Genomic DNA, 72089 nt, shown 5'->3' on the forward strand with positions numbered 1-72089 from the left:
CCAAATCCTCTTTTCTTTCTGAGCCATCCAAGTACATGGTTAGGTTCCATTCCTGTTCTCAGCGGCGTGTACTGTCATCTCTGCCAGACTTCCTCCAGCTGCCGCCCATGAGCGCATCTGCTGTAGAGTTCCCCGCTTGAAAGGTGTCCCAGAAAGACTGGCCTCATTTTATTCCCAGAGGAATCCCAGAGCCCTGGGAGACAATGGCTAACAGCTGGTCCAGAGATTGCTGTACAAACTTTTGAGGCCACAACTGGCAAATTGTAAGAATAAGACGGAGTGCAGGCAGACTGGTTTGTCTGAGCTGATCTGGCAAAAGACAGGGTGGGGAGGAGGACAAGTGGCTATGGCTGAGGGTGGAGCAGATCTCTACTTCTGTCCTGCATGGCAGTCCATCCTTAGTGTTGGGCATCTGTGATTTGTTTTCAAATTTCAATAGTTTGGGGGGTACAGGTGAATTTTGGTTACATGGATAAGTTCTTTAGTGGTAGTTTCTGAGGTTTTGGTGCACCCATCGCCCTGAGAAGTGTACACTGCACCAATGTGTAGTCTTTCTTTTATTCCTCACCTACCTCCCACACTTTCCCCTGAGTCCTCAAAGTCCATTCTATCATTCTTTTTTTTCTTTTTTTGAGACGGAGTCACTCCGTCGCCCAGGCTGGAGTGCAATGGCTCTATCTAAGCTCACTGCAACCTCCGCCTCCCTCCCAGATTCAAGCGATTCTCCCACCTCAGCCTCCCAAGTAGCTGGGATTACAGGTGCCTGCCACCACACCCAGATAATTTTTATATTTTTGTAGAGACAGGGTTTCACCATGTTGGACAGGCTAGTCTTGAACTCCTGACCTCGTGATCTACCAGCCTCAGCCACCCAAAGTGCTAGGATTATAGGCGTGAGCCACCGCACCTGGCCCATTGTATCATCCTTATGCCTTTGCATCCTCATAGCTTAGCTCCAACTTATAAATGAGAACATATGATATTTGGTTTTCCATTCCTGAGTGACTTTACTTCAAATAATGGTCTTCAAATCCATCCAGGTTGCTGCAAAGGCCATTATCTTGTCCGTTTTATGGCTGAGTAGTATTCCAAGATATATACGTACCACATTTTCTTTATCCACTTATTGGTTGATGGGCATTTAGGTTGGGTCCATATTTTTGCAATTGCAAGTTGTGCTGCTATAAACATGCATGTTGGGCACCCGTGATATTATAATCGTTTCCATCTTGGTCACTATCTGCTGTATCATAAACACAAAATTATGACTTCACAAGAGGATGGGCCAAATGAGAAGCAGAACTATGAGGGAAAGGAATGCTTGTTAAAGTAAAACTATTCTCAATAACTGAGGGAGGAATTTCAGAAACTAACTCTGGCCAAGAACTTTTTTTTATTTGTATGTTCTCTGAATTAGAGCTGTGTCCAAACCATCCCTGCTGACACATCCATGACAGCCTAGGATAAATAAGCCTTTGAGAAACTGTCTGAGGAGTGACATGGGAGCCTTCTCAGGGAGCTCCTTGACTTCCCGTGCCCACTACCTTCCCACCACTAAGGTGGGCCCATTCGCTTTTGATTTTGAAACTAAAGCAAATTTAGTTTACAGAAGCCATGTCTTAGGGTGGAAAATAGTTCATCTCTACTGGAAAACACTGACAGGCCATTCAATTCATCGCTGAGCAAAAATCAGAGTGAGAGGATCCAAAATGAAGTGGCAGAAGGAAGGAATTCACAGGCGCATCGGGAAGGGTCATGTGGCAGCAGCATTTGCTCAGCAGCCTGAGAACTCCCGCCACACCAGCCGGCACTGCCACTCAGAGGACTTGGTGCAAGGAGAAGCCGCGCCCAGCACTGGTCCTATTGCCCATACTCCAGTAGCTTCTGCAAGCTGTGGGATCGCCAGCCCCATTGCTAATGTGGGTTAGCATAAACATACCTTATCCAAACAGAGAAGAAAAGATACAGAGTATGTATAAATACATATTATAGATGCATGATACATAAAGTGTCTATCACCTAAAGATTTCATTGCCAGGCACGATGGTTCATGCCTGTAATCCCAGCACTTCAGGAGGCAGAGGAGGGTGGATCACCCGAGGTCAGGAGTTTGAGACCAGCTTGGCCAACATGGTGAAACCCTGTGTCTACCAAAAACACAAAATTAGCTGGGTGTGGTGGCTGATGCCTATAATCCCAGCTACTTGGGAGGCTGAGGCAGGAGAATTGCTTGAACCCGGGAGGCAGAGGTTGTAGTGAGCCTAGATCACGCCATTGCACTCCAGCCTGGGCAACAAGAGCAAAACTCCATCACACATACACAAAAATAAATAAAAATAAAAACATAAAAACATAAGTAAATAAAAAAGATTTTGTATAAAAATATGACATTCAGGCTAGACAGCAAGCAAAGAATGCAATGCACTTGCAACTAACATTTCCCCAATAGTGCATTAAATGCCACCAGGGCTCAACTGCTGATCCCATTGTCATAAACAGAACGATGGGGTAAGTAAAGATTTTAGTTTTATACATGCATATTGAACACAGGCACCAGTAGATCTGATAGCACATGCTACCTGTGCCTTTGACACACGGGGTCATCCAGACGATTAAAAGAATCTCACTGAGTTTCCAAAAAGGGCAAAGGGTTCAGGAAACTCCCCCGCTCCCCACTTGCCCCCAGCCACTGAAATGGAGCTGTCCCACTTGCACTGAACACCTCTGCAAAAATTTATGATTGGAATCATGTCTGTGAAAAGAATGCCACCCTAGGGGACCTAAGAATTGCACTCTGGATGGAGGACGGTGTGGGAAGGAGCCAGGTGGTCTTGTGGGAGATGCTGCAAAAAGTGAGATGTGGTTGCACAGGAAACACTTCCTAAAAGTCAGAAGAAAAAGTGTGTGTTCAGCAGCCGGGGGAGGGTGAGAGGAAATAACTCACAAATATGAATTGTGTCCTACAATACGATATATTCCATCCTGATCAACCAAATAGCTGGCAGGAAAAGTACTTTGACTTTTATATCCTTTTCTCCAGACAAAGAGCTCTGTGTATGGCTGTGTATTTGAATAGGTGCGCTTGCAGGACAGCTGTTGAGATGCGACCCTGTGCTTGCAGCAGAAAGAGCTGATGCTAATCCTGGACCCACACAGAGCTGCCTGCGGAAGCCACACACCGAATGCCAATGTAAGGCCCACCTCAGTGACAAACCCAAACTCACATTGTATCACACGTTCTACAGACATCCAACAGGAATGGAAGACTTTTCTAGAATCTCCAAAATACTGCCTGGGTTCAACTCACCTTGACCAGTTACCACCTTAGTTACTCTCAGCAAATAACTCAACCTCTCTATGCCTTAGTTTTCTTATCTCTAAAATGAGAAAAATAATAGTCCTTACTTCATGGGGTGGTTGTGAAGATTAAGGAGTTAATAAGTGTAAAGCACTTAGATAGGAATGATCTCTTGATAACTGTTAGCTACTGTTGCTGTGGACACAGTAGGACTTCTTTCAGTAAGTGATGACTGATGTTATTGTTGTTATTGTTACAAGAAAACCCCTCTCCCTCCAGCAACAATGAATAACTATTCTTGAGCTGAGAACACACAACCACTCAGAGTAAGCAGGCTGTTATATGCTCCAGGCTTTACCGTATCTGTTATTTTCATATTTGTTCTTTAAGAGATGATCTCAAACTTTCCACACTTACTTTTTTTTTCTTTCCCCAAGATGGAGTCTTGCTCTGTCACCCAGGCTGGAGAGCAGTGATACAATCTTGGCTCACTGCAACCTCCCCCTCCCAGGTTGAAGTGATTCTCCTGCTTCAGCCTCCGGAGTAGCTGGGAGTATGGGTGCCTGCCACCATGCCTGGCTACTTTTCATATTTGTAGTAGAGATTTGGTTTCACCATGTTAGCCAGACTGGTCTTGAACTCCTGACCTCGTGATCCGCGCACCTCGGCCTCTCAAAGTGCTGGGATTACAGGTGTGAGCCACTGTGCCCGGCCTCCACACTTACTTTTATTAACACTTCCACAATTAACTTGCAAACTCCACAAAGTCAATTTCTTTTGATACCTTTCTTGACTTGCCAGAAGTGTGGTCAACAGTGAGGGGGAAACAAAACATTTGGTTATAGAATCTTCATATCCCTTACCCTGCTACAGAGAGGTAAAGGGACCATGGCAGAACCCTTATGTGAGGAAAGGGAAGGAAGGGTCCTGTGATTGCCAAAAAAGTTGAATTTGTCTGAAATTGACCAAGAACCTCTTCGTGAATCTAATGCTTGGCTTCTTTTATTCATATGTTTTCAAAACAATCTACTTTCAGCTTCAGAGGGGAAATTGACAATGTCCAAATTTCTGCCCAATTTCCTAATCTGTTTATAAAGGTTTATATACTATTCATTTTTGACCAGATTTTTATTGTGAAATTTGTAGATTCACATGCAACTGTAAGAAGCAGAGAGATACCTGTTCCCTTCATGCAGATTCTACCATTGCGACACCTTGCAAAACTATAGTACAATAGCAGAGCATGATACAGACATGGTACAGTGGAGACACAGACATTTCTGATATTAGGACACCATGTTTTGACATTAGGTAGCCACATATCCATTTACCTGTCACACCCAGTACCTCCCTAATGAAAGCCAACCACTAATCTAGTTTCTGTTTCTGTAATTTTGTCACTTCAAGATGTCAAACAGATCTCACTTTGGGGATGGCCTTTCTTCACTCAGCATCATTATTCCTGGGAGATTCATCCTGGGAGATTGTTGTGTCTGTGAATAGTTAGTTCCTTTTAATTATGACTTGTGTCCCATGGTGTGGACTTGACCCAGTTTGTTAAGTCATTCAGTCCTTGAAAGACATCTGTACTGTTTCAAGTTTGTGACTATTACAAATAAGGCACTATGAACATTCCCATACAGGTTTTCATGTGCACATAGGCCTTCATTTCCTTAGAATCTGTGTCCAGAAGTGCACATTATGGATTGCAAGGCACCTGCATCTTTAGCTTCTTAAGAATCCACTGTGCTGTACAATTTTACATTCTGTCAGGCAATGTGTAAGTGTTCTGAATTTTTGACAGGATTTGGTGTTGTCACTATGTTTTACTTTAGCTATTCTGATCAATGTGTAACAGTATCTAACTGTGGTTTTAACTATCGTTTCCCTAACAGATAATGATGAACGTCTTTCCATGTGGTCATTTGACACATATATATATCCTCTTCAGTAAATTGTCTTTTTCTCTCTTTTGTCTATGTTTTAGTTGTTCATTTTTCCATTATTCAGGCTTATAGGTGTTATGAATTTCAGACAGTGGCCCCTGGTTAGATACACGGCTTGCAGATATTTTCTTTCAGACTGTAACTTGTCTTTTCACCCTTTTAACAGGATCTTTCACAAAGAAAAAAACTTTTTAAGTCCAATTTACCGATTTTTCTATTTATGGATCATATTTTCTTTGGTGTCAAATCTAAGAACTCTTTGCTTAGCTCTAGATCACAAAGGTTTTCTCCAATTTTTTTCCTAAAATTTTAGAGTTTACATCTAAGTCTGTGATATATTTTGAGTTAATTTTTGTACAAGTGTAAGACAGTCCAGAGTACTTTATCTTTTGGCATGTAGATGTTCAATTGGTCCAGCGGTATTTGCTGGAAAGGCTATCTTTCCTCCTTTGGATTGTTTTCGTTACTTTGTTAAAGATCAGTTGGGCATATTTGTGTTGGTCTATGTTGGGGTTCTCTACTCTTTTGCCTTGATGAAAATGCCCGTCCTTCTACCAATATTCCACAGTCTTGATTACTTAGCTGCGTGGTGCTTTTTGAAAGCAGGTGGACTGATTTCTCCTACTTTATTCTTTTTCAGAATGGTTTTACCTATTCCAGTTTCTTTGCCTTTCCATATAAATCTTAGAGGAATCCTGTTGCTATCTAGATAATAGCTTGCTGGGATTTTTATAGGAATTGCATTCAACTTGTGTATCATTTTTAGGAGAACTGATGTTCTTATTACATTGAATTGTCCAATCCATGAACTCAGTCTCTCTATTAAGATCTTCTTTGGTTTCTTTCATCAATATATGTACTTTTTATCATTCAAGTCTTGAATTTTCATTTTTGATTGATTGATTGTGAGTGATATTTTTAAAAATTTTATTGTCCACATGTGCACTGCTAGTATGTAGAAATGCTATTGATTTTTAAGCATATCACATCGCCTATGACCTTGCTGAAGTAACTTATTAATTCTAAGAGTTTTACAGTAGGTTCTTGAGCATTTACACAGAGACAACCAGCAAATAAGACAATTTCATTTCCATTTCAACCTGTGTGTCTTTTACTTCTTTTTCTTGACTATTACACAGGGTAGAACTTTCAGCACTATGCTGAGTAAGAGATTTAAGAGCTAACATCCTTGTCTTTACCTTTGGTGTAAAGCATTCTGTCTTTCTGTCATCTTCAGATATAATGTTAGCTATGGGCCTTTTGCACAGGCTCATTCTTGATCAACTTGAGAGAATTTCCCTTTATTCCTATTTTTCTGAGAGTTTTTATTATGAATGGCTGTTGAATTCTGCAAAATGTTTTTCATGATCATATGTATGCTATTGTAAATTTGTTCTGTTGTTGAGGAAGATTACATTGATTTTGAATATTGAAACCAGTCTTAAATCCCTGAAATAATACCCTCTTGGTGACAGTGTACAATTTTTCTGATACATTGCTACATCTTATCTGCTAATAATTTTGTTAAAGAATTTTATATTCCTTTATCCCTCTGTATGCATGAGGGACAACGGTTTGTAGTTTTTTTCTTTTTTGCCCTCTTTTTCTGGTTTTAGTATAAAGGTAATACTAATTTCATGAAATGAATTGAGAAGTGTTCCCTCCTCTTCCATTTTCTGGAAGAGATTCTACAGAATTTATATTAATGCGTCTTTAAACATTTGGTCAACTGAACCAGTGAAATCACCAGACCTGAGATTTTTTTTCATGAATCCAATTACGAATTCAATTTGCTTAATAGTGATAGGATAATTCAAATTATTTATTTCATATTGGATGAGTCTGGGCAGTTTGTTGTTTTTTGAGGAATGGGTCCATTTTATCTAAGTTGCAAAATCTATGTATGAAGAGTTGTTCATGGTATTCCTTTACTCTCCTTTTGATACCTGTAGAGTCTAAATTATATCCCTGCTAATCTGTGACAATGATATTTGTGATGTTGGTAACTTGTGTTTTCTTTCCTTTTTCTTCATCACTGGTGCTTGGTTTGTCAGTTGCATTGATCTTTACAAAGAACCAGCTCTTTCTTTCATTGATTTTTCTCTGTTATTTTGCCGTTTTCAATTTCAAGTGATTTCTGCTTTTATCTTTAGTATTTCTTTCTTCTGTTAGATTTGGCTTTCCTTTCTCTTCTTCTTTTTGTAGGTTCTTAGAATGAGGTCTTTTTGTTTGTTTGTTTGTTTGTTTGTTTTTTGAGACTGAGTCTCACTCTGTTGCCCAGGCTAGAGTGCAATGGCCTTATCTCAGCTCACTGCAAGCTCTGCCTCCCAGGTTCAAGCCATTCTCCTGCCTCAGCCTCCTGAGTAGCTGGGACTACAGGAACCCGCCACCACACCTAGCTGATTTTTTGTATTTTCATTCGAGACAGGGTTTCTCCATGTTAGCCAGGATGCTCTCGATCTCCTGACCTTGTGACCTGCCTGCCTTGGCCTCCCAAAGTGCTGGGATTACAGGCGTGAGCCACCATGCCTGGCCGGAATGAGATCTTAAGTTACCAATTTAACATTTTCTTCTTTTCTAATGTGTGCATGTAGTGCTATATATTTCCATTCCAGCATTGCCTTAACTGAGCCCTAAAAATTTTGATATGTTGTATTTTCATTTTTGTTGAAGTCAATGTACTTTTTTAACTTCACTTTTGATTTCTTCTTTGACCTATTTAGAACATGCTTTTTAATTTCCAAGTGTTTGGAGATATTCCTGTTGTATTTTTGTTTTTAATTTCTAGTTGTATCCAGTCATGGCAGGGGAACACTCAGTATCACTTCAGTTCTGATACCTGCTGAGGTTTGTTTTACAGCCCAGGATATGGTTTATGTTGCTGTATAGTCTTTGGGCACTTGCACAGAATATGGATTTGGCTGTTGTTGGGTGGAGAGCTCTACATATGTCAATTAGATCTTGTTGGTTGGTGGTATTGTTGAGTTATTTTGTTTCTTTATTGATTTTCTCTCTATTAGTTCAATCAAATGTTGAGAGTTGGGTATTGAAGCCTTCAACTATAGTTAAAGATTTATCTATTTTTCCTTTCAGCCTTATCTGCTTGCTTCACATATTTTTCAACTCTATTTTTGGTATATTTGCCTTCTTGGTAGATTGGCCCCTTTTATCTTTACATAATTTCCTTCTCTGTCTTTGCTCTGAGACATATTTGATCTGATATTAATATAGCCTCTTCTGTCTTCCATAATTAGTATCTGCATGACATATCTTTTTTCATTATTTTACTTTCAATCTGCCTATACAGTAATGTTTAAAATGTGTATCTTGTAGACAGCATACAGTTGGCCATATTTTTTAATCTACTCTTCCAATTTCTGTTTTTTATTTCAAATATTTAGACCATTTATATTTAATTTAATTATTGATATGTTAGGGTTTAGGTCTACCATTTAATTTTTTGTTTTCAGCTTTTTTCTGCTTTTTCTTACTGTTTCCTTTTTCCTGCCTCTGACTTTTATTTAAACGTTTTTTATAATTCCATTTTTATTTATCCATGGTATTTATTTCTTTTGGTAAAACTTTTAAAGTGGTTTCTCTAGGTACTACACTATATATACAAAATTTATCACACTCCTACTGGTGCCATCATTTTACCTATTAAATTACAGAAATCCTACCTCCCTTTGTGTCTCTTTACACTTGTAAAATAAGTATCATAAATATTTCCTCTATAGATTGCAAACATAATTTGGAAAACTCAAAGCAATAAAGAAAACCTATTCTATGTATCCATATTTTGGCTCACTATGTTCTTTCTTTTCCCATGATGCTCTGAGTTTTCTTCTTTTATCACTTCCATCCTGTTTGGAGAACTTATTTTAGCCATTCTTTAGGTAGGTTTAGTGGTGTCAGATTCTCTTGGTTTCCCTTCATTTGAAAATGTTTTGGTTTTCCCCTCATTCCTGAAGAAAATTTTCACTGGGTTGGCAGTTCTTTCCTTTAAAAACTTAAAAAATATTCTGCCACTTCCTTATGGTTTCCATGATTTCTAATGAGAAATTCTTCGTCATTAAAGTTGCTTCTCTTCTATGGGTAAGGCGTTGTTTTCCTCTGACTACTTTTTAATATTTTTTTCTTTGCCTTTAGTTTTCAGAAGTTTAATTACGATGTGTCTCAGGTGTTTGCTATTTGAAGTTATCTCAGCTTCTTGAATTAGTAGATTTATTTCTGTTGCCAAATTTGAGGAGATTTGGGCAATTGTTTCTTCAAATGCATTTTTCAGCCTCACCCTCCATCTCCCAGGTTCAAGTGATTCTCTTGTCTCAGCCTCCCAAGTAGCTGGGACTACAGGCGCATGCCATCACTCCTGGCTAATTTTTTGTACTTTTAGTAGAAACGAGGTTTCACCATGTTAGCCAGGATGGTCTCGATCTCCTGACCTTGTGATCTACCCGCCTTGGCCTCCCAAAGTGCTGGGATTACAGGCGTGAGCCACCGCGCCTGGCTGGGTCCATTTTTTTCACTCTGTTTTCTTTCTGTTGTTCAGATTGGTTAATTTCCCTTATTTTTTCTTCTGGTTCACTGATTCTTTTCACTGCTCCCTTCCTTCTGCTATTGAACCCATGCACTTCAGTTATTTTATTTTTAAGTTCTGACATTTCCATTTGGTTCTTCTCTATATATTTGCTGAGATTTTTTATTTTTTTCCTTTTTTCAAGTGTGTCCAAATTGTTTATTGAAGCATTTTTGTCATGGCTACTTTAAACCCTTTTCAGATAATTCTGATATTTCTGTCTGTAGTGTAGGTGTTGGTATCTATTAAATTGTCTTTTGTCCTTCAGTTTAGGATCTTCCTGGGTTTTTGAATGGTGGGCAATTTTCAGGTTCAAGTGATATTTCCTGTCTTCATGGGGATATTCGTGTTTCGAGCGTGGGTGTTCTGATTTAGCTGATTTTTTGGTTTTGTTTGTTTTTGTCAGCACTCTCACAGGGGAAGAGGGCAGGATGCAGCCTCATTACTATCAGGTGGAAGTAGAAGTTCCTGCTCTTCACAGCATCTCTGTTGGCACCTGAGGGCAGGGTAGGGGGTTGTTCCTCATCACTGCCAGGCAGATGTGGGAGTTCCAACTTTACCTATGATCTCCACTGGCACCACGGTGGGGTGGGGGTGGCCTCATTCTCTTCGGGCCACAGTGAAAGTCCTGATGCTCCACCAGGCTTCTTCTGATACCACCCCAGCTGGTAGAGAGAGGTGCCTCATTACTGCTGGGTGAGAGTGAAAGTCCAGGCTCTCCACATGGTCCCACTGACCCAAGGTGGCAGGGGCTCATTACCAGCTGGCAAGAGTGAAAGTTCAGGAATCCTATTTGGTCTCCTCTGACACCATCCAGGCAGGAATGTGGAGGTGCCTCATTATAGCCTGCCAAGTGCAAGAATTCAGGCTCCCTACTCAGCCCTTGCTGGCATGAGTAAGGTTGGGCCCAGCTTGCTCAGTGGCATTTGGCTACAATAAAGCAGTGTTGTCTTGACGTTTTCTGCCTTGGTGCCCTTTTCCTGGCTTTGGTTGGAGACAGCATGCTTCTCTTGGGGCTTTTGGTCTCAGCCTATTACTGTTTCTAGTTTCCTGGCTTCTTCAGCTCCAAGTCTAGGATGTATGGGCCAAAAGAAAACCCAGGGAATTCATGACTATGTCTTCTCTCTCGTCCCAAGACCCATAGTAGGTTTGCCTTCTCTCCACCATTCACAGTCTTCTTGTGATTGGCTCATGTATAATGTCCTGCATTTTCAGTTATGTTTAAACGAAGGAACGGGGAAAAGTATGTCCACTGCATCTTCCTGGAAGCAGAAGCCTCAATTCACATATTTTTAATCTCATGATTAAATATTTTTAATCTCATGACTTTTACTAAAACTTAAACTACTAAATGAAATGACATTATATGGCCATGGCAAGATAATTTAAATTTCCTGGGTGCTCCTTACATCTTCTCATTCCCTTCTCGCCTTTACCCACTCCACCCACCCCTCAGGCTGCAATAAACTCTGCCATTGATCCTCCGGTCTCCACCCTCCACCAACCTCTCCTCCAGACGCTGGGGACTCTCTGCCCTTCACTGGATCGTAACTCCTGCAGATATCTGACTTAGCATGTTTGCAATAACTCACTTCTCTTCTTTTCTGGTGATAATCTGCCACCCTTCCTCCCACCATTTACAGATCAGAAAAAGCTTCAACAGGATAAATAAAATTAGAGTGGACTTTCAAGGATAGATAGAACTTGACAGGCAGAGATGGAGAGAATAATAATAGCATTTAGGTATGTGATTATGATATGTGTTCAAATGCTACGATTATGCTTGACTGAAGCAGAGTTTTTTCATTCACCAAGTCCATAAATGTGTAAATGTCTATTAAATATCAGGCACTATTCTAAGCACTAGCTTAGAATACTGTCTAATATTATTAATAATAATTAATAATAATACTAATATTAGAATAGTGTCTAATATTAGTGGTTTCGAAAAGCAGATGGAGGTCCCTGCCTTCACATAGCAAAGTCTAACGGGAGAGACAGGTATGTTTCAAGTTAACAAACTAAAAAATCTGTAACAGTGATTCTATTAAATAATTGCTCTAAATAAAAACAGATGGTTATGAAAGAGAAAGCTCATGTGGGCAAAGAAGGGTTATTTTGAGATGGATATCAGGGGAACATCATTGAGAAAGTTACCTTAAGAATTAGCAGGCACCAGGCAGATAAAAAGTGGAGAACACGGCATTTGGATGGGCTCTGTGTGAGGCAAGATTCTTGTTCTTGACAGGCCAGCACAGTAGTGGAAGCAGGCAGAAGGGAGATTTGCTTAAGATAAGGTGGAGCAGAAGGCAAACCAGATGACCAGGGGGCTACACAGCAGGTAGAGGCTGATTCGATTGCAAATGCGATGGGAAACCACTGAAGGTTTTAATCAGGGAAGTAACATGATCCGATTTCATTATAAGGGAAATGGTAGACAATAAAACTGGAAACAAACTTTGGGAACACATTGTGGAAAGCCTTCAGTGACAGTCCTGGGAGTTTTCACCTAATTCATAAGACAGTGGAGAGTTTTCAAGGACTTTATTTTTTTAAATAAGCACTTGGTTCTAGATTTATTACACAACAAATACATATTACAAAACAATCAGAAACAAATAAGCAAAAAGAACATAAACATAACCCATAAGCAAACCTGTCAGATAGAATCCGTTTTAGTGCACGTTGGAGTTTTCTCTCTCAGGCAGCTTTCCATGCATATACTTAATAGTACGATTTAATACACTATCATATGTTTATTGGTATACATAAATACACATTTTAGAAAAGGAGGGTCTTGTGGTCTTACTGAATAGAGTGTTTTGTAAACTTCTTTTTCCCTTTTCATGATGTATTGAGAACATGTGTTTCAATAAAAACACTTAAAATGACATCATTTTTAATGGCATCATTTTTAATGGTATGTATATTTCACAATTGATCCAATTAAACTCAAATGTTCAACTTTTAAGTTTCTTCAAGTTTTCTCTGCTGTAATTAGCCTGCACTATAGTTGGCGTCATCACAACAAAGTGTCTGCATAAATCAATAATCAATTTTTAGAATATTTTTCTGTAAGTGTAAGTGCCAGGTTAAATGTTGGTGAACATGTTAAGGCTTTTGATGCCTCCAATCACATTATCCTTCGCAAAAGTTGTGCGAATTTACAATACCCCTAGTGGTATAGAAATGTGCCACCTTCCCAAAAATACCGGGTGCCATCAATTCTTTTTACTTGTGTCATTTGGTAAAGGGAAATGGCATCTCATCACTAGTTTTTTTTTTTGTATTTCTATGATTACTAATGAGACTAAATGTTTTCCATTATTAGTTGCTGGTCTTTCTTTTTCCTCTTTTATAAATTGCTTGACTATCTTTTACTAATTTTTATGTTGGTAGATTTATCATTTCCTTTCTATATGTACATATATATTTAATAAATATATTTTGATTACATATACTTAATATTTACACATATCCATATGTGAGATAGTTTTTCTTTTCTTTTCTGTTTGTTTTTTTTTGCTTTTGAGACAGAGTCTCACTCTGTCCCCCAGGCTGGACTGCCATGGCATGATCTCAGCTCACTGCAACCTCCGCCTCCCCGATTCAAGTGATTCTCCTGCCTCAGCCTCCTGAGTAGCTGGGATTACAGGCAAGCACCACCATGCCCAGCTAATTTTTGTATTTTTAGTAGAGACTGGTTTTCACCATGTTGGCCAGGCTGGTCTCAATCTCCTGACCTCAGGAGATCCACCCACCTCAGCCTCTCAAAGTGCTGGGATTACAGGCATAAGCTACCGTGCCTGACCACAAGACATTTTTTTCTATATCTACATATAAAACCCTTATCTGACATATGATGCAAATATACTTTCACAGTTTGCAGTTTGCCTTCTATGATATTCTTTTACCATAGAAAATGTATCCTTTTTTATTATTCATGCATTTCCTTTATGATTTCTCCCTTAGAAGTCATACTTAGAAATCCCTTTACCCCACAGGCCCATGTAACCTCACATTGTGATAACTCTATTCCTGCCACATAAGTCTGGAATCCTTCTGCCCTGTGGTGTGAAATACACTCCGGTCTTGCTTTTCCCCATGTATTTCCCCACAGACTTGAAAGGCACACACTTGACCATACAAACGTGGACATGCTCCGCAGCCTGTTTCTCCACTGTCTGTGCTGGGCCATCGATTTTTCTGTCTGTTTCTCAGCCGCTAATGGATTGTTTGAAATATCATAGTCAGTCCATGGCTCATTTCAGTATTCAGTAGGGCAAGTCATCCTTTTCTATGCTTTTTGTCACAATTGTATTTTTTCATCTACACAAAAGTTTTGTGTAGATGAACAAGCCTGGAATCATGTGTGGGAATGCCAGCCTCACATGACATAGGAGACAGAGAAGGAGGAGGTGGGTACAAGGGGGACCCTACAGCTGGCAGCCCCCTTCAGGTAGGAGGTCTCAAAGGTAATTTGCATTCTGAGCTTAAATCCCCAACTGATGATGGGGCCAAAAATCTCACTGACCTCCAGTGATGATCTAAGGGCTCATTCATAAGTTCCAAGGGTTATAATTATCGAGCACCTGTGAGGGTTTGTTTGCTGAGCTGCCAGCCTGGCAGAGAGTATGGCTGAACAGTCAACCACGGCAACATTTTTACTTTGCTGTTAGTCTACAACTACGGGACAGAAGTTATTCAAATTTTTTAAAAATTGTACAGCAAAAATGGAAGAGTAGGGAACTCTGGGGTTCTGTCCCTCCTAAAAACACAGAAAAATATGACAAAAAGGCCAAGCACAGTGGCTCACACCTGTAATCCCAGCACTTTGGGAGGCCAAGATGGGTGGATCTTCTGAGGTCAGGAGTGGGAGACCAGCCCAACCAATATGGTGAAACCCTGTCTCTACTAAAAATACAAAAATTAACCAGGTTTCTGCCATGTGCCTATAACCCCAGCTACTGGGAGGCTGAGGCAGGAGAATTGTTTGAACCCAGGAGGCGGAGGTTGCAGTGAGCCGAGATCACGCCATTGGACCCCAGCCTGGGCGACAGCAAGACTCTGTATCAAATAAATAAATAAATAAATAAATAAATAAATAAATAAATACAAATAAATTTTTTTAAAAATTTACAAAAAATGTCAAATCAATCTTTCAGAATGCTGGGAGATAGTCAATGGTTTGCAGCAACCAAGTGAAAGCCCAGATAGGACAGAGGCGACCAAGACCCTCGCTGCAGCCTCAACTGCCCTCCTTGGCGAGGTGGCTGCTCCCATGCCTGGGGTGAGTACTGGGCTCTAAGGAAGCAAACCAGATGGGGATCTCAGGGAATTGTGTCTGTTTTGACCCGACGAGGATTTCCCGGGTCACAGGGCTTGTCCTTGCTTTGTCTAACTCAGAGTGCTCAGGGCGGGTAGCTAAGAGGACACTGCTTCACAGAACAGCAGAAGTGAGTGAGCAAGCCTCTGCTGCTGGGAGCAAAGAGTAACAGCTGGAGCGGACAACAGACATGCCCAAGGCCTGGGAGGAAAAACAAGCCCATGACATCTCAGGGGAATAGAGGCTCTGAAAAGTTCCTTCTATTACAGTTTAGCAGTTTCTCAACAAGTAGACACGAAATTACCATAGGATCTCACAATTCTACATCTAGGTACACAGCCAGGAGAACTGCCAAGAGGTGTTCCAGCGAGAATTTGTGCACCAGTGTTCATAGCAGCCCTATCCACAATAGGTGGAAACAACCTTCGTGTCCATCCACTGATGAGAGGATTCAAAAAATGTGACATATCCAGACGAGTAAATATTAACCAGCCATAAAAAAAGAAGTACTGACACATTCTACAACATGGATGAAATCTGAAAACATCGTGCTAACCGAAGAAGCCAGAACCACATTATTGTATGATTCCATTTATATGAAATGCCCAGAATAAGCAAATCCATAGAGAAAGAAAGCAGATTGGTAGTTGCCTAGGGCTGGAGAAAAGCGGCAATGGGAAGAGACTACTTAATTTATGGGTTTTCTTCGTGGGACAATGAAAAAGGTCTTGAACCAGATGGTGATGGTTGTGCACATGGCTAGTGTGTGCCACCATCAATGCCACTGAATTGTACACTTTAAAATGGTTAATTTCATGTTGTATATATTGTAGCACAATTTTTAAAACAGTATTATATAGATTTATTGAAAATATCACACCTAATAATCAGAATAAAATTCATACAGAACGTATATTTGTATATACATTTCATGTGAATTATATATACATATTTATACATATTCCATGTGAATATGTATCAATACATTTCTTGAAAAGTATGGAATAATTCATTTTTAATAATCTTCCAATGAAAGAGGCCTTTTAAAATTACTTCATATAACCCAGAAGATATAAAAGAAAAAACTAATAACTTTGTAGCAATTTTAATTGTAAAAAGGTCTGTACAAAAAAGAACCACTCTGAGTACTTAAAAAAGAAGACAAGCAGCCAGACGTGGTGGCTTACACCTGTAATCCCAGCTCTTTGGGAGGCTGAGGTGGGTGGATGACCCAAGATCAGGAATTCGAGACCAGCCTGGCCAACACGGTGAAACCCCCTCTCTACTAAAAATACCAAAATTAGCTGGGTGTGGTGGTGCATGCCTGTAGTCCCAGCTACTCAGGAGGCTGAGGCCGGAGAATCGCTTGAACCCGGGTGGTGGAGGTTGCAGTGAGTTGAGATCATGCCACTGCCCTCTAGCCTGGGCGACAAGAGCAAGACTTCATCTCAAAACAAAACAAAAATAAAAAAGACAAGCTAGGGAACATAATTGCATTTCACATACAGAAAAATGCTAATTTTTCCAATAAATACAGCACGCTTACAAACCAACAAGCAACAGGTCAAAACAGAGTAGGAAAATGTGGGGGGGGAAGGAAGAATATACAAATGGCTTTCAAATATTTGGAAAGAAGACTTGACCTCTCTTCTAATAAGGTGATGTCAAATAAAATTATATTAAATTGCTTTTCACCTCTCTCATAGAGATCAAAAATTGGATAATGGTCAGAACAAGGATATTTGAGGAAAAAAATTGAGTAACATGGTGTGTCAGTGAGAAAGTGTGGGGATGTCATGTCTACATTGCTTCTGTGCTGCTGGTGAAGCTGCTAACCAGTCGTACCTCTATAAAAGCAGTTTGGCAAAATATATACAAATTACTAATGCATGTATTTTTTGATCTGGCAATTTTATTTCTAGGAATTAACATACAGAAATACTCTAATACATGTGAGATGACATATACACATACTTGTTATTATAATATTATTAGTAAGATCAAAATGTTGGAGACAATCATAAATATCCATCATTAAAGGACTTTTAAATAATACAGCATATCATACAATAGAATATAATGCAGCTGTAAAAAGGGTGGAAGGATTATTTGTGTGCAAATATGGAATGCACCTGAAAATATATTGCTGTTACGAGGGCAGAACAGCATGTACAGTATTTTTACCACTTATATAAAGAAGGAAGCATATGAACACGAATTGACTTACTTTGTAGAGATGTAACCTATTTCTGAAAAATATTAGAAAATTTATAGAACTGCCTGTTTCATAGGAAGGGAATTTATCAAGACAAGAGTGGAAGAATATATTATTATTTAAACTTTTGTACATTTTGCATTTGGAACTCTATGAATGTGCTACCTACTCAAAAAAATTTTAATGACTATATATATTTTATGGAATCCCCTTACAAATAATGCAAGTGTTTAACCAATGCTTGCTATTATTGGTTGCACCATGATAGACTTAATGGTGAAATCATATATAAATCAAGATATTATCAAGTAGCATTAAGTGGACCTCATTCAAAACAACTACTCCTCCATGTAAAATGTTTTGAATAATTTACCATGCTTTGATATCATTAAATACAAGACTTTTGCCTTTTACTCATCTACAATGTAGAGATAGATCACTTTTCCATTTCAGCTAACGTTGAATACCAGTTGGTTCTTGCTGAGGTACCCCGAGGGCAGGTCTGTAGGTGGGTGCGGGTGAAGTGGGTCACAGCACACTACAGCAGCTGGGGGATATGGGCTTCCCAACACCAGGGCCACTGAAGCCTGCCAGATGTGAGCTGGCACTGTTGCCTTCCTCCCCGTGCACCTGCATGGCTCTCCTCTCCTCTAACCTCCCAGAGTGCCAGCAGGACTCCAGTGGAAGTGAGCAGATCAGGACTGAAACCTGGACTCCTAAGAGCTGCTGAGAACACGTTTTCTTCCAGGCACTTCACTGGACATTTTATATAGTTAGCCATCATTTAATTTACCCAGTGACATCAACATAAGGTACATACCATTTTCCCTGTTTTTCACAGGCAAATACTTGGACTCAAGAGCAAGGAACATCCTGAAGACTTGCACAGGGAAAAGTATTGGAGCTTGGATTAAATACAGATTGACAAAAAAAAAAAAAAAAAAAAAAAAGCCAGGCTCAGAAAGAGAGGGACAAAGAAATAGAAAGGAAGTTAAAAACAAACCAGAGGAGTGAGTTCCTTCATTTCAGGGTCTAATGAGGGCTGGCAGCCACAGTCACTCTAGAATTCCCAACATGGAATTCCAAATTTTCTACAAACAATGGAAGACCTAGCATTTTAAATCTTTTATCAGCCTATATTACACTTTCATTGATAATTTTTAAAATTCTTTAGTAGCACACCAACTAACACTAAAGTAAGCCACCTGGCCGGGCGTGGTGGCATGTGCCTGTGATCCCAGCTACTTGGGAGGCTGAGACAGAAGGATTCCTTAAGCTCGGGAGGTTGAGGCTGCAGCGAGCTGTGATCTCACCACTGCACTCCAGCCTGGGTGACAGAGGGATACTATCTTAAAATAAAAATAAAAAAAATTAAGCTACTTAATTTGCAGGCGATCATGCAAAAGTAGACAGAGCAGGCTGGCCACCGGAGCCCAGGGAAGCCTGCAGACAGACTCTTGCTGGCATCATCTGCCGCTCTTCCTCTGACTGGTCCTTCCTCCTGATGTTATTTCTAATGGTCCTGTGTATTTGTGTGGAGGTCACCTCACATGTTTTCCTAGTGTAGTGAGAATACTAACCAAAGGCTGAAAAGAAATCAAATGCAATGCCAGTTGAAAGACATGAGACAGACACACAGAGAATGCCTACGTGCCTGACAGGGAGAGAAGCTCTCAGTGTGCCATGGGCCACGTGGATGCTTATCGAGGAGACCCACTAACCCAGCTAACAGATAGTGGCCCAGCAGGTCTCAGAGGAAAAGACCCTTCTGGCCCCAGGTGGCTTGGGGTCCCTCATCAGTACTCCCGTCATACCTCTCAACCAGGGCCACCACACCAGGACTTCGTGTGCAGATTGTGTCCTGTGTCTGTCTTGAAGGCATCTAAAGGCACTTGGAACTATGCCTTTTGTATCCCCAATGCTAACAAAATCTGTGGCACATTGTAAATACTTGGTGAATGAATTCCTAAAAGTTTGAATCTGGACCTTCAAGGGGAGATAATATATGGCCACGCAGTATTCAGAGGATAACCAGGCAGGAAGATCATCAAGGTCTAGAAACACGCCAAGAAGAGAGACCACGGCTTTTCAGGGCAGGCCAGGGGTGGTGTTGGTCAAAGGCACATGTGGAACTGTGTCAGGCCGAATAGATAAGCCGGCACCCAGCCAGGAAGCACCACTTCCTCCATGCCTTCTCTGGAAATGGCACCCTAATTCATTCAGGTGATAAATTATGGCCCTCACACTCGAATACTGACTGTCACTCAAGGCATTGCTGTCCAGTTCTTCCAACTCCAGAACAGTTTCAGTGATAGCAGGCAAATCCACACATAACATGTTATGTTTGATTATTCAGAGATGATCATTTAAACAGTGATGTCACTGCTATCGTTATAAGGCACACCATGGAGATGCCTGTCTTAGACACCCCTAAATTTGACCAACCTCAACTTCCAATATGCCTGAGGGCATGGAGGACATTTGAGACAGGATGCCCAAAAAATCAAAGTGAAATGTCCTCCACTATTATTCCAGGAACTTCTTTTGAAGCACCACTTGGAAAATGCAGTCTCCTCCAAGGACAGCACTCACCCTGGTGTCAGCCACATACTCCAGCTGTACCCGGGTTGAGGACCAGTGCAGACCCTCTCCCCTGCATGCCACGTTCAGAAAGGAGAGGAGGCCTTGTGTCAGGTATGACTACAAAATAACACAACTCTCAGTATCACTACAGATACAGCAACATCCAAAGTCCTCATCCCCAACGTGTTATATTCTCAAAATAACCACTTAAAATTTTGAAATTGGCGTGGCGTGGTGGCTCACATCTGTAATCCCAGCACTTTGGGAGACCGAGGCGGGCAGATCATGAGATCAAGAGATTGAGACCATCCTGGCCAACATGGTGAAACCCCATCTCTACTAAAAATATAAAAATTAGCTGGATATGGTGGCACACCCCTGTAGTCCCAGCTACTTGAAGGCTGAGGCAGGAGAATCACTTGAACCTGGGAGGCAGAGGTTGCAGTGAGCCAAGATCGCACTACTGCACTCCAGTCTGGCAACAGAGCGAGACTCCATCTCAAAAAAAAAAAAAAAAAAATGAACACATGTCATATGTCATCCTGCCCAAGCCAAAAGAAAGATGGGAGCTATTTTCTCGGCTGGTAGCATAACTGTACTATTTGCAGAGGCATGCTGAAGACTCAGTGTTAGCTCAGTGCAGCAGAAAGGACACTGACGGTGGCAAAGCTAAATGGTCTTTGGCAGGCATTCTCCAGCATTCAAATGGGTAATATTCCACAGCGTCCTTCACTAAGTCAGTTCCTGGAGGGAGGCGGAAGCAGAAGCCAGTGCTCTCGAAGTCACAGGCTCCACATGAGCCATGCTGAAGTTTAGTTTCACGGTCGAGGTTGCCAACTAGTAATTTTTAGTCATACAATTTTCTGGTTAAAATCCTCACTTCCGGCTAGGCATGGTGGCTCATGCCTGTAATCACAGCACTTTGGGAGGCAGATGTGGGCGGATCACGAGGTCAGGAGATCAAGACCACCTGGCTAACATGGTGAAACCCCATCTCTACTAAAAATACAAAAACAAAAAATTAGCCGGGCGTGGTGGTGGCGCTTGTAGTCCCAGCTACTGGAGAAGCTGAGGCAGGAGAATGGCATGAACCCAGGAGGTGGAGGTTGCAGTGAGCCAAGATCCCGCCACTGCACTCCAGCTTGGGCGACAGAGCAAGACTCTGTCTCAAAAAAGAAAAAAAAAAATCCTCACTTCCACATTTTCCCACGGTGCCCTGGGATCTTGGCTATTTGCTCAAGCATTTGAAAACATTTCTTTTTTTATTTCTTGAAAACTTTAGTTCACAAAGAAACTTGTACATGAATGCTCAGGGAAGCTTCATTTGTAATAGTAGAAAATGGGGGACAAGACGACGACTGGTTAAACAGTGGTGTGTCCACACCAGGAACATGGCTCAGCTGTGGAAAGGAATTGGCTCTGACACATACAGCAATGTGAATGGGCCTCAAGGGCATTTTACTGAGTGCAAAAATGCCTCGTGAGGTTAGATACTGTGTGGTTTTGTTTAGGTAACAGTCTCACAGGACAAAATTATAGAGATGGAGAGCAGATTAATGGTTCCAGGAGCAAGGAAGACAGGAACCTTGGTGGAGCTGTTCTGCCTCTTGACTGTCGAGGTGGCCATCCTACTCTACAGCAGTGATACAGTTACAGAAAATCAACGCACACAAATGAACTGAGACTGGAGGAACCCCAGTGACACTGGTGAGTGTATCCATTTATACACCGGTTGAGATACTGTAATATAGTGCTATGTTGGCAAGATGTTATGACTGGGGAAAACTGGGTAAAAGGCACAGGAGATCATGCTATATTATATCTGACCACTACATGTGAATCTTCAGTTATCTCAAAATTAAAAGTTTAACAACAAATTCTTTGGGAAAAATGTTTGACTAGGAATTCACCCCCACGTGTGGCCCTCCTTCTTATGGAGTAGCTGCCCTCTCTGTTGTTGTTAGAATCGCCTATTAATGTTTAATCAGTCAAGAGTATCCAACTGCAGGCCAGCCTGACTCCAACATGGGCTGGGCCAGCGGTCCTGAGCCAGCACCCTCCACTGCAGGGCCCCCTCTGCCTGCTGTGAAAGCTGAATGTCCACCTTCTCCACACCCAGCCCACTGTGCTGGTGTGCTAGGATACACTGGTCAGCACCCGTGATTGTGCAGGTTTTTATTTATGGGTATGGATTTATCTTCATATGTTAATAAAGGCTTTCCATTTTATTCAAATGCTTACGAGACCCTTTGTTTTCAGATAAATTTATTCTTATTAACACAAGAATTATATCAATATTACTTATTTACTTCCTCATTTCCCAAATAGTTTTTATGCCTCCAGAGTACATCGTATACAACAGATGCTCAATGATGGTCCAGTTGAATTCTGTTAAATTCAGGATGCAGTGGAGACACCTCAGTAAAGGCAGAGAGACGCTTACCAGAGTGGGGCTGCACACCCTGTGCTTCTTTCGAGCCCACTCAGTCTACGCATCACTAAAAATATGTCCTGGTGAAATTTATATCTGCAGCCCAAACCTCCCCCTGGACACCAGATCCACATGTTCAATTTGGCCACCCAGGGTTTCACATGGATATCCACAGACATCTCCAGTGTAGCCACTTCAAATGGAGTCCGAATCCCCTGAGCCTGCTCCCCTCCCACCTGGCTCAGCAGCACCCCCATCCCAGCTGCTCAAGCCCCAAACCTCAGAGCCATCCTTGATTCATTTTCTTCTTGTATTCCAGGTCCATTCCATCAGCAAATTCTGTTGATGATTATGTCCAGAAAATCTCCATAATTGCACTGCTTCCCACCATGTCTACCAACAGCCCCTGGGCAGGACCCTAGCACGGCTCCCCCCTCTCACAGCAAGCCCTAGTGGCTGTTGGGGAGATGGCCCAGTCTGGCCAGGCTTTAGTCATCTTCTCCCACAGGGACAGAGCTATGACCAGCAGCCAGCATGGGGACTTGGCATCCTAGCCCAAGCGTAGCAAGCTTAGGCTTAGGCTTAAGCTCAAGCTTAGCTTGAGGGCCACCTCTTAGCCTGCTGGGTGCTCTAAGCCACCTATGAAGGGCTGCCTGGACTATACTTCTCATGGTGCCAAGCTTCCAGGAGAGTCACCCCATCCACCCAGCCAATGGCTGGTCACTCTCCAGGAGCAGAGCCACCCAGCTGGCCAGTCCTCCCTGAGGGGGCAGGCCCATCCCAAAGCAGCAGGACTGTCCTGCCCCTGCCCGTACATGTTGCTGATCCCCAGAATCCATGGGGAAACAAATGTGTTGCTGTATGTCACTAAGGTGAGCAGGAACTTGACAGCCTTCCCCTTCCAGGTCTGCCCCGATGGTCCACTCTAGACCCAGTTGACAGAGGGGACCATCATGGGGGAGAAGAGGTCAGAGGGCCAGGGCTGGCATGCAGAGGAGGCCACCCTACACCATAGCTTTCACTCTCAGTGACATCAGCTTCCATGGGAGGGTGTGCAGAAGATAAGGGACAGGGCTTACTGAGGTTTTAAAATGATGGCTGTGTTGAGTAGACACCAGCTTGGCAACCGAAGCAAGAACCACAATAATTCCCCCTTCCGTTGTGTTCAATAGTGAACGTGGGCTAGAGTGTCCCTTGGGAATTCTCCATATGACCTCATGGGTACATGCCATCAACTTCAACGTTTGTCATTATGACTCAACAGAGGCTGTCTGTGATTCATTCCATGTGCTGGAGGCAGGGAGTCAGTGTGGGCTCCTAGGATAAAACACCTATCCCTGCTTTTGGATACCCCATCAAACCCATGTTGCTGTGTGACCAGGGGTCGGCCTGCTGGATGACGAATCTTGAGGTCTCGCTCAGAAGACAGCAGCATGTGAGAGGCCCTCAGAATCCTGACGCTGCCTGGGTGATAATGTGTATTAGTCGGCAGGCACAAGTTGTTCTTAAGTCTTTAACTGCAACAGAGCTCTCACCGTTGTCATCATCCTGGTTATGCAATCTTGGTGATCACTGCTGATGAAGCAGGTGGACCTGGATGGAAGCCAGAACCCTCTGTGCCCCCCAGATGACCGATGGCCATGCTCCCCAGTCTCCTTCCCTGGACTCTGCCACTTGCAAACCCACCACAGTGTCAGGACACAGGGCAGCCAATACAGATGGGACCGCTCAGGAAACCACAGCCAGGCATAGTTGATGGGGCGGCTCAGCGGGTAGGGCAGGTGCAGGCCACGGACACTCAGCAAGGGCCTGCAGGGAGCCTGCAGAGCCCGGAAGTGCCTCTCCACTCTGCAGAGCAGCAGCTTGCGGCCTCCTCCAAACACCATGCGCAGTTCTGCAGCTCTTGGCCCTTGTCTCATATTATGTTGCTGAAAAATAGAAGGAAAATTCTGCAGGGTCTGACGCTGACCCTGAACAGGATGCGTGGGAGTAGGTCTTGCACAGCGGTCTGTGTGGAAGGGTCGAGTCATAAGAAGGTCATGCACTCAAAATAACGAGATGGATGTCGCCTGGAGGAGAGTCCCTTCCTGCCTACATCCACAGCGGTCGTCCTTTGCTGTGATGGGCATATTCGAATCAACATAAAAATAAATGGCAAAGAATGTAGGTTTCTCAGACAATCTGCTCCATACAAACACAAATATTTTGTGGCTATAAGGATGCTTCATTTACTCCCAATGGGATCATTTCACCCTCCACCCTTGCATGTTCACATTCATATGCCCTCACTTCAGGCATAAGAAATAGTCCTTATCAAGTAAGCTTAAATAGTCAGAGGCTGGGAGAGAGATATCTGGGGAATGGACTCTGAAAGGGAACAAGAAAGAGGATTTGTTCTGAAGACAGGACATACAGAGCACTTGTGGAAAGGAGCCCTGGCCACAGAAAAGACCCCTGGGATGAATGTGTCATAGAGTGGGCAGAGCTCATTACCACAGGTACCCTGTAAGGAGAGGATTTTTGGGGACCAGTCTGAAGCCCACACAGCTTGGGTCCAGCCACTGAAGGCCTCTCCAGCTCAGTTTCCTCACCTGCAGCTGAGACAAACAATAAAAACCCCTTGTGGTGCTGGCGGAGGATTCAGTGAGCTCACTCAGGTAGAGTCCAAGCTTAGCTGCTCTCGTCATGGTTAAATCTAGTATCTTGCCATGGCTAGATACTAGCAGAATGCCTGGACCCATTCCTTGGCTCCCTGAATGCTTCTCCTGGGGTCAGAAGTCAGGGCAGGCAGAGCACATGCTGGACAGGCTCAGACAACACCAGCTTGGCAACCGAAGCAAGAACCACAATAATTCCCCCTTCCGTTGTGTTCAATAGTGAACGTGGGCTAGAGTGTCCCTTGGGAATTCTCCATATGACCTCATGGGTACATGCCATCAACTTCAACGTTTGTCATTATGACTCAACAGAGGCTGTCTGTGATTCATTCCATGTGCTGGAGGCAGGGAGTCAGTGTGGGCTCCTAGGATAAAACACCTATCCCTGCTTTTGGATACCCCATCAAACCCATGTTGCTGTGTGACCTTGGGCAGCACAGCTAACCTTCCCATGCTGAGTCATCTCTGTGGTTAAAAGCAGCGCCATAATCAAGAACAGATGCAATCGTAGGTCTAAGCTATCCTAAAGAAGTAAATCACACACAACATGCTATGCTCTCAGTTCCCTCTACTTCAATAGTGATGTTTTGGGAACTTCTCAACTAGCCACAAGTTTGTATAACCTCTCCTCTGCCAGTTCTAATAGAGAAAAATGCTTGAGGTTTTACGGAGCAGTTATGTTCACATAAAAACATCAAATTTTGTATTGTAATATGTGAAATAAATCCTGCTCAATTTTCATCACTAATGATGATAGAAGGAAACACTATTTGAAAGCAGGCAATTATGTACCTATAATTGCAAACAGTATAGTCATTGTTGCGGGGATCAAGTACAGATAATCTCTAAGGAAGGTTAAACAGCATCATTTTTTCTGGTTGACTTCCTCATTCATTAGCAGTTATTGAACTTTGAGTCCAATTTCTAGACTCCATGCCCTGTTGGTTCCCCAGTCCTACAAAGCCCATTAATTCAGGCACTCACCAAATGGTGATTAGTATGCCTAGGTGACAAGTACTTGTTTACGTATTTGGCACGCAGTCATGAGCCCAGCAGGCTGAAACTACTCAGAGCTTGCACAGTCAGCTGGTGAAAGAGAAGGAGAAGTGTTACAACAGCAAGACCCATGGTGGCGCAAACACAGGACTCCATCAGAACCCATGGGAGCAACCCAATCTCAGGGCCCAGTGTTCCCAGAACAAGCAATACGTCAGCCCTGAACAGTTAGTAGGGCAAAAAATAGGAACAGTATTTCAAGCAGAGGGAACAACAAATGTAAACCCACAGAGTAAATGACAGCATGGTGTGTTTAGGGAAGCACGCAGGGTGTGAAGGTATGTGGTGAGAAGGAAGGGCAGAGAGTTCAGCCAAGCTCAGAATCTTGGGCTTTATCTGGAAGGTAGTGGGAGTCACTGATACAGGTGTGGGAAAACCATGAAGTGTGGCATCCAGGAAACCAAGGGAAGAGGAGTTGTAAAGCAGAGAGATATCTACTGCTCACGGCCATAGGGAGGCCACAGGAAGGCCTCCTTCTCCCTCTTGGAGGGTGGTGATGGTAAGTAACTCTGGCTGTGATAATGAACCTCAAAGTATCAGTGACTCGACACAATGAAAACTTGCTTCTCACTTGCACAAAGTCCTCTGTAGACATCCCTGCTGAGTTGCAGTCATCCACATGGTCACTCAGGGACTGCATCTTCCATCCAGTGGCTTGGCCTCCTCCAGCTCCTCTCCACTGGGCCAGCAGATGGGGAAGGGATTAAGAGATGGAGGCATTTATGGACTGGACTTGGACATGGCATGCATCCTTCTACCTATATCCCATTAGCCAGAACTCAGTCACATGGCCACAAGCAAGACAGGCAGTATCACCTAGCTATGTGCCTGTGATGGAAAAGGAAACAGATTTTGGTTAACCTTTACAACTTCTGTTGCAAGGACTGATAAGAAAGATCCTTCCCATGTAGTAACAAAAGGTAGTTATTGACTGTATCAGTTAGCAGTTGCTGCCCAACAAACCACCCTAAAAATGTTGTGATTTGAAAAATCAATGATGTATTGTTTGTCACGGGCTATGGGTTGGCCTGGAAGCTCTGCTGATCCGGAAAGGGCTCAGCTGGTGTCCTCCAGCCTCATTCATGAGTTGGTCCTTTGTGTAGGTCAGCTGGGGCTTGACAGTTGAGAGTGGCTGGGCTCCACAAAAACTCATTCTCCAGCATGTTAGCCCAGACACTTCTCATAGCAGTGGTAGAGTTCCAAAATAAAGACAGGATGCATGCAAGACCTCTTGGGGACTAGCCTTGGAGCCAGCACGTTCTATCACATTCTATTGGTCAAAGCAAGTCACTAGACTGTGCAGCCCCAGGGAAATAGATCAGCCTCGAATGGAAAAATTGCAAAGTCACATTACAAATGGTATGGATATCTTTGTAGGAAGGAAGGGAGAATTGGGGTTATTTTTTGCTATCCATCTCCCAGAGAGACAGTGGCCAGAGGACTGTGTGTGGGATGATGAGGTGTGGGCTGTTGAGTGGAAGCTCCGAGCTAGGAGGGGAACCTGAACAAGCTGCAGTCACAGCTAGGATCACTGCGTGGAGTAACCACCTTGTAGGGAATGGGAGGGGAAGGCAAAATAAAAGAACAGAGGTTGAAAGAGAAAGAAAAAGTAAAGTGAGAGCAGTAGAGATGATACACTGGAAAAATCTGCATAGTTTAGAAGCAAAAACTGGAAAAATTAAAAACAAAAACAGAAGTACCATTGTGGCCACTACTCCACAGATGTCCAAACAGAGATAAACTATTATTGGCCTGGTTAAAGAGGGATACAGAAGAATAGAATAGAAATATGTATACATACATATACACAATAAATAAGGCTGCTATGAGACTGCTGTTCAGTCCCATATTTCTGTGCAGTCAGGGACAACCTTAATAAGAGAACATCTGGACTAGACAGGACCATTCTGATTTAAACAAAGCTGTATTGAGCATTGCTACAGGAGTAGTCGATGTGCCCCTGTTCATTGAGGAGCCTCTGCATGCTAGGCGATGTGCTAGATGCTACAGCACCTGTCCCTGAAGACAGGGACTGTACTCTGCCTTCGGGAGCCCATAATCCTTGTCACTCCCTACCTCTGCAAACCAGCAAAGAAGGAAAGGTATGAGCGGCATTGTGATTGTCCAGCATCCTTAGAGCCCCCACCAGGGTTGTTTCAAACATTCCCCTTTGGATGACTTGGACTCACCAGCCTTTCCGGTGTTGTCCGTGGGCCAAGGGTGGGCACAGCGCCCAAGTCCTGGTAGCTATGAATGGAGCTCCCATGAGCCACAGCCCTCGTATCCTGAAAGATAGGGATACCTACAGCCCTCGAGTTCTCCAGACTCCCCACGCTAATCTGAACGTTTCTAAAGCTATGCACCTGAGGTAGGCCTTAAGCTCTTAGAAAGAACAGGCATAAGCTGGGCACAGTGACTCACACCTGTAATCCCAGCATTTTCGGAGGCCAAGGCTGGCAGATCACCTGAGGTCAGGCGTTCAAAACCAGCCTGGCCAACATGGTGAAACCCTGTCTCTACCAAAAATACAAAAATTAGCCATGCGTGGTGGTGTGCGTCTGTAATCCCAGACAATCGGGAGGCTGAGGCAGGAGAATGGCTCAAACCTGGGAGGCAGAGCTTGCAGTGAGCCAAGATCACACCACTGCACTCCAGCCTGGGCGAAAGAGTGAGATTCTGTCTAAAAAAAAAAAAGAACTGACACAGGCTCTACCTTCTTTCTATAGACCTCTGTGCTAAAAGCAGTGGGGCCCTGGGCTCTCTGACCTCTCAGTCAATGCCCTCCTTTTCTTTGGAGCAGCACCACCATGGTGGCATCTTCTTTATGCTGGTGGGTGACACTCTATGCTCTGAAGCACCCATACTTGATATGCTAAGGAATTTAGAAAGTGTGTTTGTGTGTGCGCGTGTGTGTGTTCTCTCTCCTGTCTGTGCAAAGTTTTGCTTTCCAGCACATTAAGTTGCCAAACCAAGAGTGAATTTGAATTTCAAAATGAGAAATCTTTGTTGTTCAGTAGATATCTGCCCTTTTCCGGTAGAACCAAAACCAGAAGCCTGTAGGACACAAGATGAAGATGATATAACAATATGTCTGCAAGTATACCCCCATTGCAAAACTCCAGTTTCTATTACCACCACTAGTAGTAGCATAATGCTGCTTCCCAATAATAGTAATAATGACAAACATGTTTACGTGGCAAAGCCTTCTTTGAGTGGAATGGTAGGAGAGAGAAAGGGCATTATTTGAATTACTATCCCTCCAGCTTAGACTTGGACTTTCTGCTATTTTTGCTATATTTCCCAATTTCTCGAAGCAAAAAATGTCCCTGGTCATTCATTCGTTCAGCACATTTTTACTGAATGCCTACAGTTCACCAGCCAATATGCTAGGAACCAGGTGTATGGTGGCAAAGGAGGCAGACATGATGCGCATTATCTAGAAGGTCAGACAGGCAGAGGGACCATCACACAGACAGCCCTCTCGGCATTCCCTATGTAGCTCCTCCTCCACCATGGCACCACAGGTTTATGCAGCATTTCCTACAGAAGTCCTAATGGAGCATGCCATATTCACACAAGCATCGCTAGCACCACATGCAAGTCTTAAGTGGGCTTGAGCCCACTCTCATCCATTGCTTATCTGTAGCTGCAGGAGTCTGAACTGCTGTGAACAACTGCAAAGGTCCAGGAACTACTCGCTCCTCTGAAAAAGAGGCAAGCAATCATTGGAACTTACCTACAGAGGGCCTAGTCCTACATTTCCCTTAAAAATCATCCTCCATTAAAGGATCTGATCATCAAACAGCCAGCAGAGTCCACACAGCAGCACCAGGGGGCTGGAAATGCTCCTGACTCTGCTTCCCTACAACACCTCCTCAGAAACAAGACTGGAGCAGGGATAAAATGTCCAGTCTTTAGATGGGGGTTTGAGGTCACGAATTTTAAAATTTTAATTCACACTACATAGCTGAGCATTTCTGGAAAGAGAGAATACCTCAAAGCTACTTTCCTCTATAGCTCCATTCTCCAAGAAAGAAAACCTAAAAGCTATGCTCTTCCATTCATCAAATAGTTCCCCACTAGCTACTGACTACCCAATGAGAAAGTCACAAAGATGATCATTTTGTAAAGTCTTCCTTGGGCCAAACATTGAAGCAAAATGTTGTTGTAAGAACACATTATGTAGAAATGAAATTTCAAGAAGTAATCAAATAAAAAAAATTCTCTAGACAATATCTAGGTTTTGTTTTGCTTTGACGTTTTGGTTTTCGATGTTTAATTTTTGTGTATGGAGGGAAGAACAAAGTTTTTTTTTTTTTTTTTTTAGACGGAGTTTTGCTCTCCTTGCCCAAGCTAAGAGTGCAGTGGCTGCAATCTCGGCTCACTGCAACCACTGCCTTCCAGTTTCAAGAGATTCTCCTGGCCAGGCGCAGTGGCTCAAGCCTGTAATCCCAGCACTTTGGGAGACCGCAACGGGCGGATCACGAGGTCAGGAGATCGAGACCATCCTGGCTAACACAGTGAAACTCCGTCTCTACTAAAAAATACAAAAAACTAGCCGGGCCAGGGGGCGGGCGCCTGTAGTCCCAGCTGCTCAGGAGGCTGAGGCAGGAGAATGGCGTAAACCCAGAAGGCGGAGCTTGCAGTGAGCCGAGATCACTCCACTTCACTCCAGCCTGGGCGACAGAGCAAGACTCCGTCTCAAAAAAAAAAAAGAGAGAGATTCTCCTGCCTCAGCCTCCCAAGTAGCTGGGATTACAGGCGCCCACCACCACGCCCAGCTAATTTTTTTTGTATATTTAGTAGAGAAGGGGTTTCACCATGTTGGTCAGGCTGGTCTTGAACTGCTGACCTCGTGATCCACCCGCCTAGGCCTCCCAAAGTGCTGGGATTACAGGCGTGAACCACCGCACCTTGCAAGAAAAGCAAAGATTTAATCTTACCAATCAAATTAGGAAAAACCAAAAAGGTAGCAAACAGATAGGAACAGAGGAAGCCGCGGTTAGCAATGCATCTGTCTGGAGAGGCAAATGTAAGGGCTTCCTAAAGAGAGCCCATGGGGAAGGAGAAGAAAGCAAATCTCTGACAATGGAGATGAATGCTTTGAACTAAGAGAGGGCCATGGTGTTCTTAACCACAGATGATCATTTTTAAGCTCCATGTGAATAGATGTTGTTTTGAGAAGATTCAAGAGAAGGCCAAACTAGACAACGCTTCAGCCATTAGCTGAAGGATGAAACTCCAGTCTGTAAGGTGGCTGCCCGCAGATTCAGGAGCTCCTGAATGCTGATATTGGCATTTACTTCTCTCAGAAGGAGCAAAACACTTTACAGAAATGTCATTAATGTTCATGAAAACCCCGTGAGGAGCTGCAGGCACAGAAGGAAACTGTGTTAACCACTGTGTGGGAGAGGCGACGAGGCCAGGGTCTTACCCAGGCAGCTCACTTTCCAGCTCCTGATCATACGTAAACCCAAGCACATTTTGAATGTCTGAATGTACAGAGTCTTTCATAAAGTGAACTAGATCTGGCTTGGTTTTTGTTTTGTGGTGCTTTTGTGTTTTAACAAGTTTAGTAATTTAGTAATGCAGTCCTATAAAGCATAAATCTTTTCTCTTAGGAGGAAGTACAGCCCAGTCCATTCACATCTTTACCAGCTCCAGGTCTGAAAATGGACAATCCTTGGATGATGCCTTGAAGACAAAACCAACAAGATGCGTTTTCAATTTGTGTCTTTTAATCCAAAGATGATGATTAGGTTTTACATTGAGAGAAGCTATTTCTTTTTTAATTTAAGTAGTTTGAAAAACTGAAGTAGACTAAATGGGTCTGAGTGTAATTAAAGTTATAAGCACAGAGAAAAATATGAAGTTTTATTAACTGTGAAAGGAATGTGGGTCTTTAGCTGCCCAGCCAGTTCACAAAGACAAAGGAGATCCGTTTGTAGGGTTAAATAAACACAATACTTTATATTGTAGTTCAAATGCATCCATTTGCAACCAGACTCAGAGGCAAAAATTGGTTTACCAGACTCAACCTCTCCAGGGACAGCAATAAGCCCTGTGCAGAGCTGCAACCAGCAGGCAACAAGCACCACTGAGGCGCAGCTCCCACTGCCGTGCCCTGTGGGCTGTGCCCCAAACCTCAGAAGGTCTTGCTGGTTATTTTTTCACCTTGATGCATGTCGAGTGCATGATGCACTCGGCCGTCCTACACATTGGGTTGGATTTTAGTAACCAGTTTATCAGAAATATAGAGCTGAAGAATGTGTTTAGGCAAAAAGGAAAGCTCACAGGAAGGCAATGTGGAGAACAGCATGCGGAGAAGAGGCCAGTCAGGCAAGGACTGGGCAGGGAAGGGCGGGAGGACAAGAGTCCGTTGATAGCACCGCTTTCCACGGATTAATTCTTCTTAAAAATCTAAGCAGATGCACTCGGGGCCAATGTTCCAGGCTGAGATCAGCAGCTCTGTGCATCTGAAGCAGGACAAGAGGCCAGGGAGAGGCTGCCGGGCCTGAGCCCCAGGAGCCAAGAAGACCTGCACAGCCAACTTCCCTCTTCAAGTATCATTTGGCCAACGAGGAGCTTGTTAATTGGTGCCAATTATTGGTTTGCCAGCAACTCCCACAGATTAATATTTCAGGAGTTAGAAACCCAGCTGAGCGTGAAAACAGCATCAACTCGGAGCTAGGAATCACATTTCAAAACTGCAGGGAAAAAAGCAAGCAAAAGAGATTGTTTCTTGAGAAAAGAGGAAGAGACTCATTCATCTCACGAATACTCAGGACTCTGGAAGCCTGAATCAGCTCCCCAGACACAAAAACATGGCATGCGTCTACACAGATTAGATTGTATGGCTCTGCAAGTAGAGGAATGTCCCACCACGGCCCAAGTATCTCAGCTTTTCTCCAGCAAAACGGGACACGCTTAAACTTCCTTTGGTTAAAAAGTGCTCTTCAAGAATGTGTTTCTGAAACTCATAAAATGACTTGAAACTCTACAATGCATTCCTTACAAGATGAGAGAGAACTTCATTCACCAGAGTCCACTTGCTCGCTGCTCACAGCTAAGGCACAGGCAGGAATTACTTCCTCCCCACCCCAGCCCCCTGTGTTTTGTTGTCTGAGGGGGTCCCAGAAAGGGCACCCTGTGAGGCTGAGGCCGCAGGGCAGTGGGGGGCCTGGCTGCCATCACACCATCTTCAGCAAATAGCCCAGGCCCCGGGAGGGCTGGCCTTCCCCAGTTCCCAGCAGGGCCAGACTCCTTCCTGACCCTCCCAGAACCACAGGGGCCCGCAATCCCACCGTCCTGGGGATCCCCACCATTCCCCCTGGCTCACCCCATCCCTGGCTCCCACCCGGACCCCGCCCAGATCTCCACAAACTCTTCCCCAGACCCTCAGCTCCAGGCCAGACCCAGGCTTCCCTCGCCCCCCTACCACCCAGTCCCCATTCACCCCCGCTCCTCCCACATCCATCCCAACTTCCTCCCCCACCGGCCTCCCACTCTTGGCTCCCGCTCGCCCCCCTCTGCGGCGCCCCCTCCCTCCCCTCCCCGGAGCGCTCCCTGCCTGCCTATCATCTTGCTCTAATTGTTTCCAGATTCGTGTGGGAGGTCAGGGCCCGGGAGTGCTGCTTCATGCCAAGTTTATAAACAGAGCAGTGTTTCCAGATGGCCGCTGGCTCCAGCCTGGCGAGCAGGTTGATTGGGACCAGAATAACAACAGGTGGAGAGCAGACAATGAGTTCCTTGACACTTAGTTACTCCCTGGGCTTTTTCTTCCCCTTCCAGCCCTGCCTCCATCTGCCTTAGCCACCACCAGCGGCTTTCCAAAGCGCTCAAATGAGCAGGGGGGCGGTGGAATGCGAGAGAAAGCAAGTCATGTCCCTCCCAAGGGTGGCAAGGGGCGCCTGGCGAGGCTGCATCCCCAGGCTGAGAGGGGGCCTGGACTGCGGGGACCGCCCAGCTGTGAAGGGGCTGTGTTCTGTCAGCAGAAGACCCATGTGGTGCCAAGGGGAAGAGGACACGGAGGGCCCCTCGTAGGGACTCCCTGAGTCCTGCTGGGAGCCGGCAGGAGCCCCGGCACAGAACGTGGAGCGGTTCCTGGTGAAACAAAGATTCCGGGAAGTGTCTAATGGTTCTCTGAACTGGCATTGACCACGAGGCCCAAATCCCATTAAGACAGTCCAGGGGTTGAAATAGAAGCAAATCCGCTAGAGCATCTGCATGCTTCCAAATAGGCCCGCGGAGCCCGCCCTGCAGACCTCGCTCCCACAGCCTCATCCCGGCCAGCGCGGGCCGGGCTGGGCGCCTGAGGAAGAACAGCCCCCGGCCAACCGCTTTATGAAGTGCAACGAAGGGTTTCAGTAAACAGCAGCAGAGGCACCAGATGCCTCTAGTTAAACATGGAATTGTACAGCAAGCCCTGCACTGATTGAGAAACCACCCCACAGACGCACACAGGCGGGAGTAAATTACAAGTCACCCTGTCCTGTCCGGCGAGCTGTACCAAGTGCCCGGAGCCCGGGCTGGCGACAGCAGAACCCCTGGCAGCGTGCCTGTGAGATCATGCACAGCCCGGGCAGGGCAGCCTCGAGGGGGATGATGCAGCCGCCTAGGGCCAGGCCGGCCCTGCACTGGGAAGGATGACCATGGCACCGTCCTTCAAACCCCTGACCTACAAAAAGAGTGGTAGAAGAAAGTGCCTGTGAAAATAAAGCATATAAATATCCAAAGTATGTGTGAAGGGCCTTCCAGTTAAGGCTAGAGTATGTCTGTGAGTCCTTTGAATCTGAGTTTCTACTTATAAAATGTAACTGGACACTCTGGCTTTGAAGACTGGGGATCCAGGACCAGGGCTGTGCGATTTATCTGAACTAACAGCCGTTACAGCCTGGGCGCTGGACGCCTCCCCCGGCTCGCCCATCCTGGATACCTGACTCACTGCAATCCATGGCATCCCTGCATTTTAAAACACATTGTGTTTAAAGTGTGCCACTGATGCCTGTGTTTCATAGCAAAATGCAGGCTATCTAACCTACTGGCCTAAACTGTTACACTTAGTTGGTATAGCATCTTTTCATAGAGATAATATAAATTCATGTTTGTTTAATTATCTTCTCTTGTATTTTCTACACAGCATTCACTTATGGAGGTTTGATCTGAGAAACTCCATGTATTATATAAGGAATTATTAAGAAAAACAAATCATGCCTTAAAACAAAGAGCAACAAAATGAGTGCTAAGGAATAAATTCGTGACTAGGGCAATGAATGGGGAGCCAGCGGGGAGAGGAGCCTGTGCAGAGGACTGAGCGTTCTGCGGAATCATCTCACGTTCCAGCCCCAGAAAGTCACCTAGTGAAGTCAGCTCCCCTGAGAGGATGTTTACCTCTAGAGGAGCATCTGTGAAGGATGCGCTGGAAATTTCATGGAGAGATATCATTGCTGATGACAGGTGCCCTGTGCAAAATCATAGCTCCCACCATACTTAGACATATAAGAAAGAACTGCATTTGTCTAGAAATATAAGAAAGAACTGCATTTGTCATAACGAATAAGTGCTGGCACAGAATCACTCATGCACTTGGGAACAAGCTCTCCCCAGAAATGAAGCGCCAACAGCTGAAGAGATTCCACCAGCCGCTGCCCTCACTCGTTTAAGTGCCTGGTGACATTACCCTGCGGCTGCAGAAGCCACGGCACAGTCTTCCAGCATGGCCACGCCTGTCATGCAGAAGAACTTTTTTCCATTTGTGACTGACCATGAAATTTTGGTCCCAACCACAAAGCACTGAGACACACCATTGTGGCATCCACTGAATCTACTGGAACAGGGACACAAAATTTGTTCCTACAAACTGCAAATGCCAGGTTAAAGGGAAAGCGACTTTTATAGCGTAAGTGCTTAACGCTCCTCTCTCCACACTTAGTGTAGAGAGTGGAATTTGTCTTGGCTCTCTGATCTACACAATTACAAATATGTAGCCAAAAAACTGATCTAATGCTAACATTTAGTCAAAATGTTATCAATGGCACAGCATTTCCTGAATTCATTGATAAATGAAAACAGAATTTTAGGATTAGAAGTGTGGAATCATATGGGAGCTCTGGCTGTACCACGTGCCAATTTTTGAATTCCTTTTGAAGGTCAAGATGCAAAACCTAAAACATAGGAAAAGGAACATTTTCATCAGAAAATTTTATTTTTTAATTTGGGATTAATTGCACCTTTGCAAATAGAGACCAAAGAATTTCAGCAAACACAATGCATTTGTTATTTTATATACTGGTGCGCTTAGGCAGAAAAATGAATCAGTAAAGCAGGGATGCTGAGGTCAAGGTGTACAGAGGGCTTTAAATCACGGGTATTTACAAGCAGTGCTATCCTACAAAGCATGCATAAACCCTTCCTGAAAAGAAACTTGTTTAGAAGCTAGCACACTGCTCTTGATGTTAACCAGCCAAGTTATCCTTATGTAATGCTTAAAACACTTCTAACCAGAATTAAGGGATTTTTCCCCCTTAAACTTGGCAAGCAACTGAAAAGACTATTGTGGAGGAGATAAGAAATGCCATTTGCCATCCTGAAAGAGCACAAGTAAGCCATCCATGGTGACTTCACCCAAATTCTCTCCCATTGGAGTATTTGTTAGGGCCAACTTTAGATTTTAGGGATTCATAGTCAGAGGTTTCAAGATGTAGATGATAATTACATGGTTTGTACCGCTTTTTTCTGGAAATTAACCCCTCCCAGCCATCCCATCCTGTCCTGCTGCTTTGCCAAAAGCCCATCCCCATTCATGCAATGTTCTCACAGACAGAAGTCGGCACTGGCGGCCCCCTCCACTGGCTGCTGTAGCTGACACTGAGTCCACCATCAGCCCTGCCCACATGGGTGCAACCGGCGTGTAAAAATAGGAGGCATTACTAGAACCAGGTTTGCCATCTTGTGTGCCTTCTCCCCTAACTCAGAACACAATCACCAGAAGACTAGACAACCTCTCTCCAAACCAGTCTTAATCCAGTTAGGAACTCCAATTAACACCAGTTGGTGTTCCCTGCATAAGGAAACAAAGCAATTATGGGCCTCATGCTGTGCCTAAGAAAATGGCAAAGCTCATCAAATTGATACTCCCAATACAGCCAAATTGGCAGGTTTACCCAAACAAACCCTACAGGGCGGTTTTGGGGTTGCCGGCCAGACTGTTTCAGCATTACTTCTTTGTAAATGACTTTTACTCTAACTGTAATTTCAGGTATTTTGTTCAGGACCAGAGTTTCTCGTTTATCTTACCCTCCAAATACGCTTCAATGGCAGCATGGGTAAATTTGTAGCATGTTTCAAAGCTTTAACTGGGGCAGTGAAAGTGGAAATGCAACCGAAAGCGACATTCGTGAACATGCAGTACTTTCAGCTTGTGCCCAAAAAGGCTGGGGAGCTGAGACAAGGCCTTCAGTAAACACCCATCTGACAATGACTAGAACAATCACAGAGAGATTCAGATGCACCTGAATGAGTCTCGTAAATTAATAAACAATATTTGCAGGCTTCTGATTCAGCAACCTTGAGCTGAGTCATTGAATACCTTTTAATTTTACTCAGTTATGCTGCCTTTGAGGCAACTATGGGATGTTAAAAGCAGCAGAGAAGGTGGCTCTGACATCACGCATTTGGTGATAAAACAGATGTTGCTCTTAACAACATACCTCTTGTGTGCTATTTGTTTAACTGAATTTAAAGTTTTGAGGATGACAGTGCATTACAAGGTTAGTGCAGGATCTCTGTTGTTTAACATTGTAAACTAAGGATGTGGCCAGACACTAAATCTAATCTACTGGGGAGAGTTAATATCTTTACTCTGCAAGTAAAGCAAACAGGCTCCTGTTCACAAGGGCTCTGACTATACAGAGAAGGAGTGACACCCACCGCAGCTGACCTGGGCTTTCTCTGACCCGGAGTCTCTGCCTGTGACTATCAGAGCTTTGGCCATTTACTCAAATTAATAAGAATGTATTCATGATTATGAAGAACTTGTAAGTTCTAAAAAAAAGAATCTATCAACTGTCATTTTGTTTTACTGTGAATTCGTTTCACAACACAAAAAGATCTCCTGAAACCTGAAATGAAGGCTCTTACTCCACAGAATTGCTGAAGAATGGCCTGCATCGGCAGAGGGCAATGATAACCTGGAGATGAATGAATTTTTTAAAATAAAATTAATTCCATTGCAAAGCAGAGAGAGCTACCCAAGCCAAAACATTCAGATGATATCATATGAGATATTATTTGGAAGAAAAATAGACTTCCCTTTGCATTTTTTTCTGAGATAGAGTCTTGCTTTGTTGCCCAGGCTGGAGTGTAGTGGCACAATCTCGGCTCACTGCAACCTCCGCCTCCTAGGTTCCAGTTCCTCTCATGCCTCAGCCACCCAAGTATCTGGGATTACAGGTGCGCACCACTACGCATGGCTAATTTTTGTATTTTTAGTAGAGACGGGGTTTTGCCATGTTGGCCAGGCTGGCCTTGAACTCCTGACCTCAAGAGATCTGCCTGCCTCGGCCTCCCAAATTGCTGGGATTACGGGCATGAACCACCATATTCAGACTTCCCTTTGTATTTTTAAAAGAATTCTTATTTTCATTCAATGTTGTGTGGCTTCTGTAACCTATGATGTTTTCAAACAAAAAAGATCTTATTTTCGTTGGATGGATGCTGATTTCAGCACTGCTTTTTAACATCACAGGTGATTTACTCTGATGCTAGGCCAGCCCCTTATCCTTGTGTCTGGAGCCCAGCGATAACTCACTGGCCTTACCCCATCTCCAGATCCCTTCCATGCTGCCCCTCCCAACAGCCCAAGGTGGTCAAAGGCACTGGCCCCAGCAGAGCCACACAGGGTGAGAAGCACTGTTTGTCCTGAAATGCTGAAAAGTCCACATCTGATTCAGTTAAACTTTCTCTCAAGGCATCATCCCCTCTAAGAGACAAATAAATGAATTGTAAATAATACAATTAAAATCTGTCATAACACTGAAATACATCCCTGCTACAGTTGAACAAAGTTATTTTATTTGGAAAGGACCAAAAGTTACTGCTGTCCCACTTGCTTCTGATAAAGATTCTTAAATATCCAAAAGTAGACCTCTCCAGACGCAAACGACTCTGTCTGACAGCTTTGAAGAGAGCAGTGGATCTCCCAACACGGAGGCTGAGATCTGAGAAGGGACAGACTGCCTGCTCAAGCGGGTTCCTGACCCCTGAGTAGCCTAACTGGGAGACATCCCCCACCAGGGGCAGTCTGACACCCCACACCTCACACGGTGGAATACACCCCTGAGAGGAAGATTCCAAAGTAAGAATCAGACAGGTACACTCGCTGTTCAGCAATATTCTATCTTCTGCAACCTCTGCTGCTGATACCCAGGCAAACAGGGTCTGGAGTGGACCTCAAGCAATCTCCAACAGACCTACAGCTGAGGGTCCTGACTGTTAGAAGGAAAACTATCAAACAGGAAGGACACCTATACCAAAACCCCATCAGTACGTCACCATCATCAAAAACCAGAGGCAGATAAAACCAGAAAGATGGGGAAAAGCAGGGCAGAAAAGCTGGAAATTCAAAAAATAAGAGCGCATCTCCCCCTGCAAAGGAGCACAGCCCATCACCAGCAACGGATCAAAGCTGGTCAGAGAATGACTTTGACGGGATGAGAGAAGAAGGCTTCAGTCCATCAAACTTCTCAGAGCTAAAGGAGGAATTACGTACCCAGCGCAAAGAAACTAAAAATCTTGAAAAAAGAGTGGAAGAATTGACAGCTAGACTAATTAATGCAGAGAAGGTCATAAACGAAATGACAGAGATGAAAACCATGACAGGAGAAATACGTGACAAATCCACAAGCTTCAGTAACCGACTCGATCAACTGGAAGAAAGAGTATCAGCGATTGAGGATCAAATGAATGAAATGAAGCGAGAAGAGAAACCAAAAGAAAAAAGAAGAAAAAGAAATGAACAAAGCCTGCAAGAAGTATGGGATTATGTAAAAAGACCAAATCTACGTCTGATTGGGGTGCCTGAAAGTGAGAGGGAAAATGGAACCAAGTTGGAAAACACTCTTCAGGATATCATCCAGGAGAACTTCCCCAACCTAGTAGGGCAGGCCAACATTCAAATTCAGGAAATACAGAGAACGCCACAAAGATACTCCTCCAGAAGAGCAACTCCAAGACACATAATTGCCAGATTCACCAAAGTTGAAATGAAGGAAAAAATCTTAAGGGCAGCCAGAGAGAACGGTCGAGTTACCCACAAAGGGAAGCCCATCAGACTAACAGCAGATCTCTCGGCAGAAACTCTACAAGCCAGAAGGGAGTGGGCGCCAATATTCAACGTTCTTAAAGAAAAGAAATTTTAAACCCAGAATTTCATATCCAGCCAAACTAAGTTTCATCAGTGAAGGAGAAATAAAATCCTTTACAGATAAGCAAATGCTTAGAGATTTTGTCACCACCAGGCCTGCCTTACAAGAGACCCTGAAGGAAGCACTAAACATGGAAAGGAACAACTGGTACCAGCCATTGCAAAAACATGCCAAAATGTAAAGACCATCGAGGCTAGGAAGAAACTGCATCAACTAACGAGCAAAATAACCAGTTGATATTATAATGGCAGGATCAAGTTCACACATAACAATATTAACCTTAAATGTTAATGGACCAAATGCTCCAATTAAAAGACACAGACTGGCAAACTGGATAAAGAGTCAAGACCCATCAGTCTGCTGTATTCAGGAGACCAATCTCACATGCAGACACATACATAGGCTCAAAATAAAGGGATGGAGGAAGATCTACCAAGCAAATGGAGAACAAAAGAAAGCAGGGGTTGCAATCCTAGTCTCTGATAAAATAGACTTTAAACCATCAAAGATCAAAAGAGACAAAGAAGGCCATTACATAATGGTAAAGGGATCAATTCAACAGGAAGAGCTAACTATCCTAAATATATATGCACCCAATACAGGAGCACCCAGATTCATAAAGCAAGTCCTTAGAGACTTACAAAGAGACTTAGACTCCCATACAATAATAATGGGAAACTTCAACACTCCACTGTCAACATTAGACAGATCAACGAGACAGAAAGTTAACAAGGATATCCAGGAATTGAACTCATCTCTGCACCAAGTAGACCTAATAGACATCTATAGAACTCTCCACCGCAAATCAACAGAATATACATTCTTCCCAGCACCACATCACCCTTATTCCAAAATTGACCACATAATTGGAAGTAAAGCACTCCTCAGCAAATGTAAAAGAACAGAAATTATAGCAAACTGTCTCTCAAACCACAGTGCAATCAAACTAGAACTCAGGACTAAGAAACTCAATCAAAACCACTCAACTACATGGAAACTGAACAACCTGCTCCTGAATGACTACTGGGTACATAATGAAATGAAGGCAGAAATAAAGATGTTCTTTGAAACCAATGAGAACAAAGATACAACATACCAGAATCTCTGGGACACATTTAAAGCAGTGTGTAGAGGGAAATTTATAGCACTAAATGCCCACAAGAGAAAGCAGGAAAGATCTAAAATGGACACTCTAACATCACAATTAAAAGAACTAGAGAAGCAAGAGCAAACACATTCAAAAGCTAGCAGAAGGCAAGAAATAACTAAGATCAGAGCAGAACTGAAGGAGATAGAGACACAAAAAACCCTCAAAAAATCAATGAATCCAGGAGTTGGTTTTTTGAAAAAATCAACAAAATTGACAGACCGCTAGCAAGACTAATAAAGAAGAAAAGACAGAGGAATCAAATAGACGCAATAAAAAATGATAAAGGGGATATCGCCACTGACCCCACAGAAATACAAACTACCATCAGAGAATACTATAAACACCTCTACGCAAATAAACTAGAAAACCTAGAAGAAATGGATAACTTCCTGGACACTTACACTCTTCCAAGACTAAACCAGGAAGAAGTTGAATCCCTGAATAGACCAATAGCAGGCTCTGAAATTGAGGCAATAATTAATAGCCTACCCACCAAAAAAAGTCCAGGACCAGATGGATTCACAGCTGAATTCTACCAGAGGTACAAGGAGGAGCTGGTACCATTCCTTCCGAAACTATTCCAATCAACAGAAAAAGAGGGAATCCTCCCTAACTCTTTTCATGAGGCCAACATCATCCTGATACCAAAGCCTGGCAGAGACACAACAAAAAAAGAGAATTTTAGACCAATATCCCTGATGAACATCGATGCAAAAATCCTCAATAAAATACTGGCAAACCGGATTCAGCAGCACATCCAAAAGCTTATCCACCATGATCAAGTGGGCTTCATCCCTGGGATGCAAGGCTGGTTCAACATTCGCAAATCAATAAACGTAATCCAGCATATAAACAGAACCAAAGACAAGAACCACATGATTATCTCAATAGATGCAGAAAAGGCTTTTGACAAAATTCAACAGCCCTTCATGCTAAAAACGCTCAATAAATTCGGTATTAATGGAACGTACCTCAAAATAATAAGAGCTATTTATGACAAACCCACAGCTAATATCATACTGAATGGGCAAAAACTGGAAAAATTCCCTTTGAAATCTGGCACAAGACAGGGATGCCCTCTCTCACCACTCCTATTCAACATAGTCTTGGAAGTTCTGGCTAGGGCAATCAGGCAAGAGAAAGAAATCAAGGGTATCCAGTTAGGAAAAGAAGAAGTCAAATTGTCCCTGTTTGCAGATGACATGATTGTATACTTAGAAAACCCCATTGTCTCAGCCCAAAATCTCCTTAAGCTAATAAGCAACTTCAGCAAAGTCTCAGGATACAAAATTAATGTGCAAAAATCACAAGCATTCTTATACACCAGTAACAGACAGAGAGCCAAATCATGAATGAACTTCCATTCACAATTGCTTCAGAGAGAATAAAATACCTAGGAATCCAACTTACAAGGGATGTAAAGGACCTCTTCAAGGAGAACTACAAACCACTGCTCAGTGAAATAAAAGAGGACACAAACAAATGGAAGAACATACCATGCTCACGGATAGGAAGAATCAATATCGTGAAAATGGCCATACTACCCAAGGTTATTTATAGATTCAATGCCATCCCCATCAAGCTACCAATGAGTTTCTTCACAGAATTGGAAAAAACTGCTTTAAAGTTCATATGGAACCAAAAAAGAGCCCGCATTGCCAAGACAATCCTAAGTCAAAAGAACAAAGCTGGAGGCGTCACGCTACCTGACTTCAAACTATACTACAAGGCTACAGTAACCAAAACAGCATGGTACTGGTACCAAAACAGAGATATAGACCAATGGAACAGAACAGAGTCCTCAGAAATAATACCGCACATCTACAGCCATCTGATCTTTGACAAACCTGAGAGAAACAAGAAATGGGGAAAGGATTCCCTATTTAATAAATGGTGCTGGGAAAATTGGCTAGCCATAAGTAGAAAGCTGAAACTGGATCCTTTCCTTACTCCTTATACGAAGATTAATTCAAGATGGATTAGAGACTTAAATGTTAGACCTAATACCATAAAAACCCTAGAAGAAAATCTAGGTAGTACCATTCAGGAAATAGGCATGGGCAAGGACTTCATGTCTAAAACACCAAAAGCAACGGCAGCAAAAGCCAAAATTGACAAATGGGATCTAATTAAACTAAAGAGCTTCTGCACAGCAAAAGAAACTACCATCAGAGTGAACAGGCAACCTACAGAATGGGAGAAAATTTTTGCAATCTACGCGTCTGACAAAGGGCTAATATCCAGAATCTACAAAGAACTCAAACAAATATACAAGAAAAAAACAAACAACCCCATCAAAAAGTGGGCAAAGGATATGAACAGACATTTCTGAAAAGAAGACATTCCTCAAAAGAAGACATTCATACAGCCAATAGACACACGAAAAAATGCTCATCATCACTCGCCATCAGAGAAATGCAAATCAAAACCACAATGAGATACCATCTCACACCAGTTAGAACGGCAATCATTAAAAAGTCAGGAAACAACAGGTGTTGGAGAGGATGTGGAGAAATAGGAACACTTTTACACTGTTGGTGGGATTGTAAACTAGTTCAACCATTATGGAAAACAGTATGGCGATTCCTCAAGGATCTAGAACTAGATGTACCATATGACCCAGCCATCCCACTACTGGGTATATACCCAAAGGGTTATAAATTATTCTACTACAAAGACACATGCACACGTATGTTTATTGCGGCACTATTCACAATAGCAAAGACTTGGAATCAACCCAAATGTCCATCTGTGACAGACTGGATTAAGAAAATGTGACACCTATACACCATGGAATACTATGCAGCCATAAAAAAGGATGAGTTTGCGTCCTTTGTAGGGACATGGATGCAGCTGGAAACCATCATTCTTAGCAAACTGTCACAAGAACTGAAAACCAAACACCGTATGTTCTCACTTATAGGTGGGAATTGAACAATGGGATCACTTGGACTCGGGAAGGGGAACATCACCCACTGTGGCCTATCATGGGGAGGGGGGAGGGGGGAGGGATTGCACTGGGAGTTATACATGATATAAATAATGCATTGATGGGTGCTGACGAGTTGATGGGTGCAGCACACCAACATGGCACAAGTATACATATGTAACAAACCTGCACGTTATGCACATGTACCCTAGAACTTAAAGTATAATAATAAAAAAAAAAAATCCAAAAGTATTAGGAATGTAGTACTTAGTAGTAATAACTTATTCACAATAAAAATGTTCTTTGGCCAAGGCCCAAGGAAAAGTTATGTAACCTAAATTAAATTCATGACAGTTGAGAAGGGCTTGCTTTCCCAAAGCTCAGATGCCCTCCAGCACATTTCCTAATAGCTACCTGATGGGACAGTATTTAGGAAAATACAGAAAAAGAGAAGGGAAGGGCAAGAGAGAGAAGAGAGAGAGAACAAGGTGAGCGCTTTCTTCATTTTAAGAAAAACTACCCTGAGTAAGACTTGACAACATTTCAAGGAATCCAGTCATTTAAAGTGTGTGTATGTTAAATATCCCAGATCCACCTTATCTGATTTTCTCTCTGGGAATTCATGGTGAACCAGCAGTTCCCTGGCAAGAAGACTTCATGTTTTCCTGAGAGAAACAATTAAGAGAAAGATTGGAATGCCTGTCGGGCAACCTCTAAAAGGACAGCAAGTTCCTTCTGATATAACAGAAAGTTGAAGACCTCAAGTTACTTTTTGCCATCTAGGCTGGCACAGAAAAGGACACATGGAGATGCACCTGTGTGGCACAGGTGAATGCCCTCTGCCTCCCCAGGCACCAGATCAGGAACGTAATAAGAGAGTTACACTAAAGAGCACCCTAAGAACCCCTGCAGGGAGCCTATTAAGAATGGAAAGGCACAGACTGGGCAGCTTGCAAAATCCCCCGTGGAACTAGAGGGTGACGTCAGCCTGCACTTCTTGGTGGTCTAAGGGCAATAGCAGCAGAAGATGAGTACCATTAACTCCACATGCTGGCCTTCCAGGCAAACAAGAAGACAGGGGCAGCACACAACAGGGGAGCCCTTGAGAAGTCTCTGGCGAAAGAGGGCATTTCAGACTGTCTACTTCAACTGAGACCTAAGATGCAGGCTGGTTGCCACATTTTTAGGTGGCCCATTACCTTCTTTAGGAGTTGAATGTTCCCAGCACACCTTGTGAGTACATCATTGCATCTCCCAAAGAATGTCACAATACTCTGTAACATTCTTGCATGTCTGTGAATGCTTGCATGTCCCTGGACAGTGCACACTGTGCCCAGCACTTGGGGAAGGACAGGAAGACAAACATGGGTCTGAAATCCTTTAACCTGAGAGCCAGTTTCCTCATCTGCAAAACAAGGTGGGCCCACGGCAGGTCACTGGGAGGGTAAAGATGGTGTGGTATGTGTGCAGCTCCTAACGCAAAGCCTGGTACATGTAGATGCTCATATCCACCCCAATCATTGCCAGCAGCAACCTCGATAAATCTACTGTCTCGGGGTGGTACAAGATTGACCAATAAATAGCCAGTCATTAACTTCAAAAAATCAAATAATTGTCTGTTGAACTTTGAAAAAAACACATTACATTTATATTAGATGGTGTTCAGGAAGCTGAAATATTTTAAAATACACTTGTCCCTCTGTAACTTCAGGGGAGTGCTACTTATTTGAAAGTGACAATACAATGCTTAGAAATAAACATAGAAGGTAACTTGATTAAGCCCAAAAAGGTATGCTGGCAAGACAATACTTTGCAGATTACACAGAAAAAATACTCCTTCATAATTTAGATGATGATAAACAGTAAACCAAAGAAACAAGTTCATTAAAATTAAGCAAGTTTCACTTAGATTTCAAGATGCCATAGCTCCTCTGACCCACTACTTGCACTTATTTATCTCTATAAGCTGGAAGAGATCCTTTAATCAACTTCGCCTTGAAAATTCCCTCTGAACAGTATATGAATCAGTTGTTTCACTCTTTATGTATGTTGTGTTTTCTTAGCCAAGACAGGGTGATTCCTACTCCAGCATCCTTTCCATTCCCGCATCCATGGGCATCTTTGTCAAGAGACACCCTCCTCTGAGGCTGAACCACAAAGGGAGGGGTGTCTGGTTGTTTATCTATAAAGCCGTGCATTTACTCAGGTTCTACCTTGCTTCTATTCTGAGGTGTTTTCAAAATGCTTAGCAAGGAGTTCTGACGCTGGGGTTATTTCTCATTCCAGTTTGCACTTATATATGAATCCCCAATTTCTGGCTTAATAACATTTACAAAAAGCAAGGAGGGAGCGGGGACCCATCTGACTCAAGGTCCACCCTGGAGGCTGCCTGCCAGTGCCAGAGGCCCCCATCCCCAGTCCTGTCTCTTCCTACAGGACTGGTCAAAGTCCCATCTCTCTTCATAGGAAAGAGTTTGGGTATAGTCTTTTACAGATCTTTTCCAACACTGAGAGCTTTCCTAAATCCCTCTCATTTCTGTGAAATTCGAGGTTTTTAAAATCTTCCTTGGGGCGTCTCATCCTGCTTTTTCCACCCAGTTTTTATCAACTGAGGTCCTCGCTAATAATGAATCAACTGGTATATATCAGAGAGCCCTGGATTATAATTCCTGAAATTACTCTAAATCCCTCCGCAAATGTCTCCCTATTCAACCAGCTCTTGAAAAATTTCACAATGGCTCTCAGCTCAGAGTAAGACCAGGGCTTCAGATCAACAGCGAATGCTCCTGTTCTGAAGATTTGACTGTAAGAGGCAGCTGAGTCTTGGGAGTTTCTGGCTTGTTAGGAGGGAAGGGAGTGGATCAGAGAGAGAGACGGGCAGAAAAAAATGGAGGACGATGTGGCAAGGAAATAGTAGGCTGTTAGGTTCAAGTTCTAAAAGACACAATTTTAAATTTTTCCATTTTTTTTCTTTCGCCTTAGTCATAGAATCTCCTAAGGAAGAGATTTTGGAAACTAAATTTTTTTGATGCTTCCTCATACTAATTAAAAAGTAAAGATTACTGAAGTTTGAAATTTTCCTCCTTTTTTCTTCAAAGACATGTCTCAAACTCTCTTGATCATATCAAAAGTTTAACAAACATCCTAGTGAAAGCACACCATTTAGAAAGATAAGCCCACAAGTTGGCATTGTAACATAAACACATTATTCATGAAGCAGAGGCCAGCCTGGGCTTTAGGCTGAGACAAATGCATGAGAGCCTAGGAATGTTCTGTCAACAACATGCCCAAGACCCCCCAACCTTACAGATGGACCATCCAGCTACAAACCCCCCAAAAGGCTTGTGGCCCCAGAACAACAGAGAGGCCTGCAGAGGCCATATCTCCCAGAACCAGACTCTGCCTCCCACAAAAGCAGGCAAGACTTGGGTAAGTCCTACAGATATGCTGATGGCTGACCTGGGCAAACTGTCTTCAAAGAATGCTTGTCTCCCAGGAAAATGTGGAACGACCCAGCTCCTGGAGATGGCTCAAGGAATAGGTTCCTATCAAGGTCCCTCTTAGTAAGGAGCAATAAAAATGACAGCGACAGGTAAAGGCAAACCGGAGAATGAATAATGAGTCAGATTTCCACCAAGGACAGCATTTCTCAAATCCAATTGGACAGCCAACAGAGATCTAAAAAGCACTTCCTACTCCTAGGAGGTAAAATGAAATCAGCACCTCTGAGAGCCTGGTATCTGTGAGACTGGAGTTCAGCCCAATGCACCTACTTTCCCCAGGTTCATGGTCAGGAGCCCCAGGCCTGGGGAAGACTTGTCTACCAGCTGAGGGCTGTGGCTGTGGAGTCTCAGTCCCACCTCCAGAATCATTGCAGCTGGGCTCCCCAAAAATAACAATGCCTCCTGGGACAGCGAAGCTGAGTTTGTTGCTTACTGCAGTAAGGAGAAGGCCACCTTGCAAGCTTTCTCAGATCTGAGAGACGGGAAGGTGAAGTCAGGATTGACTGAAAATTGCAAGTTTTGGTTTAAAGCAGGGCACAGTTAGAATCAGATAAGGATCATGAAGAACCCATCCAAGATATGGAAAGAAACAGCAAGGTGAAGACATTGAGCTGAGGGACACCTTTGAGTCTTAAGAGTATGAACTGTGGATGTTTTCCACTGAAGCTCTGATGCATCTTTGAGGAAGCTCCTATAATAAACAACCAAACCATTCTTCTAGGCAGGAGATGGGGTGGAAAAATTAAATCAGGCCTTCATGGCAGAGGACGTGCACAGGGCCATGCTAATGTACAGAGGAAAGTGTGCTTTCAGTTCTCAGGGTCCAAGTGTCACCATAGAGTGTGGGGACAGAGGCTCTCGAGTAGAAAGCCATCATAAATAATGATAGAATAAATAATAAAAGTACTGCTATTTAATAGGAATAGAAAGTAAAGTCCTAGGAAAATTCATGTCAACATCAGGATTGGCAAAGTAAAATATATATATAAACGAACTTTTAGTATCTGCTCAGTGCCAGGCAACTTCACAAATTTTCTCATTTGTTCCTTACAACACTTGAGTCATAAGTCTTATTATTCTCATTTATGGCAGCTGGGGCAATGGAGCACCAAAAAGGTTAAATAAATTATCTCAGGCCGGGTGCCATGGCTCACGCCTGTAATCCCAGCCCTTTGGGAGGCTGAGGTGGGCGGATCATGAGGTCAGGACTTTGAGACCAGCCTGGCCAACATGGTGAAACCCATCTCTACTAAAAATAAAAAAATAATTAGCTGTGTATGGTGGCACGCACCTGTAGTCCCAGCTACTCAGAAGGCTGAGGCAGGAGAATCGCTTGAACCTGGGAGGCAGAGGTTGCAATGAGCCTAGATCACACCACTGTACTCTGGCCTGGGTGACAGAGCGAGACTCCATCTCAAAATAAATAAAAAATAATAATCTCAGATCACGCAGTTAGAGAGTGACAGAGCCTCAAGTTAGGCCCAGGACGTCAGACTCCAAGCCAGGCCCCATTTCACTGCACCACAGTGGCCTTGAACACAAGGAAATTCCAGAGGAAAGGTCAGCCACACAGGTGGTGAGGTACCCAACCCAAAAGACCACCCCAGCAAGGAAGCTTCTGAAAAATCATCTTCATCGCCACAATTTAAGCCCAGGGTGCTCTCTTTTTCCTCAGGTTATATCTCCCTGTTCCCTGAACTGAATGCAGCTTTGCTCAAGTGCTGTATTTCAGGAATCAGTGGCCCAAGTAAAACTGTCCCTGCCAGCACCAGGAATGCAGGGCACAGCAGGAGACAGAAGCCCTTCCTGCCTCCAGAAATCTGTGGCTGGCACTCACCTATCAGGTTGCACCCTCTCACACTAGAAGCTGCACGAACCAACGGAGAGCAGGTTAGGTAACAGCCTGAGTGGGGAAGAGCTTGCTCCTGAGTTTTGACTTTGCTGGAACCATCAGAGGCTCAAGGGAAAGAGGGTGGACCCTGTGCTGGGTGGTTCCAGGACACCCTCAGGAGAGGATAAGGAAAACCTCCAATGAGAGCTGCTTTCTCTGTTGTCAGCATGTACCCCAGCCATGTCCCAAGGATGAGAGGATGTGCCTCCTGCCAAGAGGGGCCTCTGCCATAAGTGTTGGGCTGACCATGAAGACACACATGTGTACACTCCAGCCTGAGACCTTCGGAGGGAATCCAGGTCGACACTGGGCTTGCCGGAGTCGCCGTTTAGTAAGCTCTTGTTTTATATGCCTAGGAGCAGCTTGCTCAGAAGACTATAACCAACATCTATGAGCTACACTTAATCCTCATTGTCATGATACAGAAGGAGAGGCTAAGAGAAGTTAAATACCTTGCCCTCATATCTCAGACTTCAAGAGATGTTTTTGCCAAGTGTTGTCCTCTTCGTTCTACACAGAGTCACAGATAGACCTCTGAGCACTGACATGCCTTCCCCAGCCCCTGCTGAGAGCCCCCAGGTGCCCAGTGCTCATGGCTCAAGGCCCACTGTTGCCCCTGCAGGGGAGCCAAGGACTAGGGGAGGGAGGCAGGTACTGTGCCACCCACCACAAGGTCACGAAGGCCACACAGGGGAGCAGTCATTGTGCCAGGTCTCCATAGAGGACTGGAAATAGAACACAAAGACCAACAGGAAAGAGCAATGGCATGGCTGACTTCTGGCTGACTTCCGGCCTGGCAGGGGGTAGCTGAATCACCACAGTGATAGTAGGAACATGATAGTGACAGGTCACCATCTCCTATGCATCACGTGCCCAGAGCTTTCGATCTGTAACCTTATTTTGTTCTTACTAAACTCTCACTAGGGGGGCAGAATCATCTCGGTTTCAGAAATGATACATTGATGGTGACCTTAGTGAGATGCCAATTGCCCACATTTGTAGCTTGCTGGAGACAAAGCCAGGATGTGAATCTGCACTCTTCCACATCCAAAGCCTGTTCTTTCCCCTGTGCCAGACCACCTCCCATCCCATCCCTGAGCCAGGCAGAGCTCCTGCGGGAGCACCCTCCTTCAGGAAGGCCTCCGTCACAGCTGCGTTCTCTGAGTCACTGCTAAGTGAGAACCAGTCTGCTTTTGCACTGTATACACTATTTTACTTTATTTTCACAACCCTGCAAGGTACTTATCATTATCCTCATTTATTAGACAAAGAAACCAAGATTCAGTAGGTTGTAACAAAACAAAGCTCTAAGTGGCTTTCAGCAGTCAGGACACCTAACCAAACTCTTATCTGAGAAAAGAGGCCGTGAGCAGATCTCCTCGTGACCCTCAGAGTTAGAGCGCCAGACCCATGAGAGACAGGGGTTTTGTTCGTTTTGTTTTTAAAGACAGGGTCTCACTCTGTCACCCAGGCTGGGGTGCAGTAGTAGCTCATCTTGTAGCTCATCTTGTCTGCTAGAATTTGTTATTATGCACCATTCCAAACTTCCTTAAGCTCCTTTGTTCATGCACCCTGTTTTTCTTACCAAAAAGGAAAACTAGTTCAACACTCTCTTCCATTTCTGCCCTTCCCAGAAGCTGAACAAAGGCTAAATTCTTGAGAGCATTTTAAATTGTCTTTACCTGTAAGCTGCCCTCAGAAACTGCGACTGTATGCTGACGCAGTGGATGAGGAAAAGATTGGAACTTGTGAACTAAAGTCCCCAATTTTTAAATCCCATCCTCCTAGTCTAGAAGAGGCATGTCCAGGTTACAAGACCAGAGCAGGACGGCACTGGGACATGGAGTCTGCATGGGTCTCTTTACAGGATGCACTCAAATTGTAGGTGAGAAGATATTACAGGGAATGTTTTTCTTATACAGAATGTAAAATTGTTACTATTTTATCTAATATACCACTACATTTATTAAACTTTGTTACTTCCTGCCTTCTTGTTGTTTCTGATCTTTCTTCAGTAGGGTATTGGTTCAGTAGTTAGCTGGACTTAAAAGTAATGTAACAGCCTCAATGTATTGTTGGAAGAGTAATAAAACGCTCTTACTAATAATGAAAAGGCCATTCCCATTATAACTCAAGTGTGCCTTTCATCAAGTGAATTAGAAACAATGTGTATTCATTTCTTTCGTTTGTTCCCAGTGAACTGAAGGATTGCACAAGCACGATTTTTCCCTTGCTCCCTTCCCTGATTTAATTCATTTATGCAGGGTAGGCAAGGAATGAAAATGAATCCACGGATGGAGTAGCAAAAAAAATTTGTGCTTCAATTAAGAAATGTTGCATTGTCTATACCACACTCTTCCAGATGGTCTGATTTTTACCTTGTTCATTGTCACCGAGCTATTTTGCACCTCTTAGTAAACAGCAGGCAAGGGATGGATGTGCAAACTTGTAGTGTTCTGTAGAATTTCAGCTGATTTCAGGGTTCCTGTGAAAAATCAGTTCTGCCTCCATTTGCAATTCAGTTCATTTACTCCATATAAATTTGTGCTTTCTTTACTTTCTTTGGACTGCTTTTAATATCTGGTTCCCTCACTGATTACAAGTAAAATGAAATCTTAATGTGTTTGTTTTTGTATGTATATGAGAATCACACTTTCACTTTCTGAAAATTATCTTTTAACAGAGATGCACCCAGAAAGTGGCCTACTTGATAATCCTCACCCTTGACCAGCACCCTAAGTGCAGAGCTGATGTGATGTTAATTCTCTGATGTAGGCTTTCCAAATACTTCTGAGTACCCCTTGGTCGGACCTGAGCTGCTCATGACACTTAACTTTCACATCATTTTTTAAAAATTTTACTTTAAGTTCTGGGATACATGTGCAGAATGTGCAGGTTTGTTGTGTAGGTATACATGTGCCATGGTGGTTTGCTGCACCTATCAACCCATCATCTAGGTTTTAAGTCCTGCATGCATTAAGTATTTGTCCTAATGTTCTCCCTCCCCTTAACCCCACCTCCTGACAGGCCCCAGTATGACGTTCCACTTCCTGTGTCCATGTGTTCTTATTGTTCAACTCCCACTTATGAGTGAGAACACACAGTGTTTGGTTTTCTGTCCTTGTGATAGTGTGCTTAGAAAGATGGTTTCCAGCTTCATCCATGCCCCTGCAAAGACATGAACTCATCCTTTTTTTATGGCTGCAAAGTATTCCATGGTGTATATGTGCCACATTTTCTTTATCCAGTCTATCATTGATGGACATTTGGATTGGCTCCAAGTCATTGTTATTGTGAATAGTGCCGCAATAAACATACATGTGCATGTATCTTTATAGTAGCATGATTTGTAATCCTTTGGGTATATATCCAGTAATGGGATTGCTGGGTCAAATGGTATTTCTAGTTCTAGATCCTTGAAAAATTGCCACACTATCTTCCACAATAGTTGAAGTAATTTACACTCCCACCAACAGCATAAAAGCGTTCCTAATTCTCCATGTCCTTGTCAGCATCTGTTGTTTCCCCACTTTTTAATGATCGCCATTCTAACTGGTGTGAGATGTTATCTCATTGTGGTTTTGGCTTGCATTTCTCTGATGACCAGTGATGATGGGCTTTTGTTCACACGTTTTTTGGCCTCATAAATGTCTTCTTTTGAGAAGTGTCTGTTCATATCCTTTGCCCACTTTTTGATGGGGTTGTTTGTTTCTTTTCTTGTAAATTTGTCTAAGCTCCTTGCAGTTTCTGGATATTAGACCTTTGTCAGGTGAGTAGATAGCAAAATTTTTCTCCCATTCTGTATGTTGCCCATTCACTCTGATGATAGTTTCTTTTGCTGTGCAGAAGCTCTTTAGTTTAATTAGATCCCATTTGTCTATTTTGGCTTTTGTTGCAATTGCTTTTAGTGTGTTAGTCGTGAAGTCTTTGCCCATGCCTATGTCCTGAATGGTATTGCCTAGGTTGTCTTCTAGGGTTTTATGGTTTTAGGTTTTACATTTAAGCCTTTAATCTATCTTGAGTTAAGGAAGTGGTCCAGTTTCTATTTTTTGCATATGGCTAGCCAGTTTTCCCAGCACCATTTTATTAAAAAGGAAATCCTTTCTTCATTGCTTATTTTTGTCAGATTTGTCAAAGATCAGATGGTTGTAGATGTGTGGTGTTATTTCTGAGACCTCTGTTCTGTTCCATTGGTCTCTATATCTGTTTTGGTACCAGTACCATGCTGATTTGGTTACTGTAGCCTTGTAGTATAGTTTGAAGTCAGGTAGCATGACACCTCCAGCTTTGTTGTTTTTGCTTAGTATTATCTTGGCTATACAGGCTTTTTTTGGTTCCATATGAAATTTCAAGTAGTCTTTTCTAATTCTGTGAAGAAAGTCAATGGTAGCTTGATGGGGATGGCATTGAATCTATAAATTACTTTGGGCAGTATGATCATTTTCACGATATTAATTCTTCCTACCCATGAGCATGGATTTTTTTTTTCCATTTTTTTCACTTTTACATCATATGATACCTATTTGTGAATGACTTTTTCTTTTTTTTTTTTTTTTTGAGACGGAGTCTTGCTCTGCCGCCCAGGCTGGAGTGCAGTGGCCGGCTCTCAGCTCACTGCAAGCTCCGCCTCCCGGGTTCACGCCATTCTCCTGTCTCAGCCTCCCGAGTAGCTGGGACTACAGGCGCCCGCCTCGTCGCCCGGCTAGTTTTTTGTATTTTTTAGTAGAGACGGGGTTTCACCGTATTAGCCAGGATGGTCTCGATCTCCTGACCTCGTGATCCGCCCGTCTCGGCCTCCCAAAGTGCTGGGATTACAGGCTTGAGCCACCGCGCCCGGACAACTTGATCCGCCCGTCTCGGCCTCCCAAAGTGCTGGGATTACAGGCTTGAGCCACCGCGCCCGACTTTTTCTTGAATATCTGTGTACTTCATAAATTAATTGCCATATGTAAGCGCTTGCAGGATGGAATGTGCATGAGTACACTGGCCTGTAGAGTATACCATCAGAATGACAAAACTATAGAATCAATGGTCTTGTTTTTTCCAGTGGGGGAACAAAAGACAGGTAAGAAAACATTATAAAATATTTTCAAAGGTGTTTGGAAAGTTGTGCAAACAAAATATAATTCTAGTATTAGGTTTTTGAGAAATGACTTATTCTGAATGCTATTTTAATAATAACATGGAAATAACTCCATAGGTGAAAAGATCTCCAGTGCTTTTTAAAAGAAAACATAGCTATAGAGATAAAGCTGAAAGCCCTTAATAAATACATTTAGGGCATCTTATTATTGAAGGATTTTTAGGTAGATTCAAAATATCTCACTGGGGTACAAAGAACATTAATTTTAAGCAATTTTAAGTCTGATCATTCAGAGGAGAACTAATTGGTTTAAATGGTTTTTTATAGAGTAGATGAAAAATGCTATTGAAGATTAAGAAATAAATTAGTTGATGGGTCATTGACTCCCAATTGTATAACCATGAATCTCGTTTACTCCCTTTAAGACATCTGTGTAACTAAAAACTATTATAAAAATAAAAACTGAGGAAGAAAAGATTAATTATCTCTTAAAAACTTTATAGCAGATAGCAGTAGGGATAATTCCTAACATAAACGAATAATATTTCTTCAGTTCTTTCCCTGAATGGCAAAAAGAACTTTTATTCGCAACTTTTAAAAAGTAGTTTTCTGTAAATATGAATATTTTTTGAAAAACAGACTGGTAAGTCTTCTCCAAACATCCATATTGTCAGAAAATCCTTTGGCAAGAAAATACAGGTAAAACCAACACCTTTGCAGAGCTGGCCCCATGCCCGGTGTCCTACATGTCATTAAACTGACACAAAAATGTAATCAACAAGCAGAGCAAACCATTAAGAAAGTTGTTTCTGTCACTGTTAAAAATGCCTGGGTGCTAAATAAGCCAGCAAGGGAACAAGGTTCAAACAGACTCCGCCAAGGGGGGACAATCCACGAATCAATTAATTGTGTGAGTTGTTTTTTTCACCAGATTGCTTACTCCCAAGGGCAGAGTAATCACATGCTACTAAGTTGCATCATAAAATATGAAATAATCTTAATTAGAGAATATCACAAAGTAAGCTGCATATTGTATCCTGTATTCTCCCTATGATATTTTATCCTCACTATGCAAATCCTTCCCTCTCTAAATTAACATGCCAAGTTTTTCCCAAATTTTCCAAACAGCCAAACACCTAAGCTAAGTCCCAGCCTGAGAGCAAAGAGAGCCACTGCTCTCTTCACATCCCAAGAGCCTCTGAGAGCAGGAATAACCCTGGGAACAGTGTATGTGATATGAAGCTAATGGAGAGGAGCCTCAACATCAGTGCCCTGCTAAATTACCATGTGGCATCATTGTTCACCAAGCAGTGATGCAGCCCTCCTGCATCTGTGCAGCCACTCACTGCCCTGCTGCTCTCACCTGTGAGCATCAGACTCCAGACATTCACTTCTGTGGCTGGCAGACACAGGGCACCCAGGGGCACACTGGACAACTCACTAGGGTGTGGGAGGAGAGATTCGAACTTGTATTGATATTCATGTTTACTAAAATTAAAAAGTAGAGCTTTATTAATACTTAATAAATGACTGATGTGGGACCTGTATATGTATTATATACATGTAACACTTTTGATACAAATTCTTATAATAATAACAATAGATAACAGTTATTGAGCACATTTATTACAAGTACTTCACCTGGGTCACCTGGGTTAACTCACTGAATTCTCACAGCAGCCATGTGGATAAGATGTCCACATAACTTACTGTCCAACCCAAAGTCCCAAGGGAGTGAGAGAGGCTCACTGTTAATTACTGCACCATGGCAGCAGGAATAAATCTGGACCAGCTCAGGACACTGTCATGAAGGTCACCCTGGTCCTGAACAGAGAATGCACTGGCCAAGGTCACAGTACAAGGCCATGGTACAGACTGAATGGAGCCCAGGAGGTCAGAATTCAGGGCTGGGCTTATAGCATACTGCTTCACTGCATGATGGAAAACCCAATAAATCACTGGATGACTTTACCGATAAGGGGCTGAGATAGAAGCCATATGGAGGAACAAGACGGGTAGCCTCCTTCCCCCTGCTCCTGCTCCCCCAATTAAGCACAACTGCGAACCCATGGATGGCACATGAAGTGACCCCAGGAGGACTCTGGGAGGAGAGGAAGGCAGGTGTGTCCAAGACCCAAGAGGAGCAGCACAGTGCCAGGTCTCAGTCTCCACCCAGCAAGGACGGCCACTAGTCATGGTCTCCACACCCGACCCAGCACCAGCAGGTCCTCAGATGGCTGATCCTCCACGTAGAGCAGAGCTGCTCCAGCAGCACCAGAGGAATCACTGGCAGGAGCCCATCACAGTCCCACCAGAAATCAGTGGCTGGAGGGGAGGTCTCCTTACCACTGGGACTGAGATGCCCTTTCCCTGCTGAGACACACAGGAGTGAGAGGCGGAACCAGAGAAGGGGTCTGCCACAGCAAGCAGCTGCTCAGAGAGACTCTGTTGTCCAAGGCCTGTGGCTCTCCTTCCCTGACCAGAGGCACCTGGGCAGCCCAGGACACAGGCACATGGGTCCCACCACATCCTTCTCCCACCAAGAGCCTCCTGGCAGCTGGCCCAGGGAAGCCTTTCTCAATCCACAGGCCACACAAGCAAGGACCAGTGGGAGCCCCCAGGGAACCAGAAAAACCAAGCAGACCAAACAACACAGCAAAGACTCTGACAATTAAGCTGCCATTGGAACTACAGTCCACAAAAACAGTCCAAAACTTGTGTGCTGAGCCTAAACTGGGTGACTTACTGCTAAAATGTAAGATTTGGGCCAAATGTAAGATTTGGCTCACACTTATAATCCCAGCACTTTGGGAGGCCAAGGCAGGTGGATCACCTGAGTTCAGGAGTTCGAGACCAGCCTGGTCAACATAGTGAAACCCCATCTCTAGTAAAAATACAAAAATTAGCCAGGCATGGTGGTGCACGCCTATAATCCCAGTTACTCAGGAGGCTGAGGCATGTGAATTGCTTGAATCTGGGAGGCAGAGGTTGCAGTGAGCTGAGATTGTGCCACTGCACTCCAGCCTGGGTGACAGAGTGAGACTCTGTCTTTAAAACAAAAATGATAATAATAAAATAAAAAAATAAAATAAAATATGATTTAAATAGGGCTCAGACACTTCTAACTTAATAGACAAAATGTTCGGCATACAACTGAAAATCTCCTGTGATATCAAGAACTAGGAGATTCACAACTTGAATTTAAAAAGCCAATAAACTAGTGTCAACAGTGATATTAATCCAAATTTGGAATTATCTGACAAGAATGTAAAAGCAACAGCCATGGAAATGCTTCAACAACCAATTTAAAATGTTATTGAAACAAATGAAAAAGTAAATCTCAGGAAAGTTATAAAATTGAATCAAATGGAGTCCCAGCGCAGTGGCTCACACCTGTAATCCCAGCACTTTGGAAGGCTGAGGTGGGCAGATCACAAGGTCAGAAATGTGAGACTAGCCTGACCAATATGGTGAAACTCCATCTCTACTAAAAATACAAAAATTGGCCAGGCGTGGTGGTGCCTATAATCCCAGCTACTGGGGGAGGCTGAGGCAGAAGAATTGCTTGAACTCGGGAGGTGGAGGTTGCAGTGAGCCAAGATCGCTCCACTGCACTCCACCCTGGGCAACAAGAGAGAGACTCCATCTCAAAAAAAAAAAAAAAAAAAAAAATGCCCAATGGCTCAACAGTAGAGCAGAAATGAAGAGCATTCCTTCCGTGAACATTAAGGCAGAACAATAGAATTCACTCCACATGAACAGCAGAGAGAAAATAGATATTTTTAAAAACGAAAACAGCCTCCCTCACTGACCTCTGAGACAGAAGACATTCAAATCGCTGGGGTCTCAAAATGAAAAGGAAGGGGGTGGGAAATTAAAGAGTGTTTAAAGAAATAATAACTAAAAACCACAAATCTGTCAAGAACACACTAACCTATAGATCCCAAAAGCTGAACAAACCCTAAAAAATATTTTTTCAGTGCTGAGAGAAAAGAATGGTCAGCCATGGATTCTATATCCAGCTAAGCTATCCTTCAGGACAGAAGGGGAAATGAAAACATTCTCAGATGCAGAAAACTAAATAATTTGTCATGAGCAAGTCAATCCTTAAATATTATATAAATGAAGTACTTCAAACAGAAGGAAAATGATAAAAGAAAAAGTTTTTGAGAATCGGGAAGGTAAAAGAAACAAGAGAAAAAGAATACACGGGTGCACACACTAGACTATCCTTTTCCTGATGAGTTTTATAAGTTACATTTTATAATTGAATAAAAAATAATAATATCTTCTGATTCATAACAAAAATGATGTTTAAAGGGGAAAGATAAAAAGACCTAAAGAGAACTGAAGTTTCCATACACAGCTGAAAATGGTAAAATATTGATACCAATCAACTTTTGTAAGTCATATATGTATATTGTAAAACCCAGATCAAACATGACAAAAACTATACAAAGGGACACATTAAAACACTAAAAAGAAATCAGGTTGGAATTTTAAAACAACACTCAAGTAATCCTGAGAAAAGGAAAAAGCACAGAAGATCAAGCACCTAAGAAAACAAATAATAAAATACCACTTATAGGTACTAACATACCAATAATCACCTTAAATGTACATTGTCTAAATCAAAAGATAGACATTAGCAGAATGCATAAACATGACCCGATTATGTGCTGCTTACAAAAAACTTTCTTACACAAGGCAGGTTGAAAGGAAAAGGATGAAAATAGACAAGCTGTATAAACATAAAAATTCTTGAAGACCAGTAGTAGTTTTATTAATATCTCATAAAGTAGACTTCAGAGCAAAGAAAATTCCTAGAAACAAGGAAAGATAGTCTATATGGATATAAAGATAATTCACCAGAAATAAATATTTATCTTAATTGTGTTGGCAACAAACAACAGAACCTCGAAATACATGAAGTAGCAACAGATGAAACTGAAAGACGAAATATACAAATAGAAAATTACAGTTGATTGTTTTAACAGCCTTCTTCAACAATGGATAGTGCTACGAGACAGAAATTCATCAAAGATATATAGGACTGAACAATAAAGTCAACTAATAGGATCTAACTGACATACATAGAACAAGTTACATAATGACAACACAGTACAAATGTTTCTCAAGTGTACATGGTACATTTACCAAGACAGTCCATATGTTTGGGCAGTAAAACAAACATCAGCAAATATAAAAGAATTAAAATCATACAGAATATATTTTCTGACCACAATGGAATCAAACTAGAAACCACTAATAAAGAGACAACAGAAAAACCTCCAAACAACTTTCTAAATAATGTATGGGCTATAAAGGAAGCCTCAAAGGAATATTTTTTAAAAAGCATAGAACAGAATGAAAACAAAAAACTAAATATATCAAAAGACGTGGGATGTAATTAAAGCAGCAATAAAAAGGAAATTTATAACACTAAATGTTTACATTAGAAATTAGAAAAGGTTTCTGTCCTTTCCTCGAGAAACCAGAGAAAAAAGAGTGAAAAACAATCTAGAGGAGCCAGAAAGAAGAAAATAACATAAAGTAGAAATCAATGAAATTGAAAATAGGAAAACAATGGGTAAAATCAATGCAACAAAAAGCTAGTTACATGAAAAATGTTAATAAAATTGATAAGCCCATAGTAAGACTGACAAAAATAAAGAGTGAAAACACAGATCGCAACTATTAAGAATGAAATAAACGTTTAGGCATGGTGGCTTATACCTTTAATCCTAACACTTTGGGAGGCCAAGGCAGGCAGGTAGCTTGAGCCTGGGATTTCAAGACCAGCCTGGGCAAAATGGCAAACCCCCATCTCTAGATAAACTACAAAAAATAGCCAGGCATGGTGGCTTGAGCCTGTAGTCTAAGCAGCTCAGGAGGCTGAGGCAGCAGGATTACTTGAGCCCAGAAGGTCAAGGCTGCAGTGAGCTGAGATGGCACCACTGCACTCCAGCCTGGGTGACAGAGTAAGACCCTGTCCCCTCTCCCTCCAAAGGTAATAATAATAATTATAATAACAATGAGATAAAAGCCACCACTTTGGAACTTCAGATCCTGCAGTCATTGAAAAGATAACAAAGGAATACTGTGAACAAATTCACACTTATAAATTCCCCAACTTAAAAGAAATGAACCAATTCCTTGAAAGCCACAAAGTACCAAAACTCAACCAGGACAAAATAGACAATCTGAGTAGTCCTATACCCAATAAAGACATTGGTCAAATTTTAGTTTATAATTAAAAAGCTGCCCAAAGCAGCAATCTCCAGGACAGATGGTTTTACTAGATAAAAGAATTCTACCAAACATTTAAAGAAACATTGAAATGAATCTTACACAATTTCTTCCAGATAATGAAAGAGGAGGAAACACTGCCATTTTATTTATTAATGCTAATATTATTCTGCAAGCAAAACCACACAAAGATAATGAAAATAAAATGAAAACTATGGATCAATATACGTAATAAACTTCAATGTAAAAATCCTTAATAAAATATCAGCAAATTAAATTCAAACAACATATCCAAAGAATTATATACCATGATCAAGTGTAATTATTCCAGGTATGAAAGCTTGTTAAGCATTTGGAAATTCGTCAATATATTCCAACATAACAACAAGCAAATAAGAAAAATCATATTAATTGATGTAAGAAAAGCATTTGACAAAATCCCACACTTGTGAATGATAAAAATAGATATCAGAAACAGAAGAAAATTATCCCAACTTGAAAAAAAAGTGTCTAGCATCTACAAACACACACACACACACACACAGCTAACATTATACTTAATGGTAAAAGACCAAATGCTTTCCCCCTAAGATCAGGAATAAAGCAAGGCTCTACCACTGTTATTTAACATAGTACTAGAAGTTCTAGCCACTGAAAAAGCAAACAAAAGAAATAAAAGCCAGGCATACTGGAAAGGAAGAAATAAAAACTGTCTGCATTTGCAGACATTATGATTGCCTGAGGGTAATATCCCCAAAAAATTTACAAAGAAAAGGCCAGGCACGGTGGCTCACACCTGTAATCCCAGCACTTTGGGAGGCAGAGGTGGGCAGATAATGAGGTCAGGAGATTGAGACCATCCTGGCTAACATGGTGAAACTCATCTCTACTAACAATACAAAAAATTAGCTGGGCATGGTGGCAGGCCCCTGTAGTCCCAGCTACTCAGGAGGCTGATGCAGGAGAATGATGTGAACCTGGGAGGTGGAGCTTGCAGTGAGCAGAGATCGTGCCACTGCACTCCAGCCTGGGCAACAGAGCAAGACTCTGTCTCAAACAAAACAAAACAAAATAAAACAAAACAATTAAAAAGAAAATATCTAGAGTAAGAAGTAAGTTCAGCAAGGTCACAGGATACAAGATCAGCCCTGAAAAATCAATTGCATTTCTGTGTGACTGGAATTAAAAACATTTTACCACTTATAAGCACACCAAAGAAAATGAAATACTTAGATATACACTTAGCGAAGCTTGAACAGAAACTCTGTACTATATATTACACAGGCTGATGAAAGAAATAAAAGAAGACATAAATAAATGCTGAGACATACCATGTTCATGGATTGAAAAAAGTCAACATTAGTAATGATGTTGAGTCTCCCCAAATGGGTCTATAGCTTAAATACAATTTCTATCAAAACACAGCAAAGTTTTTTTGTAGATACAGACAAGCTTATTCTACAATTTGTGTAGAAAGACAAAGGTAAAATAATAAAGTAAGAGGAAGCAGTCTACCTAATGTCAAGTCTTATAGCTACAGTAATCAAGACAGCATGGTACTGCTGAAAGGACAGACACATAGACTAATGGAACATAATAGAGAACCCAGAAATAAAACCAGGCAAATGCTCTCTACTGATTTTTTTTACAAAGGTGTGAAAGCAATTCAATGAAGAAAGGCTAGCCTTTTCACAAAATGGTACTGATACAACTGGACATGTAGAGACAAAGAAAGAAAGAAAAAGAACCTAAACCTAAGCCTCTTATACAAAAATTAATTCAAACTAAAGCATAGGCACACACATAAAATGTACAACCATGAACTTTTAGAAAAAGAATTAGGAGAAAATCTTTAGAATCTCAAGTTGGGTGAAGAGTTCTTAGACTTGGAATCAAAAGCACATCCATAAAAGGAATATTGGCAACTTTGATCTCATTAAAATTAAAAAGCATTTTTGCTCATAAGAGCTCATATGAAGAGTATTAAAAGACAAGCTATAGAGGAACAGCTCCAGTCTCCAACTCCCAGCGCGAGCGACACAGAAGACCGGTGATTTCTGCATTTTCAACTGAGGTACTGGGGTCATCTCACTGGAGAGTGCCGGACAATCGGTGCTGGTCAGCTGCTGCAGCCCGACCAGCGAGAGCTGAAGGAGGGCGAAGCATTGCCTCACCTGGGAAGCGCAAGGGGGAAGGGAATCCCTTTTCCTAGCCAGGCAAACTGAGACACACAACACCTGGAAAATCGGGTAATTCCCACCCCAATACTGCGCTTTAAGCAAACGGGCACACCAGGAGATTATATCCCACACCTGGCCGGGAGGGTCCCACGGCCACGGAGCCTCCCTCATTGCTAGCACAGCAGTCTGCGATCTAACCGAAACGGCAGCAGCGAGGCTGGGGGGGGGCGCCCACCATTGCTGAGGCTTAAGTAGGTAAACAAAGCCACTGGGAAGCTCCAACTGGGTGGACCTCACAGCAGTTCAAGGAAACCTGCCTGTCTCTGTAGACTCCACCTCTGGGGACAGGGCACAGCTAAACAACAAAAGGGGAAGCAGCAGAGGCCTGTGCAGACGCGAATGACTCTGTCTGACAGCTTTGAAGAGAGCAGTGGATCTCCCAACACAAAGGTTGAGATCTGAGAAGGGACAGACTGCCTGCTCAAGTGGGTCCCTGACCCCTGAGTAGCCTAACTGGGAGACATCCCCCACTACGGGCAGTCTGACACCCCACACCTCACAGGGTGGAGTACACCCCTGAGAGGAACCTTCCAAAGTAAGAATCAGACAGGTACACTCGCTGTTCAGCAATATTCTATCTTCTGCAACCTCTGCTGCTGATACCCAGGCAAACAGGGTCTGGAGTGGACCTCAAGCAATCTCCAACAGACCTACAGCTGAGGGTCCTGACTATTAGAAGGAAAACTATCAAACAGGAAGAACACCTATACCAAAACCCCATCAGTACGTCACCATCATCAAAGACCAGAGGCAGATAAAACCACAAAGATGGGGAAGAAGCAGGGCAGAAAAGCTGGAAATTCAAGAAATAAGAGCGCATCTCTCCCTGCAAACTAGCGCAGCTCATTGCCAGCAATGGATCAAAGCTCAGAGAATGACTTTGACGAAATGAGAGAAGAAGGCTTCAGTCCATCAAACTTCTCAGAGCTAAAGGAGGAATTACGTATCCAGCGCAAAGAAACTAAAAATCTTGAAAAAAGAGTGGAAGAATTGATAGCTAGAATAATTAATGCAGAGAAGATCATAAATGAAATGACAAAGATGACAACCATGACACAAGAAATCCGTGACAAATCCACAAGCTTCAGTAACCGACTCGATCAACTGGAAGAAAGAGTATCAGCGATTGAGGATCAAATGAATGAAATGAAGCGAGAAGAAAAACGAAAACAAAAAAGAAGAAAAAGAAATGAACAAAGCCTGCAAGAAGTATGGGATTATGTAAAAAGACCAAATCTACGTCTGACTGGGGTGCCCGAAATTGAGGGGGAAAATGGAACCAAGTTGGAAAACACTCTTCAGGATATCATCCAGGAGAACTTCCCCAACCTAGTAGGGCAGGCCAACATTCAAATTCAGGAAATACAGAGAACACCAAAAAGATACTCCTCGAGAAGAGCAACTCCAAGACACATAATTGCCAGATTCACCAAAGTTGAAATGAAGGAAAAAATCTTAAGGGCAGCCAGAGAGAACGGTCGAGTTACCCACAAAGGGAAGCCCATCAGACTAACAGCAGATTTCTCGGCAGAAACTCTACAAGCCAGAAGGGAGTGGGGGCCAATATTCAACATTCTTAAAGAAAAGAATTTTAAACCCAGAACTTCATATCCAGCCAAACTAAGTTTCATCAGTGAAGGAGAAATAAAATCCTTTACAGATAAGCAAATGCTTAGAGATTTTGTCACCACCAGGCCTGCCTTACAAGAGACCCTGAAGGAAGCACTAAACATGGAAAGGAACAACTGGTACCAGCCATTGCAAAAACATGCCAAAATGTAAAGACCATCGAGGCTAGGAAGAAACTGCATCAACTAACGAGCAACATAACCAGTTAATATCATAATGGCAGGATCAAGTTCACACATAACAATATTAACCTTAAATGTTAATGGACCAAATGCTCCAATTAAAAGACACAGACTGGCAAACTGGATAAAGAGTCAAGACCCATCAGTCTACTGTATTCAGGAGACCCATCTCACATGCAGACACACACATAGGCTCAAAATAAAGGGATGGAGGAAGATCTACCAAGCAAATGGAGAACAAAAAAAAGCAGGGGTTGCAATCTTAGTCTCTGATAAAACAGACTTTAAACCATCAAAGATCAAAAGAGACAAAGAAGGCCATTACATAATGGTAAAGGGATCAATTCAACAGGAAGAGCTAACTATCCTAAATATATATGCACCCAATACAGGAGCACCCAGATTCATAAAGCAAGTCCTTAGAGACTTACAAAGAGACTTAGACTCCCACACAATGGGAGTCTTCAACACCCCACTGTCAACATTAGACAGATCCATGAGACAGAAAGTTAACAAGGATATCCAGGAATTGAACTCATCTCTGCACCAAGCCGACCTAATAGACATCTATAGAACTCTCCACCCCAAATCAACAGAATATACATTCTTCCCAGCACCACATCGCACTTATTCCAAAATTGACCACATAATTGGAAGTAAAGCACTCCTTAGCAAATGTAAAAGAACAGAAATTATAACAAACTGTCTCTCAGACCACAGTGCAATCAAACTAGAACTCAGGACTAAGAAACTCAATCAAAACCGCTCAACTACATGGAAACTGAACAACCTGCTCCTGAATGACTACTGGGTACATAACGAAATGAAAGCGGAAATAAAGATGTTCTTTGAAACCAATGAGAACAAAGATACAACATACCAGAATCTCTGGGACACATTTAAAGCAGTGTGTAGAGGGAAATTTATAGCACTAAATGCCTACAAGAGAAAGCAGGAAAGATCTAAAATTGACACTCTAACATCACAGTTAAAAGAACTGGAGAAGCAAGAGCAAACACATTCAAAAGCTAGCAGAAGGCAAGAAATAACTAAGATCAGAGCAGAACTGAAGGAGATAGAGACACAAAAAACCCTCCAAAAAATCAATGAATCCAGGAGTTGGTTTTTTGAAAAAATCAACAAAATTGACAGACCGCTAGCAAGACTAATAAAGAAGAAAAGAGAGAAGAATCAAATAGACGCAATAAAAAAAGATAAAGGGGATATCACCACCGACCCCACAGAAATACAAACTACCATCAGAGAATGCTATAAACACCTCTATGCAAATCAACTAGAAAATCTACAAGAAATGGATAATTTCCTGGACACTTACACTCTTCCAAGACTAAACCAGGAAGTAGTTGAATCCCTAAATAGACCAATAGCAAGCTCTGAAATTGAGGCAATAATTAACAGCCTACCAACCAAAAAAAGTCCAGGACCAGATGGATTCACAGCTGAATTCTACCAGAGGTACAAGGAGGAGCTGGTACCATTCCTTCTGAAACTATTCCAATCAATTGAAAAAGAGGGACTCCTCCCTAACTCATTTTATGAGGCCAACATCATCCTGATACCAAAGCCTGGCAGAGACACAAGAAAAAAAAACAATTTTAGACCAATATCCCTGATGAACATCGATGCAAAAATCCTCAATAAAATACTGGCAAACCGGATTCAGCAGCACATCCAAAAGCTTATCCACCATGATCAAGTGGGCTTCATCCCTGGGATGCAAGGCTGGTTCAACATTCGCAAATCAATAAACGTAATCCAGCATATAAACAGAACCAAAGACAAGAACCACATGATTATCTCAATAGATGCAGAAAAGGCTTTTGACAAAATTCAACAGCCCTTCATGCTAAAAACGCTCAATAAATTCGGTATTAATGGAACGTACCTCAAAATAATAAGAGCTATTTATGACAAACCCACAGCTAATATCATACTGAATGGGCAAAAACTGGAAAAATTCCCTTTGAAAACTGGCACAAGACAGGGATGCCCTCTCTCACCACTCCTATTCAACATAGTCTTGGAAGTTCTGGCTAGGGCAATCAGGCAAGAGAAAGAAATCAAGGGTATCCAGTTAGGAAAAGAAGAAGTCAAATTGTCCCTGTTTGCAGATGACATGATTGTATACTTAGAAAACCCCATTGTCTCAGCCCAAAATCTCCTTAAGCTAATAAGCAACTTCAGCAAAGTCTCAGGATACAAAATTAATGTGCAAAAATCACAAGCATTCTTATACACCAGTAACAGACAGAGAGCCAAATCATGAATGAACTTCCATTCACAATTGCTTCAAAGAGAATAAAATACCTAGGAATCCAACTTACAAGGGATGTAAAGGACCTCTTCAAGGAGAACTACAAACCACTGCTCAGTGAAATAAAAGAGGACACAAACAAATGGAAGAACATACCATGCTCATGGATAGGAAGAATCAATATCGTGAAAATGGCCATACTGCCCAAGGTTATTTATAGATTCAATGCCATCCCCATCAAGCTACCAATGAGTTTCTTCACAGAATTGGAAAAAACTGCTTTAAAGTTCATATGGAACCAAAAAAGAGCCCGCATTGCCAAGACAATCCTAAGTCAAAAGAACAAAGCTGGAGGCGTCACGCTACCTGACTTCAAACTATACTACAAGGCTACAGTAACCAAAACAGCATGGTACTGGTACCAAAACAGAGATATAGACCAATGGAACAGAACAGAGTCCTTAGAAATAATACCGCACATCTACAGCCATCTGATCTTTGACAAACCTGAGAGAAACAAGAAATGGGGAAAGGATTCCCTATTTAATAAATGGTGCTGGGAAAATTGGCTAGCCATAAGTAGAAAGCTGAAACTGGATCCTTTCCTTACTCCTTATACGAAGATTAATTCAAGATGGATTAGAGACTTAAATGTTAGACCTAATACCATAAAAACCCTAGAAGAAAATCTAGGTAGTACCATTCAGGAAATAGGCATGGGCAAGGACTTCATGTCTAAAACACCAAAAGCAATGGCAGCAAAAGCCAAAATTGACAAATGGGATCTAATTAAACTAAAGAGCTTCTGCACAGCAAAAGAAACTACCATCAGAGTGAACAGGCAACCTACAGAATGGGAGAAAATTTTTGCAATCTACGCGTCTGACAAAGGGCTAATATCCAGAATCTACAAAGAACTCAAACAAATATACAAGAAAAAAACAAACAACCCCATCAAAAAGTGGGCAAAGGATATGAACAGACATTTCTCAAAAGAAGACATTCATACAGCCAATAGACACAGGAAAAAATGCTCATCATCACTCGCCATCAGAGAAATGCAAATCAAAACCACAATGAGATACCATCTCACACCAGTTAGAATGGCAATCATTATAAAGTCAGGAAACAACAGGTGCTGGAGAGGATGTGGAGAAATAGGAACACTTTTACACTGTTGGTGGGATTGTAAACTAGTTCAACCATTATGGAAAACAGTATGGTGACTCCTCAAGGATCTAGAACTAGATGTACCATATGACCCAGCCATCCCACTACTGGGTATATACCCAAAGGATTATAAATCATGCTGCTATAAAGACACATGCACACGTATGTTTATTGCGGCACTGTTCACAATAGCAAAGACTTGGAATCAACCCAAATGTCCATCTGTGACAGACTGGATTAAGAAAATGTGGTACATATACACCATGGAATATTATGCAGCCATAAAAAAGGATGAGTTTGCGTCCTTTGTAGGGACATGGATGCAGCTGGAAACCATCATTCTTAGCAAACTATCACAAGAAGAGAAAACCAAACACCGCGTGTTCTCACTCATAGGAGGGAACTGAACAATGAGATCACTTGGACTCGGGAAGGGGAACATCACACATCGGGGCCTATCATGGGGAGGGGGGAGGGGGGAGGGATTGCATTGGGAGTTATACCTGATATAAATGATGAATTGATGGGTGCTGACGAGTTGATGGGTGCAGCACACCAACATGGCACAAGTATACATATGTAACAAACCTGCACGTTATGCACATGTACCCTAGAACTTAAAGTATAAAATAAAATAAAAAAAAAGAACTGAGAAAAAAAAAAAAAAGACAAGCTATAGACTGGGAGGAAATATTGGCAAACCAATCTGACAAAGGACTAGTACCTAGAGCATATAAAGAACTTTCAAAACTCAACATTTAAAACATTCAATTAGAAAATAAGTAAAAGACATAAAGAGGTATTTTACTGAAGAGGATATACACGTGGCAAATAAGCATCTGAGAAAATGTTCACCATCATTAATCATTAGAGAAATAAAAAATTAAAACCACAATGATATTGCTATACACTTATCAGAATGGCTAAAATGATAAAAAGAGACAACACCAATACTGGCAAAGATATAGAGAAACTGGGTCACTTATACCTTGCTGATGAGAATATAAAGTAGAACAGCCACTCTGGAAAACAATTTGGTAGTTTCTAATAAAGTTAAATATTAATCTACCATATAACCCACCAATACTACTTTTAGGCATTTATCTCAGAGAAATGAAAATGATATTCACACAACAATCTACACACAAAATTTGCAGCAGCTTCATTTGCAATAGCAACAAGTGAGGATCCGCCTATATGCCCTTCCACTGGTGAGCGGCTAAACAAACTGTGATCCAGACAAACACTGAGTAGTGCTGGGACACTACTCAGCAACGGAAAGAAGAAACCATTGTTGCATGCAACAACTTGGATGGATCTCCAGGAAATCATACTGAGCAAAATAAAAGACAATCCCAAAAGGTTACACTGGGTTACACTGTGGGATTCTCTCCACATAGCATTTTTGGTATGGCTAAATTTTAGAAATAGAGAACAAATTCATGGTGGCAAGGATTAGAAAAGGAGGGGTAGGGAAGGCTCAGGTGGGGTGGAAGTGGGTGTGGCCTTTTATAAAATGGTTACAGGGGAGATACCTATGGAGATGGAACTATTTTCCTGACTGCGGTGGTGTGTAGGAAGTTACACATGTGATAAAATTATACAGAACAAATAATCACATACATAAATGAGTGCAACTAAAACTGAATAAGGTAAGTGGATTGTATCAATATCAATATCCTAGTTGTGACATTGTGCTATAATTTTGCAAAGTGCTATCACTGGGAGAAACTGGGTAAAGAATGCATGGGCTCTCTCTACATTATTTCTCACAACTACATGTGGATCTACAAGTATCTCAATAAAAACTTCAAGTAAAGAAAAAAAATTGTGGCTATAACTAGGTCAGTGCTCTGAGCTGGGTTCATGTTTGGCCCAGAGACACACACACATCCCCCCAGTCCCCATGGCACCAACAGGTTCTTACTGGCCCAGGTGTAAAACATGATGATGTGATTATGAGAACAGCACCATGCACACTGCTCCTGTTGATCCAAATAGAAGAGGTGATGCTCAGAGTGAACTTATTATCCAGACTCAAAAGCAGGGACCCATGGTCTCACACAAGGTTTGGCGATGGAACAAAGTGCTTGAAATCACGAAGCGCCCAGCAAATGCAAAGGTATGTTCGGAATAGATTTTGAAGAGACCTCTTTAAGGGCAAGAGATCAAATGTCTTCATATTCCTTGTGTCTATATTACATGGGAAGAAAGGGGACAAAAAAACACAATCAAACTGTATAGTAGAAAGCCTCTTTTACAAACATTTACCAAGCAACTTATGGCACAGGCACTGGTTTGGGCTCTTATATGCATTCTCTCACTTAACCTCAATTAACCTGAAGAAATAGATACTGTTCTCCCCATCTTAGAGATGAGGAAACTGGGGTTCAGAGTGGCTCAGCAACAGAGTAGCCAAGCTTGTCTCCCATGTAGCAAATTAAGAATTCTCAATTCAGAACCTGCTGTCTGCTTACATGGCATCTATTTGAAAATCCAATGGGCAAAGGTGGGGATAATTGTTTCATACTGAAGAATCCTGCATTCCTGACCAGTTCTGGGACCTAGAACACTACAGTGATCCTAGGTCACTGAAGAGTCCTACATCTTAGTATCTGGGCAAGTGAAGGGAGCTCAGAGCCAATCCTATATTTGCCTTTGCAGGCACGGGGGGAATTGCTCTAAACAAACCTCATCTTAACTGGTTTTGGCCCCATTTCCTTATCAAACCACCAGGCAGATCTGCTAACAGCCTATTTGCCAAGTCAGACCCTGGTTCTCTCCATCAGTCCTGGCCCACTTTCTGGCAAATTCATCAAAATACAGTGTGTGGGATGAAAAAGTATTCCCTATCAACCAATTCATTGGCGATTAATCCCCCAACACAAATAAGAGTTGGCTTTGACTGACCCCTTCCTTAACACAGAAGTGACTGTGGAGTTTAGTGATGTATCCCAATTCTTCTAACAGAAGAATGCTCCTGAAGTTCAGCCATTGTCTGTGGCGGAAGACTGAAAACATTGTGACAAATTTCTCCATGAAGCTGCACTACTGAAATCTTATACCAGCAGCCCAGAGCTTCTCCCAAGCCTGTTCATATCCTGCATATTAGCCAAATTCTACCCTCAGATATGCACACATGGCCTCCTGATTTCCATTTAAAGACTTTTGCAAACCTCGTCCCTACTTGAGGGTTAGGGAAGCTCTGCCAGTATCTGAGGATGACGCCGCCAGTTGAAATTTTCTAGACGCGACGGTTTAAATGGTTTGTGACTGA

This window comes from Rhinopithecus roxellana, chromosome 9 (genome assembly GCF_007565055.1).
Source record: "Rhinopithecus roxellana isolate Shanxi Qingling chromosome 9, ASM756505v1, whole genome shotgun sequence".
Lineage (NCBI taxonomy): Eukaryota > Metazoa > Chordata > Mammalia > Primates > Cercopithecidae > Rhinopithecus > Rhinopithecus roxellana.